Genomic DNA, 72,089 nt, shown 5'->3' with positions numbered 1-72,089 from the left:
GTCTTGAGATATTTCTTGGCCCAGTCTTGACGTTTCAGCTTGTGTGTCTTGTTCAGTGGTGGTCGTCTTTCAGCCTTTCTTACCTTGGCCATGTCTCTGAGTATTGCACACCTTGTGCTTTTGGGCACTCCAGTGATGTTGCAGCTCTGAAATATGGCCAAACTGGTGGCAAGTGGCATCTTGGCAACTGCACGCTTGACTTTTCTCAGTTCATGGGCAGTTATTTTGCGCCTTGGTTTTTCCACACGCTTCTTGCGACCCTGTTGACTATTTTGAATGAAACGCTTGATTGTTTGATGATCATGCTTCAGAAGCTTTGCAATTTTGAGATTGCTGCATCCCTCTGCAAGATATCTCACTATTTTTGACTTTTCTGAGCCTGTCAAGTCCTTCTTTTGACCCATTTTGCCAAAGGAAAGGACGTTGCCTAATAATTATGCACACCTGATATACGGTGTTGATGTCATTAGACCACACCCCTTCTCATTACAGAGATGCACATCACCTAATATGCTTAATTGGTAGTAGGCTTTCGAGCCTATACAGCTTGTAGTAAGACAACATGCATGCAGAGGATGGTGTGGACAAAATACTCATTTGCCTAATAATTCTGCACTGCCTGTAGTTGGGGATTAAAACAAAACATAGCAGTAGTTGGTGGTCAATCAGTGCAATGCAGAAGATGTGATTATTACAGGTTTTATTTGGAGAAAAACAAACAAACAACAAACAAAACAGAAACTATTATATGCATTCCTATCCTTCTAAATATCACAATTACGCATTCTAATCGGACTCAAATAATGGAGTCATTTGGGTTGTGTTTTCACCATCCCCACTGAAAAGACCCCCACTGAATTGAAATTATACAACTTTCTTGACTCACTACATATATCTGATAAGATAATGCAAACTATGACTCCTCGGGGGTTAATTATCTTGTACAGTCCACTTGTTGATTTATTCATCAGCATATCCATATGTACATATGAAATGTCTTTCTTCTGGAGCTTTATTTTTGTGTTTACCTAAATATCTTTTTTGAAAATGGTGGAAATTGCTGTCGGCAGGCTGAGTAATTCTATTTGCATTCTTGTCCCAAAGGTTCATATTGAATTATTCAAGAGTCCTCTTTTACTTTGAGTCTGCATGGAGCTCATTGCAATATAATTTGTGATTAAATAGGGAGATTTACTTTACGCTAAAAAAAGCTGTCAATGAGTAGAATTTAATATGGAAGCAAGACTGTTCCCTGTCTTGCTGTCCTGTTGTAATCAGTTTGGCATAAAATATCAATGTGCATCAAAGGATTACTTAGTTCGTTTATGAATTTGTTCCTACTGTTAGCAGTGTGTTTGGGAAAGCCATTCTTAAAGTTTTAAGAGCTATATAGGAAATTCCAAATGAAATGGCTTAAATAATTAAAACTCTGGGATTTGAGAATTTGTTAGTGTTTTTTCTATGAACTTAAAATTGATTTTAAAGTGAAGATGAAACACAGTGAGTGGTCACAAAGGTATACACCCAAGCTTGGCTGCCCACATCAGGGTTTCCCTACCACAGAAGGCCTACACCTAAAATGTTAAATTCATTTTTTTCTCTCTATTGGTTTAACGTCAGTAAAACAGTAACATTAACTAGATGTGCTAGTGTGTCAGGCCACTGCGTGTTATCAGAGAAGCTTGACTTTAGCATTAGTTCACCAGTTTTTATTCCCTCTCTCTAGTGGGTGAATATAGCATTGTTCAATCAAAAGATATTCTCTCATTTGGAGTTTTGATGATGGTAATGGAGAGCATTGTCACATAGGTGTGCAACTTGAATGAGATCTGATAACTAAGGATCAGGCCTATGATTTGCACCATTTTCATTACTGTAAACTAATCAGTGACACCTGGTGCACTATGGATAGCGGCATTGTCATGCTAGAAGAGACCACTCATCAAAATCGAAAGGTTTCATCAAAATCGAAAGGTTGTCAGAACACTTCTCCGGGTGGACGCAAACCATGCCAGCAAGATGTTTGTATACCCTTACAGCAATCAGGTCTGTTCTACTCTCTTGGTGCAAGCTGTACATGCACTCACCGCTTATAAAGATGAAGATGACTCATCTGACCGTGCCAGTTTTTTATCCACATATCTCTGAACTGTGCCTTATTATATGTAATGAGGGGTTTAAGCACAGCAACCTTTTTAGAATATCCCTCACATACTCATTTAATTGTTGGACTGTGCTTTTAATTTGTCAGCTGTTTGTAAATCCTCGCCTACAGTATATGCTGTTCTCCAGTACTGTGGTGAATTTTCACTGCACAATTCAGATGTCACTTTATGTCTGTATAGATGTAAGTGCAAAAAGGAAAAGTACAAGAAGGTCCACAGCAGTTTAAAGTGCATCCATTGTATATGCCAGAGCTTTTTATATTCATTCTCTACCCTTGGTCTGCACTTGCACACTGCATATCACTCAAACTTAAGAACAACCTGAACTGACTTGAGTTCAGTGAAAATATGAAATGTAGCATAATGTTGGCAGAGGAAAAATCATTAGTGCAAAAATTTGTGGGAAAGTGTTGTTGAGGTGAATGGATGCAAAGGGCTGCAAATGTTAAAAATCTGCCATCAGGTTTTTATTCTATTAATTTGTTAGACTGAATAACTCCAATGTCGTTGATACAATTGTCACTGCAGTTAGGTGTAGGTTAAATATTCTGCAGCACAATACATGTAATATAATATAATATAATATAATATAATATAATATAATATAATATAATATAATATAAAAAAAACTAGTATTGCCTCTTCCAGATGAGGTGGAAGAGGTGGCAGGGGTGAGGGAAGTTTAGACTTCTCTGCTTAGAAGAGTTTATATTTTATTATATAGTAATAAACGTAGCATATCTATATCTGTATGTTTATTCTCAAACTTGTCCTAGAGGACTGCTTTAATGTTGATGAAACTTAGGGTACCAAGGTTTGTTACATCTATGTTGTGAGTGATTAAAATATTTACTTGAAATAAAAAGTATAATTTCTATTTTGTAGTGTTCACACATTCATATGCACGTTACACGTTTGTTTTAACTGGGAGCAGATGACTCAGGTTTTAATAATCTTGTTATAACCTATCTAGCACCCCTTTATCATTCTACAGCATTAATTAAGGGTGAAAGACGGTTGCAACAGATGACAAAATAAGGGTAATCTTTCTGGATATTTGCATGCTTAAAACCAGAAACCATAAACACCCAATATTAATTTAGGTGTGTAGGATGCAAAGCTGTTAACTAAATTGTGTATATTGTTGCAGTTATTATCTATTCTTTCTTGCGCAGGGGAAACAAAGAGATAATAATGATGAAAAAATGTTTTTACTAGGATTACACACCAAAGTAACGTAGGTTGTAGTTTTGATTAAAATACACCAATTCACAACATTAGCCCTAGACAAGAAATGGGGAATGAAAGTGGACTGACTGCTACTATGACTTGTCCATCAAGGCACAGTTACCAAAGGACACCTTGTGCGTATTTATGAGACATAGCAGCTTGAAAAAAAAGGCTACATTTGATGCGCTTGGAATGAAGATGGGCTTGGTTATCTTGGTTTTAACATTATCCTCAGTGATTTCCATTTAGCAGCTGCTAGAACACTATCATTCAGCAAACTGTGGATAATGATTATAATTAACATTGCCCTGTGCCTCTGCACTGTTCTATTTCATGGATTTCTATGCATTTCAATCAATGTTACACCTGTTAGAATGGGTGTCCTTATTACAAGCCAATACTTATTATTTGCCTAAGATTGGTTAGATAACTGAGGATCAATGCAGATTTGTCTTTTGGTGTGTGTTAAAATTAAAAATCATTGTTAAAATGAGCTTAAATAATCCAAGAGACTGGGTTAGTCATCTTATGCCATTGACGTCCTTTAACACAAGATTTTAAATTGCAAAACAAATGATGTCAAAAAGGTACCTCACACTATCCATTCATCCACCCATTCATTCATCTATCCATCTATCCACCCATCCTCTTCTACTCATACTTATCAGGAGGTTTCGGGTACACCCTGGACAGGTCAGCGATCTGACACAGGGTGAACAAAGAAAGAGACACAACCGCTCGCACTCACATTCACACCTATAAGCAATCTAAATCCCCAGTTAGCCTAACCCCAAGAATTGTATGTCTTGTTTGGACTATGAGAGGATGCTGGAATACCAAGAGGAAGCTCACAACCTGTGCTAGCCACCGAGCCACCGTGCTGCCCCTACTTCACACAATACCTAGTTTATTAATTTTTGTCTTATATTTTATTGTTTAGTTAAAACTTTTACATGATGACACTGATTAAGATGACAACCCAAAACTTGTTGGTCAAGTAATGCAATCGTTCTTCACGCCAGAAGTGCGGCTAGAGCTTCAACGTCTACAAACAGCCTGTCATTCTGTTGCACATCTCCCTTTCTGTGTTGTAAGGTGACGAGATAATATTGAATGCCTGGACTTCATTCAACTGAATGACGTCAAAAAAACAAGACATAGTACTTACATTTACCTTTGGGTATGACACAGTGACAATGGCAGACACTCTAGATGCAAACCATATGTTCCTATCTTTTGTAAACAGAGTGTATTAAACCACACAACTGTATTCAGTTACAAGAAAAGATCAATATTGACTAAAAAGTGCAAAAAAAAAAAAAATCCAATTGTGACCTACAGTAGGTGACTCACTGCATCTTCTATGTTTAATACTTCATTAGTAACACTAAACAGCAACTTTAAACAAATATTGAAGTTGCACTGTTTATAAAAAGACATTTCAATCAATCAAATTAAATCAATACAAACTGCCATACTGTGTTGTTAATTTCTTTATCAGTGTACCTTGTAGGAATAATCAGAACACAACTAAATACCTTTTTTTGGTTTACAGTGCAGTGGTACGTGCTGACTATGGTGAATTGGGTTCATGTATAGTGAAGGATTAATGGAAAACCCTGAAGTTTAAATACTTATATCCCAATTAAATTCCAGCGCAATTTCCACTTTAGCTGTGTAATAATATATTCGATTTGGGTCTTATTTGGCCTGCAGTGGCTCCTCTTTGTTGCTTTCAAACCAAATGTAAATAACTGTCAGTCTTCATTTTTTTTTCCTCCTCGGAGCTCTGTTACATCTTCCTTTTTAATCACCAAGTTCGTGAGGGTTTCTTTTTAACTACACAGTATAATGAAATGAATACATTTTTGAAAATAACTTTCACAGACTGTGCGTCATTATGATGAACTGTGCACACCAGGCACAATATCACCACCAAACTGCCCCAGAGAATTAGCTATTCTGTAATATATCCTCCAAATGAAAAAAAAGAAGTGAGTCATGTAACACAGGCTTAAAACCAGTTCCTCATGAGTATCTACCCCAGGAATACCCCAGAGCCAGAAAAGCATCTGGCAGAGAAGTTAAATCCATCCAGCAGCTACTGTCAGCACAGGTCCCAGTGGGTTATGCGGAAGCCAGTGAGAGATATCCATACCTTTAAAGCACACGAGTACTTCATCTCCTTAATCATTCACCACAATTAAATGTTCCTTTTTTGTTTAAATACAAAGCAATGACCACACAGATCCCTGGGAAATTGACAATTTGCAGTGTTTATACCGAGTCAGTAAGCTACAGATATTTTCGTACATTCAACGTCTTTTATTCAATTTCTTCGTAATTTGCATTCAGATTTCAAAAACACTAGCAAAGAATAACCTTAAAATGACCTCTTCACGGAGCCACAATGAAGATGTTGAGGTATCAGTAAAATATAAGACACCGTGTAATTTATGTCCATAGTATAAACATTTGTGCATTGAAGCTATAGCCTTGTTTGACTTGAGTTCCTTCAAAACACGAGAAAGAACCAAGCTGTCAACACCCCCACCCACCCACCGACCCCCTCCTTCTTGTGGCAATTGTTAAACTTTTAACTAAATGGCCATCAATGTAACAAAAGAGCAGTAGTTTCAATACATTTTATACCTGACCAACCATTCGAATGACCCTTTTTTCCCCCAGTGCTAGAGAACAGCCAGCTACAATAAGTAAAAATACACCATACACGGTTTGGAAAGTTGTCTGCAGTGTTGTCAAAGAAGCCACTATTTGAGAGTGGTGCTGTTCGATACGTCATGATTTGATTTCTCTGAGTATGGCAAGTTTCAAAGAGAAATACTGAGACTGAAAAGAAGGCTGGCAGCCTGGAGTACAGAAATGTGAAACCTCCTCCATAATGGGGGAGGAAAGATCGACAGTTACTGTGTCACCACTTGTCAGAAAGAGGAGTAGAGGTATACTGCAGAGCTTGAGTTGTTCTCAAAGTAGTTTTACATGGTACCTTGTGCTAGCTGTTTGAGAAACACTTGGGGAAAGGAGGAGTTCAGTAAAGGATATAGACTGTTGGCCACAATGCTTTAAAAAGTGAAAAAAAACTGAGTTGTAGTGGGGTGTCAGATCACAGTTAATTATATCTCAGCAGCACTTTTTTTTTAACTTTCAATACACAGACTGAATGGATATGAAATTCAATATGTGTTATCTGGAAATTTTTGTCACAATTAGATGTACTCCAGGCACACCTTTTTATTTATTTATTCTTTAAAAGGAAACTGTCTATAATATCTCTGAATGCTAACTGAAGCTTGTGTCATGCTAGGAATACAGACCAAAACAGTGATGAAAAACAAGTCAATAAACTTTGTCACACCATCCAATAAAATGATTCAACTACATAAGCTGTACATCAGCAAAAACAAATGGGGAGGCATATACCGTGAAAAGTATTTGTCCCATATCTGATTTCTTTAGGTATTACCCTGACTGATGATAAGAAACTGACTATAATTACAGTGTTAAAACACTGATATCCTACAGCCAAGGTTCATGGAATGAAATATACAGGGAGTGCAGAATTATTAGGCAAGTTGTATTTTTGAGGAATAATTTTATTATTGAACAACAACCATGTTCTCAATGAACCCACAAAACTCATTAATATCAAAGCTGAATGTTTTTGGAAGTAGTTTTTAGTTTGTTTTTAGTTTTAGCTATTTTAGGGGGATATCTGTGTGTGCAGGTGACTATTACTGTGCATAATTATTAGGCAACTTAACAAAAAACAAATATATACCCATTTCAATTATTTATTTTTACCAGTGAAACCAATATAACATCTCCACATTCACAAATACACATTTCTGACATTCAAAAACAAAACAAAAACAAATCAGCGACCAATATAGCCACCTTTCTTTGCAAGGACACTCAAAAGCCTGCCCTCCATGGATTCTGTCAGTGTTTTGATCTGTTCACCATCAACATTGCGTGCAGCAGCAACCACAGCCTCCCAGACACTGTTCAGAGAGGTGTACTGTTTTCCCTCCTTGTAAATCTCACATTTGATGATGGACCACAGGTTCTCAATGGGGTTCAGATCAGGTGAACAAGGAGGCCATGTCATTAGTTTTCTTCTTTTATACCCTTTCTTGCCAGCCACGCTGTGGAGTACTTGGACGCGTGTGATGGAGCATTGTCCTGCATGAAAATCATGTTTTTCTTGAAGGATGCAGACTTCTTCCTGTACCGCTGCTTGAAGAAGGTGTCTTCCAGAAACTGGCAGTAGGACTGGGAGTTGAGCTTGACTCCATCCTCAACCCGAAAAGGCCCCACAAGCTCATCTTTGATGATACCAGCCCAAACCAGTACTCCACCTCCACCTTGCTGGCGTCTGAGTCGGACTGGAGCTCTCTGCCCTTTACCAATCCAGCCACGGGCCCATCCATCTGGCCCATCAAGACTCACTCTCATTTCATCAGTCCATAAAACCTTAGAAAAATCAGTCTTGAGATATTTCTTGGCCCAGTTTTGACCTTTCAGCTTGTGTGTCTTGTTCAGTGGTGGTCGTCTTTCAGCCTTTCTTACCTTGGCCATGTCTCTGAGTATTGCACACCTTGTGCTTTTGGGCACTCCAGTGATGTTGCAGCTCTGAAATATGGCCAAACTGGTGGCAAGTGGCATCTTGGCAGCTGCACGCTTGACTTTTCTCAGTTCATGGGCAGTTATTTTGCGCCTTGGTTTTTCCACACGCTTCTTGCGACCCTGTTGACTATTTTGAATGAAACGCCTGATTGTTCGATGATCACGCTTCAGAAGCTTTGCAATTTTGAGACTGCTGCATCCCTCTGCAAGATATCTCACTATTTTTGACTTTTCTGAGCCTGTCAAGTCCTTCTTTTGACCCATTTTGCCAAAGGAAAGGACGTTGCCTAATAATTATGCACACCTGATATAGGGTGTTGATGTCATTAGACCACACCCCTTCTCATTACAGAGATGCACATCACCTAATATGCTTAATTGGTAGTAGGCTTTCGAGCCTTTACAGCTTGGAGTAAGACAACATGCATGCAGAGGATGGTGTGGACAAAATACTCATTTGCCTAATAATTCTGCACTCCCTGTACATACAATATTTTCAATCCGGTCTTGAAGTGAATATAAGTGTATGAATCCTGCTTCCGGGTCTGAACTACTCTGCATTTATTAAGGCTGTTGTGTTTTTAACCTGTTTTAATGTTTTGTATCTTCTTCTATTTAATCTAAACAAGACCCTAAAAAAGTCAGTGATCACTCTTAGGCTCTCTCGGTTTATTACCACTATTCATTTTAAAGCTCAGTATTTAAACCCTTACGATGTAACTACAACTCAGCCCATGCAGCAGTATATTAATGACTAACCTTGTATTGTGGATGAATTATCTCAGTTATCCCTAACAATCGTGAACCCTCACGTTAACTTTTATTGAGTGGAAAAAAGTTAGCATTCATCCTCCAATGTCACTGTGCATTAATGTGTTTCAATGATGCTAACCATAGCTGTGTAGCTAGCCACCACATAGCACATCATTATATACCAGCTAGCTCAACTAGCTGTATATACATACATATATATATACATATATATATATATGTATATATATATATATATATATATATATATATATATATATATATACATACATATATATATATATATATATATATATATATATATATATATATATATATATATACATATATACACATTCGTGTATATATATACACATATATATATATATATATATATATATATATATATTCGTGTATATATATATATATATATATATTCGTGTATATATATATATATATATATATATATATTCGTGTATATATATATATATATATATATTCGTGTATATATATATATATTCGTGTATATATATATATATATATATATATATACACGAATATATATATATATATATATATATATATATATATATACATACATACAGGGAGTGCAGAATTATTAGGCAAATGAGTATTTTGTCCACATCATCCTCTTCATGCATGTTGTCTTACTCCAAGCTGTATAGGCTCGAAAGCCTACTACCAATTAAGCATATTAGGTGATGTGCATCCCTGTAATGAGAAGGGGTGTGGTCTAATGACGAAAGGGGACAGAGCCTTTCAGTCTGTGGCACCAAGGCTGTGGAACAGTCTACCTCTACAACTACGTTTGGTTGACTCTGTGGAATCCTTTTAAAAACAGTTAAAAACTTTACTGTTTAAACAAGCTTTCTGTTGACCAATGCTTTTTACATTTTTATATTTTTAATTTACATTTAAACTCTATATTGTGTATATTGTGCATTTTGCTATTTATCGTACTGTTTATTTTAATCTCTGTGTGCAGCGCTTTGTGACTACCTGTCTATGAAAAGCGCTTAATAAATAAACTTACTTACTTACTTACTTACTTACTAATGACATCAACACCCTATATCAGGTGTGCATAATTATTAGGCAACGTCCTTTCCTTTGGCAAAATGGGTCAAAAGAAGGACTTGACAGGCTCAGAAAAGTCAAAAAATAGTGAGATATCTTGCAGAGGGATGCAGCAGTCTCAAAATTGCAAAGCTTCTGAAGCGTGATCATCGAACAATCAAGCGTTTCATTCAAAATAGTCAACAGGGTCGCAAGAAGCGTGTGGAAAAACCAAGGCGCAAAATAACTGCCCATGAACTGAGAAAAGTCAAGCGTGCAGCTGCCAAGATGCCACTTGCCACCAGTTTGGCCATATTTCAGAGCTGCAACATCACTGGAGTGCCCAAAAGCACAAGGTCTGCAATACTCAGAGACATGGCCAAGGTAAGAAAGGCTGAAAGACGACCACCACTGAACAAGACACACAAGCTGAAACGTCAAGACTGGGCCAAGAAATATCTCAAGACTGATTTTTCTAAGGTTTTATGGACTGATGAAATGAGAGTGAGTCTTGATGGGCCAGATGGATGGGCCCGTGGCTGGATTGGTAAAGGGCAGAGAGCTCCAGTCTGACTCAGACGCCAGCAAGGTGGAGGTGGAGTACTGGTTTGGGCTGGTATCATCAAAGATGAGCTTGTGGGGCCTTTTCGGGTTGAGGATGGAGTCAAGCTCAACTCCCAGTCCTACTGCCAGTTTCTGGAAGACACCTTCTTCAAGCAGTGGTACAGGAAGAAGTCTGCATCCTTCAAGAAAAACATGATTTTCATGCAGGACAATGCTCCATCACACGCGTCCAAGTACTCCACAGCGTGGCTGGCAAGAAAGGGTATAAAAGAAGAAAAAGTAATGACATGGCCTCCTTGTTCACCTGATCTGAACCCCATTGAGAACCTGTGGTCCATCATCAAATGTGAGATTTACAAGGAGGGAAAACACTACACCTCTCTGAACAGTGTCTGGGAGGCTGTGGTTGCTGCTGCACGCAATGTTGATGGTGAACAGATCAAAACACTGACAGAATCCATGGATGGCAGGCTTTTGAGTGTCCTTGCAAAGAAAGGTGGCTATATTGGTCGCTGATTTGTTTTTGTTTTGTTTTTGAATGTCAGAAATGTATATTTGTGAATGTGGAGATGTTATATTGGTTTCACTGGTGAAAATAAATAATTGAAATGGGTATATATTTGTTTTTTGTTAAGTTGCCTAATAATTATGCACAGTAATAGTCACCTGCACACACAGATATCCCCCTAAAATAGCTAAAACTAAAAACAAACTACAAACTATTTCCAAAAACATTCAGCTTTGATATTAATGAGTTTTTTGGGTTCAATGAGAACATGGTTGTTGTTCAATAATAAAATTATTCCTCAAAAATACAACTTGCCTAATAATTCTGCACTCCCTGTATATATATATATATATATATATATATATATATTATTTACGTGTATATATTATACACATGAATATAATACATACATATCTACGTGTGTGTGTTTGTGTGTGCCTCTTTCATTCCATGCATTTGTTTGTTTCACACAAAATTAAATAGGAATAAGACCTTTGGAAACAATGATTTCATGTCATGTCCCATAACCTATCCAAAATGCACCATGGCAACACTGTTTCCATGCAATCCTCCAAGGAAAAAAAATAAATGACAGCATGAAACTGAATGCAACTGAACAATAGCTTAGAAACACTACATTGTCATACTGGGGCTTCTAATCAAAGGGTTTTTGATTAAGAGTAACTGAATCTATTCTGGCCTCATATTATTATGGGGTTAAACCCATTGGGGAGAGAGAATTGTAGGAAAAACAACAAACAAACAAAACAAACAAAAAGATTACCCCCAATCTGTTGTATACCAGTATCACTGGTAATGTCAAGGTGTTTAATTTACCATTTAATAACATGTGACAGGAACTATAGCAAGAGCAAACCATACAAATCATCTACATGGGTGATGTAGAGCCACGAAAGTGAAGCACAATGTCTTTTATAAAAAGAAACAAAAGAACAAAAACAAGAACAATAAAAAATGTTTGCAGTGAAAAAAAAGATGAATGTCTTTGTTTATAATAGCCTCCAACACATAGACGTGTCCACGCCTACAGTAGGTTTTCACAAAAAGAAGTTACATAACGTAAAATCCACTATATGAATAATAACAAATAGAAGAACACACTGTACATTGGTCAACCAATGTAGAATGGAAAGAAAGAAAAGAACTCAACTGTCTTTCATAACTTTTAACAAATAAACAGGTAACTGCAAGAAAACCATATAGTCAAAAATATGAGTCATTTACAATGGTTGACCAATAAAAGTTGGTACAGAAGTGCACAAACCTATTTGTTGATTAATACATACATGCAATTTGAACTGTTATACAGGGAGTTGTGCAGTAAAATATAATAAAATGTATTTGTGACTACTTTGAAATAGGGGTGTGTATTGGGAAGAATCTGGTGATACATTATGTATCACAATACAGGGGAGACAATACAATATAATGCGATACTAAAAGCCAGACGATATTTGTGTTTGTGTTAATTGTAGGAAGGAAAACTCACAGTAAACAGTCCAAACTGTTAAATGCTTGACATGAGCTATCTCAACTAAAATAGAGGGATACTTTCACTAGAGAAAACAAAAACACTCTCTCTTTAAGTTCAAAATGAATGGAGAAATTAAAATCTCCCTTGTCAGAAGTCATGTCAAATAAACAAACAACAACCACTTTAGCGATATATCAACTATTTCTTTAACATGAAAAAAGTAAACAATGTAACACTGAGGTCTTACTTAGTGCAGCATCAAAACGAAGCACTTTTTATGTTATCGTAACATAAACAAATATAAATCAAAAATTTAATTGCTTGAAGAATTCATCAAAGTAAACACTGACAATATATAAGTGTTATTAAAATTAAGTGCTAATAAAAGAAAGTACACCCCTGCAATGTCCATCAATGGAACACTTTTTGTGCAACCTGAAAAGGGGAATTTGTTCATCTGTGTGACTGAAGATTCCACTGATCAGTTACGTGATGTGCTGTAACAGTTACGTACGATTCAGTGGCTCAAGTACAAGCATCGCATGTCAAAGCAACTGTCTCTGCTGAGCTAAGTGAGTCCAGCACTGTCGCTTTGACTTCCTGGTACAAATTTGGCAGAGCGATGTCCGTGGTGTGTTGTCGGGAAGGAAAGGTGTAACGGGGCTCCAGCATTTTAATCATATTACGAAATCCTTTATACTCCACAACAGTTAGAGGGCACATGTCTTTGCAAATAAAAACAACTACTGACTGCGCTATTTTTGTTGCACTAGTTGAAGTTGCTGGTAGTTTCGAAAGGTTAACTTCTTCAATTGTACGTTGAGCACCTCCTTTTATTTTAAAATTAGCATTCGACGCTACATTGCTATGGTGTCTAGACACATGTACTTGTAAATTTGCTGTGGTATCCAAATATTTGACTCTGGCGGTGCAGATTTCACAGACTGCATAGCTTTTGTCTTTACGGCCTTCTTTTGTCCTGAATCCTAAATAACTCCACACATCTGCTTTGAAAGCTGCTGGGCCAGCTGTATCCTCTCCTCTTCAGTCAGCACAATTTTCCACACATCCACTGTTCTACTTCTTTGGTTTGGCAAAATAGACACTTCTACGGCACATGCAGTGTTATTGCGAGGCCTCATTTTTCCGTTATAGTGAAGGCGGTAACAACTGCTAACAACTAGCAGCCAGAGTTTGAATACAACACATAAAAGTAATACTCAGTAAGTGCATTTAAATTCTCAATAAAAAAAATCGATAACACTGCTTTTGAATATCAATTCAGTATCGTAACACGAAATATTGCAATATTTTAATGTATCAATATTTTCTCTCATCCCTACTGTGAAACATATGATACTCTTATTCAGGACTATGCCATTCCTTCACCTAAGATCCTCCCATGCTATATGACACATGAATCCAGGAAGTTTTCTTTTGGGCTTTCCCCAACTTTTCTTTCCATTTGGCCCCTTAAAAGTTCGGATATATCCACAGGAGAGTATCTTGATCAAATACCCAACCATTACAAGTGGTTTCTTACAAACAAAAGTGTGGAAACTTAATTTGTGGCTTCTTTGTGTGACATTACAACAATTAAGATATATACATTTGCAATACATTATTGACTTGTGTTTATGAGGAAATGAAAAGTACACTAGTCCAACTAAAAATGCCTAATTTGTCAAACAAACACTGAAATCTATAGGCTGAGTGGTGGTGTTATAGCACTGCAGAGAAATCAGTTAGCTGTAGCGCAAGTCAGGCAACTACATTTTACAATATAGCTCTCTTACACTAAGGTGTCACTGACTTTTCTTGAAGTCAGTATAATGAAACAAAAACAACAAAAAAAACTAAATAAAGTTTTTGTTACATAAAACATTATACATAATGGCAGAATTTTTTTATTTCTTGTATTGAGCATGACTCCTCTTATCACACTTAAGGTATGTACTACATATATAGTGTAAGTAAGAGGAAACTCCACTAGATATTGAGTTATTGTGTTTAAAACCTTCAGTAAGACTATGATATGTTTGTACAACTGGTCTGTTTTGGATGCCACAATGTAAAGAATAGATTAGTCAAATTTGTTTAGTCACATTTTAATAAGATAAGGCCATTTTAAACAAGGAACTCTTCTAAAATTTTATTGATGGAAATGATGAGTCTGTCTTGTTGTCATGTCCTTATCTATAGTTATTAAGATATTAAGCACAAATAATGTTATAATGAATTAATTGTGAGTGATGTGAATTATGTGCACAAATTTAGGCATGAGGAGAAATTACTGTGTGTATATGTGAATTTTATCTTTTCAGTTTGATTTTCCTCCTTAAATTTTGTTTTTCTGAAAACATTTTTTGTCCCCTCAAACATCCAAACCTGGCTGAAATCAAGACATGCCACCAGAACAGTCCACCACTCTATTTCTGATGTTTCTGATGAAAACCAAACCTGGAAACTAATATTTACTCACATGTTGGGAAAGAATAAACATAACTGATATTTATAAATATTAGACTATCTAGAACAATGACTAACTTTAACTTGAAGTGCATGCGTTTCAGTGAATTTTATGGTAGATGTTCCTAAACGTGATGGAGACAGCTTTGGTGATGTAGCGAGTGAACATTAAGGTGTCAGTTTGTAAACATGTACAGACGCTCTGATAGCAACATCTACCGTCTGAATGGTGATAAAAGACTTTTCAGTTACTTGAGGCTTTCCACCAGCTTATTTGAGGCTGTATGTCTCCCTGAGAGTTGCCCTCAAGCCTGCATAATCAATTTTAAGTTGTAGCTTCCATGTTATTGCTATATCTGCTTTCTTGCTAGGAGAAAACCCCCTCACTAGTTTAAAACCATTTCCACTAACAGCGACTTGAGAAGACTAAGCCATCACCTTTGATCTTTAAAACTGACTCTCCATTGTATTCATTGTTGCATTCATTTTTCATAAACAAGAAGCATCTTGGATTTTTAATTTGGTGTAGTCTAATATAGAGGTACTGGTAATAACCTGTTTAAATATGGTTGTGTTTTTTGTGTGTTGCATACTGTTCTACATACTGATTAGGGAAAGGTAACGCATTGTCTCTCTTGAAAATATCTTCAAGAATCATCTGTTTTTCAGCTCAGAATCAAGAGTTGTGTGGTCTTGAGGCTAGTATTAGTCATTAACCAATCACATCATCACCTGCCCATTATACCCGCTTTGCTGGAAAAGGATAACACATCAGATCACCATTGGTCCCTGGAGATAAACTCCAACACACACAAAACAATGAATGTGGTCCACAAACAAATTGGTAATAGACTTAGTGATAATTTTCCCTGGAGTATCTACCAGCATTTGTCACCATTCATGAAGCTCTTTCCAGCAACACCACACACACACACACACACCTCATCATTGCTGATAACAGGAATCCACCCCCCCCACCCCCCCACAAAAAATAAATAAATATATATATATATATATATATATATATATATATGTATATGTGTGTGTGTGTAAGTATGTATGTATGTATATATATGTGTGTAAGTATGTATGTATGTATATATCTGTATTGATCATTGTATTATTTTTGTAAAGGAATAGGATGATGTGATGTTTGTGTTTTTTAGTCATTTTAATTATTAGGAATTTTGAACATGCTGTTCATTTATCTTGTCATTAGCAATACGGTGAAAAAAAATTGGCCAATTACCCGTATGGCTTTGGCCACTTATTCCTTAAAATAATTACTAAAAGACTTAATTATAACCTGGAAATGTAAGGTTTCAAAGAAGTCCATATTTATGAGGCGAGATGGCTCTAAAGTAATACATCACACTGTTGCCACATGGGAAATAAAGGATCCAGTAGTTATGGTGCCTGAACAATACTGAATGAAAAAAATTCTCAGCTTTTGCTGCTTTGATTTTCCCCACTCAATCATAAATCTGTCTCTCTAAAGTCCCCCAGTTTATGGAAGTGCATTACCAAATCACTTGAGTACTTCTTTAACAAAGGGACCACTTTATATCTTTTTTTTTTTTACTCTGCTTTTAGGCTTTGAAAAGTCACACTGGTAAACAGCTGTTAAAAGAAAAAAAAAACTTTAGAAGATTGTCTTCTTAATAGAAACTGTTCCTAGGTATATCATATGGTAGAGTAACAAGTGCAACACAAAGGATGAAGTTACCTCATACCATCAAAACTTGACAGAGCAGGTGACAGGAAAAATAGTTCTCTTGAGACAAGACGACGACAACTGGTGCCGTTTCCTTGAAGGCACACATGAGTGAGCTTTGCCCGTCAAAATGTCAGCAGCTTCAGATGATGAAATCACACCAGATGAAGATAGCCATATCACTTCAATGCAAATGACATAGTTTAGCTTTACATTGTTTAATGTGATGGCAACTTTGCTGAACTGTACAATTTGTTAGCTTACCTATAACCTATATCTTCGGTTATAGGTGACCTCCTTGGGCAGTCCTGCAGGATTTTCTGCAGTATATGAAAGTGCAGTTGTACCATATGCATCTATGAGTACACTGTATCTACTTTGGTATGTCACGACATCTTTAACTCATTTAAGGCAAGACAGATAAAATCCCAGAGAGTTAACTCAGGTGATTATCCTGGGTGGTCAGCAAACACCAACTTGTGTAGCATAAAACATATATGGATTACTGATTTGTGGTTTTAATGATCAAACCTAATTGAAAGATTGCCTTGCTTTGAAGAAAGACAACATGTAAAAGAAAATACACCTAAAACACCAGAGAGACTCAGATATTGAGGTTTTGCACACAAGTGACCGCCAAACACATTATATTAATTCGAGACCAAAAACTCACCCCAACCAGTTAATGAGTTTTTGCTAGAGGTTGATGGCAGTCACTGGGAAGCTGATTGCTAAAGCACCAGTCACAGAGGCCTAGAGACTAGTTTGTAATCCCCTGGGAACAACCACTGACTAAGTAAAATTACTTATTTCCTTACTGGTCGGCAAAAACCTCCTAATATTTGCTGGTGTCGCCAGTAGATTACTGAGACTGCCCATAATTTGAATGGAAAACAATGACTCATGCGCTACACTTTCTACTTGCCAAACAATATTGTAAAGTGCAACACAAACCAAAAACAAAGACTGTTTGAGTTCACAGTAAGTTTCAAGTTGTCTTGAAATGTGTTTGCTGTGCTGAGGTGTAAATGTTGCTTTTCAAGTGTTGTAGCGTTTTTTTAAGTTTTATTTTTATTCATTAGAAAGAGTTTGAAAACAAGCAGGCAGCTGCTACAACACAAATTATATGGGAATCAGATAGTGATGAAACAGCAATCATAAGCAGGTTTTCAGTGTAGCGTTCTCTCTAGATTTGATTGACAGCAACCACCAGCAACTACTCGCCACCAACTAGTAGAGTCAAGCTGAACCCACTATTCCCTAGCAACCCTAGGTATGGCTGTATCACATTCAGTATGGCAGACAACCATTGAGCCATGTGGGTGTGACATCAAGTGAGAAACCTCTATACCACTGCCTCTGCAGCAGAAACCTGCATCAAACCTTATATTCATTAAACCCACAATGGTCTCATCCAACACATCATAAATATCTTAATCATCAAGATATACAGTCTTAGATATTTGTTCTCCTTGGTTCTACAATGCCACTGCCAAACTATGAAAATATTATACCTAATAGCATCCAAAGAGAAATAACCAGAAATGTTTTGTACAAAAGAAGAAAAATTAAAATGCCACTTATATTGGAAAAGAGATCCGTATTTGTATTTGTTTATCTTATACATTAACATGTAGAATATGAAGACTGATGCAATAATGCTTTGACTTATGTTAACAAAATAAAAACATTCAAAACTATAAATGGTTCATTAAATGTCTTTGCTATATTCTCTAGTCGTAACAATTTTGCTGTTGCTACAGTAAGTTATCAGAACAAATTACTTTTCAAATATACTTTGACTTCTTGGCTGACCTTTTATTTTATTTACTGTAAGTGACAAATATCAGACTTCCTTTATTGCACAGAGGAATATTGTTAAGCTTAGCTGACAAAAAAAAAACACTGACTGTTTAGTGTCTTTCATTACATTGTCATCTGTAACCTTTTATTGATTATTTTTCGTTAGTTTTCAGAAATACACAACAAGAAAATACAGTTATGCAAATTTTAATTTATTAAAATGAGTCCAAGCATTATTATTTATCCATAAATGAATGAAAGTCCCCAGAAGACTGTGCTACAAAATCAGGTAAAAGCCCACAAGGGGAAGTGGACTGTGAAATTTTTATGATAGTGCCAATTTAGTCAATAAAAGCAGATGTATCGCCTGCTGAGCACTCCCATAAGTAAGTGTTCACAGACTGAGTGAAGTGTCATCACTTTGGCTAGGACAGGAGCATCCTCAGGGCTTTTCTTGTGAAACCATCATCCAGCACTTCTTCCTACACATCACGTCACTCCACACAAATGTCACCGTACATTAGAGAGGATTTGTGCCTACCACTGAAGGAAGTTTCTTCTAAAAGTAAAACACTTTGTTAATTAAAATCATTCGTTAGCAGTAGTAAATTAGATCATAATAGAGGAGTGTCTATTCACACCTCGACAGCAGATACCAGGTCTTGGTAGATTTGCTGTAATCTCATCTATAATCTAATGCAGGCTATACTGTCTTTTATTTGGTCTGTGGTGTTATATGCACAGAGAAACTATGAATGAAGTCTTGTGGAGGCTGTACCTCTTCCCAGAAAAAAAGAACTGCTGTGGGGAAAGGTCTGGGGAGGGGTCCTGCATAAGGACAAAGATAGGGACAGAGAAGACAGATGGTTTGAAAGAGGAGTGAATGAAGCCATCTATGTCCACTGTGAACGACCATCTTTGAACAGAGGCGGTGGCTTACAACACCAACTGTCTGACATCTATAATCCACTTTTGAGATCCCTTCACAGATGCCTTAACGCCCACTCACATCCTGAGCCTTCTGAGCTCAGGAAATCGCATGATAGGGTGGGGCTAGGTTTCACAGTGGGTTTACCCGAAGCGTTGGCTGATTGTGACCCACACCCGTTTTCACTGGCTCGTGTGATTAGGTAGAAGATCAACAGGAGGGTCCATGACCCTCTTGGGGGACACTCCCATAGGTCTTAAATCTGGGACTCTCCACCAATTGCTCTTAGAACTGACGGAGCTTCTCAGATGAGAAGCTCCTTCAGTTCAAGGAAATTTAGAGAAGTCCAGACACTTTTCTTTCCAATCTCCATAGAATATATGATCAGTATTTTCAAGATCAAATCTAATTCAGATGTAAATTGTTAAATATTATTTTAATATGGCAGAATTAAATCCCCCTACTGTGCTATTACAGAGGTTCCATTTAAACATGAAATATTGTTGAAAATGAAACAACGCAAACAAAAGAAAAGAATAAATTTCATATTTTCATAAGATGATGTTTTTTCCTGCTTTCCTACAGCTCATCAGCCTCTTTTACCCACATCTGTGAATCTCCTGACAGAGAATTCAGTGACCCTGTTCATTTACTGAAGGTTTGGAGAGTTAGTGAATGTGTGAAAATGACTGGGCTCTGTTTTACAACATCATGGACAACAAGTTCTAACTTGTGAATCATGCAGTGAATGACAGTTGGGTTAGAGTTGATATTTTTTTTCCCACTCAGGAGTGTGGTTGTTTAACTCTATCAGCCCATCACAGCTGCTGCTCCACCACTTGCAAAGCCAGAAAAAACATGAACATAATTTCTTTGGAGATGCCCTTCATAGCAAGACTTTCTAACTACACAATGTCAAAAATAACAACCCTGGTGCATAACAGCAATTCAAAAAGTTGAGATCAGAATCTATCGAACTCACCTTTTCAGAAAATTCTAATGTAGATTAGCAGACACGTGTTTTTTGTAGGAATATTTGTGTATTTTTTTAAGTGTCATGCGAAAACTAGCACTCAGAATCCTTTTGATTCTCTTGTATTTAGTTAGAGGGAGTTTTCATGCTGAAGCTTGGTGGCATAATGAAAAGTGACATTAGAACATGATCCAGGCCATCCCCCCATTTGTACTGTATAGTTTCAAGATGCAGTGCTAAAATCAGTGTGGACGATAAAGAAGAATCAGCAGAGGCAGGGATGTATAGAAATGAGGAGGATCAATCCATCAGGTATTTGATGCTAGCCTTGATGAATGAAACATGACATAACCAGTAGTGACCAGTGCTGTTTAACTATTGCAAATTCCTTGAGTATTCATTTTCTTGAAAGGAAAACTGATGGCATATCAACGCCAGGGAGGAACAACTGTACTGTGTACTAAATCAAATGATGGTACAAGGTATTGTGTTTACATGCTCCATGGTTTCTAATCAGAGAGAATGGATCTGACATTCACAATATAATAACCTGCAACCCCAATCAGCTTCTGAAAATGATGGAGCTCTATCAAATACATGGCATCATTAATTTACTGCTTTTCTTTCTAGTGAAGCAACAGTTTTGTCAGAATATTACACCCCTGCAGGGGAAATAGAGACACCCGCTGCACCTAACAAGAATCAGAATCCTAAAGGGGAGAAAAAGTGACCGTATAATACTTATCTCCTTTCTTTTGAAATGTCATACCATAATAAAACTTATTTAAGCACAGTACCGTCTACAGAAAAATATTTTATGAATGCATGCAAACGTAACTAAATGGTCTAAATTGAAAAAATTGTAGTATGTCTTCTTAGTTTAAAAGTTTAATTTAAATTTAAAATTAAAATTTAAAATTAAAATTTAAAAAAAAAAAAAAAAAAAGATCTCAATTTAAAGAAACCCATGCTAGAAGGAACACCTGCAGATCAACCAGAGTATTCTGGATTAGTACATAACACAGTACTTTACTTGAGCATCCTGGGGTGTGCACTTCAGGCAAATTTTAGCAAAGTTTATGGAGGTTAGGTAAAATGTTATGCATGAGCTGTCATAATAATTCATGACGTGATAAGAAATTATCAAAATTGAATGTTTCTGTTTACATTTTTTAAACAATAACATGAATGGCTTACTCACAACACTGGATCTCACTTACAGTAATAAACACTGGATCTAGACTATACACATTTTAAATAAGTAGCCAGCTAGTAAAAATTAACAATTTCAATTAGATGACATTGTAAGGATAAGACTAAGAAGACATACTACAATAAAATACATCCTTTACATATAAAAAAAGGGAAAGAGAAACAGCATTTACCTGATCAACACTGCAGTATGATGCCAAAATGAATACATTTTTCAAGTGGAATAAGGATAAATTATTATTGTTCTCGACCTGTAAAAAGAATATTTTCTGCATCATGTTTTTCACAGATATGCATCAGATATTTTACCTATTTTCAGTTTTCATTGCACAAAATACTGCCAAGGTTACCTCATTCCAATAAATGTTTGCTATGTGACTCATTGTTTAATGTATATTGAGGTTCTGTAAACTAGGCGTACTTACATTTTTTCCCAAATAAGCCTTACAGTATGTCTATGCTTAGATTTTTCTGAAATTAACCATTTTAATAATTTTATGTTTGAAATGTTACATGCAAATTCAATTTCAGTTGTAAAACTAAACTTGCATAACTAACCATATTGTAATTCAGTAGTTCTACAACATTCCAGATCTTTGACATGTATTGTAATTTTATCCATTCATGTATTCATTCAATTTCCATTTTTCGGAAGTCAGGTTGAGGTAGTAGCAAACTAATCGGAATATTCTAGATGTCCTTCTATATAGTAACCCTTTTCAGTTCCTCCTGGGGACCCTGAAGCATTCTCAGGCTAGATAAGATGTATAATCTCTCCAGCAAGGTTTCGGAGTACCGCAGGATCCTATCCCCTTTCGGCATACTCGGAAAACCTCCAACATCTGCACCTAACACACATTGTAATTAGGTGCCCAAACCACCTCAGACATCCATCCCTCTGGATGTCTGAGCTCCTCACCCTATCTCTAAGGCTGAGCCAGCTGCCATACAGAGGAAGCTCATATCAGCTGCTTGTATTGACAACATCATTCTTTTGGTTATTACCCAGATCTCATGATCATAGGTCAGCTGGATTGATCAACTGGTAAATTGAAAGCTTTCATTCTATTTTTGGAAGATTTTAATTTTACCCTTTTTTATGCTAATTAACAAGCTTTACATGTTTAATAAAATAAAAGCTAATTAATTTTCCAATCTTTAAAGCTTATAATAACTGTTAAGAATCAAAAATAGCTATTTAACAATACTAAATCACTGCAATGCTGTCCTAGGATGGAGATATAGCAGTGGAGGTAAAGCACACTGACAAAGCGCACCCTGCCAGGAGGTTTCTATGTGTCTGCCAGCACCAGAAGGGCTCTTGAGGCCTAAGTACATACAGTACCTTTGTGCACACTGATGAGCATATCACCCATTGGGTGACCATTTATATCCACTGGATGTTAGCTAACGGCTAGCGAGCTGTCATTCATTCTCCCAATGATTCACTCTTAACCATTCTTTTCCTTCAAAATTGCTCCAAAATTTATATAAATATTGTTTTACTTCTTTTCCCTACACATCTGCATTTTAAGAGTCCAGTGCCTTTTCTCTCAGCCTGCTTTTCAGTCTCTCTGCTTTCCGTTGCCTCCTCTCTCGCCTCTCCTTTTGTCTCTCTGCCTTCAGCATCACATTCTTTCTGTTCATTTCTCTCTCTGTCCTCCTCTACCATTCATGTTCTTTTTCCTTCTGTATTTATTGCCTGTCCATTTCTGTGTGATTCCACGTGTGTCTCTCCTGCAAATGAGTGTCAAAAATCATTTTTTGTGTGATTATATAAACCAGTTTAATTCAATCCTTGTGTTCGCATCATTTTAGATCTGAATTATAAAAATGTGTCTAACAGTACCAAAACAACACATATTTATGCATTAATACAAGAAATTAAAGTGATAACATTCCTTTTTGTTGTTAAATTGAGGCTATATGTTTCACTGTAATAACCAAGAAACATATGCATTAATCTCTATGGTAATTAGGCCTCCAATACTTGATTTTGACAACAGACGGATATAATGCAGATACAGTCTCAGGCACAGTGGGCAGTAACCACTCTCCCTTTGCCACCTTCATTACTCTCTTTTTTTTCCCTTCATCTCATCAACATGTCCGGTATCTTATGCTTTTGCAGTCTTTCCGGTTTCTTCTGTATCACTGATTGCTGTGTTAATTAATATTTATCAGCAGAATCTTGCAAATAAATGCACAAAATATAAGGAGCCCTACTCTTTCAAACCTGCTTTTCAACTCCACACACTGAAATGATACTACTGGTTCGTTAGTCTGACACTGGATTGATGGAATTATTGCTAGCTTGCAAACTAGTTAGATTTATTCAGTAACAAGTCAAAGTCATGACAGTCATGCATTGCTTAATGTAGCAGGACCGAACGGGAACCATTCAGATGATTTCTAAGTGTAAGCGGCAGTGAGCTACAAGCAGTCAAATAGTACAATTTTCCAGTGACTAGCATCACATATTGGGAAAATGGGGGTTATATTTATTGATCAAATGAGAGAACCGCTTGTGTTGAATAAAGATTTTGTAATGAAGGCAGGATCACCAAAGTAGATGTGACATCTACTCCTTTCTTGTGGTTATATGCTTTACCTGCAAGTGTGTGAATTAACTGGGATAAGAGATGTTCATAGCACAGCCTATATAACATAATACGAGACAAGGCAACATGCACAATTACTTTAACATTGTGTCACCCCTGAGTTTAGTTGAATCTAGAAATATAACACATTATGACAGGCATTAAAAAATGTATTTCTCCTAAAGAGCGTTTAGCCAAAGACTTTGCATATCTTGGCATGCTGTGTAGCGTGTCCTTAAAAAACTGGACAAGTGGGGGAGAAAATAAGAAGTGGAAGCCTAAAAACTATTCGCAGCAGATGAACAGGACCTTAAAGAAACATACTTAAAACATAAGGAAACAAAAAAAAACAAACAAAACACACAGAAGACCTTGAACCAGACCTGAAAGATAGGTTTAGTTAATCAATTTGTTGTTCAACGAAGCCTCTTCAGAAATGGTCTCAGTGGAAGGGCAGCTGTCAAGAACTCATTCTTCAGTAAAGGAAACAGGTTGAGGTCTGACAAACTGCACAAGAACTGGAGAGATAAATCCAAATTTTAAAATTTTGGATTTTGGTATCACTGGCAACAGTGAGTCATAGTAAAGGGCTCTATCATGGTTTTGGGCTGCATTTCAGTCAGTGGTGTTGAAGATCTTCTCAAACTTGATGAACTAGAAAAGATGCACACGCCTACAGTACAGCCAGGGCTAATCTAAAGAAGGGCATCAAAAAAGCCAAACACCATTACAAAAAGAAGGTAGAAGAACACTTCTCCAACTCCAACCCCCGACGCATGTGGCAAGGACTCCAGACCATCACAGACTACAGGACCACCAAACCCTCCCCCGCATCCTCTGATGTCTCCTTCCTCAACGAGCTCAACAACTTTTATGCTCGTTTTGAGCGAGGGAACCCCACAACCACAACCAAAGCAGACGTGACGCCAGACCACCAACCTCTGACTCTCTCCCCCACCGATGTAGGAGCGGTGCTGAGCAGGATCAATGTCCACAAGGCTGCAGGCCCTGATGGCATACCCGGGCGTGTTCTCAGAGCGTGTTCTGGGGAGCTTGCAGGAGTGCTGACAGACATATTCAACCTGTCCTTGGCCCACGCTGTGGTACCGGCCTGCTTCAAATCCACCTCCATCGTCCCGATACCCAAAAACTCCAACCCATCTTGCCTCAATGACTACCGCCCAGTAGCACTCACCCCCATCATCACTAAGTGCTTAGAGCAGCTGGTCCTAGCACACTTCAAATCCTGTCTCCCCCCCACCCTGGACCCCCACCAATTCGCATACCGCCAGAACAGGAGCACAGAGGATGCAGTCTCCATCGCACTGCACTCTGTCCTCTCACACCTGGACAACAACAACACCTACGCCAGAATGCTGTTTATAGACTTCAGTTCAGCGTTCAATACAATCCACCCCTCACAACTCATCAGGAAACTGACAGACCTGGGCATCAGTTCCCTCATCTGCAAATGGTTACTGGACTTCCTGACCAACCGCCCCCAACATGTCCGGCTGGATAACCACTGCTCATCTACCATCACAATGAACACCGGTGTACCACAAGGCTGTGTGATGAGCCCTTTCCTCTACTCCCTCTTCACCCACGACTGCAGACCTGCTGATGGTTCCAACACCATCATTAAGTTTGCAGATGACACCACGGTGATTGGCCTCATCAGTGACAACGATGAGGCCGCCTACAGGGAGGAGGTGGATCGTCTGGCTGAGTGGTGCGACACAAACAACCTGCTGCTTAACACCGAGAAGACCAAGGAGCTCATCGTGGACTACAGGAGGAATGCTGACCCACATCCACCCATCCACATTAAGGGGATGGCTGTGGAGCGTGTGAGCAGCTTCAAGTTCCTGGGAGTCCACATCTCCGAGGATCTCACCTGGACGACCAACTGCTCCAAGCTGGTCAAGAAGGCTCACCAGCGCCTCTTCTTCTTGAGGACTCTGAGGAAGAACCACCTGTCCTCAGACATCCTGGTGAACTTCTATCGTTGCACCATCGAGAGCATCCTGACCAACTGTATAACAGTCTGGCACGGGAACTGCTCTGCCTCGGACCGGAAGGCGTTGCAGAGGGTCGTGAAAACTGCCCAGCGCATCGCCGGAGCACCACTTCCTGCCATAAAAGACATCTACAGGAAGCGGTGTCTGAAAAGGGCTGGGAAAATCATCAGAGACCCCAGTCACCCATCACATGGACTCTTCACCCTCCTGCCCTCTGGGAGGCGCTACAGGAGCCTCCGGACTAAGACCACCAGGTACCGGAACAGCTTCTTCCCCACAGCTGTCAGACTCCTGAACTCTGCCTCCTGACATCTGACCCACGTTAACACATGGACTGAACATACACACACCCACAATGGACAACTGTACCCTCAAACACACAATAATAACATGGACTGAACCACCACTCACAACCACTAGCACTTTATATAGATACTGTAGAAATTATCCACATATCTAATTTATCTTAACTGCACTACTGTATAGCTCTGTAAATAATCATTCTGTACATACGATAATTTTTAACCCTACAACTGTTTACAACTTGCATAGTTCCCATTTCTGTATAACTGTATATCTCAGATTTCTGTAAAGTTATTTATTTCATATTCTGTATAGTTTTTCATATTTATATCCTGTTCATATCCTGTACATAGCTTGTACTCACTACAGCCTGTACATACCTATAGTCATAGAATATTCACAACATACTTCATACCGTGTACATTATAACATACCATAATAGACCCATTTCTGTAATATACTTACATATCTATATTATTGCTAATATATATTGTAATATATCTATATCACTAAAGCACTTCTGGATGGATGCAAACTGCATTTCGTTGCCCTGTACCTGTGCATGTGCAATGACAATAAAGTTGAATTCTATTCTATTCTATTCTAAACAAAGTACCATCAGATTTTTACAATACATGCAACACAATCTGGAAACCATCCGATTGGCAACAGATTCAGTTTTCAAAAAGAATATGATGCAAAAAACACAGTAAAAGCATGCCTGGATAGAAAAACATACATTATTGAAGCAGTGTTGGATCATTTTGATAGAGCTCAGGAGGTAGAGCAGGCTATCTTCTAACTGGAAGGTTGGTAGTTCGATCTACATGCCAAATATCCATTAGAGAATGTGTGTGAATGTTAGACGGAAAGCACAAAGTGCCTGTATGAATGAGTGTTCATACAAGCACTGGGTGAATTAGGCAAGTTGTATGAAGTGCTTTGAGTTCTCAGGTAGAGTAGGAAAGCTTTATATAAGAACAATTTCCCTTTTTTTTTTCTTTACAGAGAACAAAAAGCAGCCAACATCCAAAAAAGAGCTTCGCCCTTCTAGAAACTGAAGAAGAATTCCTGGAAACTAATTAAAGAACTAACCCCAAGTTTAAGAGTAATAAAAAATAAAAGAAAGCTTCTAAATATTAAAGTTGGTCATAAATCGCTGCACCTATTTCCCATTTCTCTAGCAAAGTGTATATAAATAAGGAATGAGTCAATACTTTTGCACAGTACTGGAAAACTGGAAATAAGTAAAAAGTTATTAACTTAATAACAGTGGGTGGATGATGGAAAACTGCTGAAGTGAAAGCATTAAAACACATGATCAAGATGAAGGTGAGAGTCTGCTAGTCGTAATCTACTGCTAGATATAGCCTTTCAATGTCAAACATGAAATCAACATTTAATATAAGGAAGGTAGGAACAGAAAGCTGCACACTCAAACCTTTTTGCCATTTTGTAAAATATCTTCATATAACCGCAAAAAGCCCCGACAGAAGATGAAATGTGAGCTTTCAGTGCTCAGCTAATGTGGTCTTGTCATTGGCAGAGCTATATCAATAACCTATCTGCAGCTGCAGTTGTTGTGCTAGCACAGCATACAGTGGGTAGACATCCGCACTTGTGCCTTCCTTTGGGAAGGAGAGGGAAATCAGAGAACTAATCAGCAGCAGCTAGGACTGTGGAGGTGAATGCAAGTGCAACAAGCTCGTGATGCTGATGGGAGCTGACAATGAGAATTGGGAGAGGATCAGGAGACACCCTTACTTAAGCTAGCTGTTTCCTCAGCCTGGAAAACTTTGATTTAATGTAATGGAGTCTTCATCAGGAGGGAAGGAAAAAAAAAACAATGGGAATTTGGCAATTGTTTGCTTGGAAGGCCTGTGAAATTAAGATGAGAAGATTGGAGGGTTTGTTTGTGTGTGTTTATAAGGTAGTGAGGAACTCTGGCTCTGAAAATATGTTTCTATATTTTTCTGAAACAGTTGGGTACAATGCTTGTTCTTGTTCTCTGATGTTTGCAGAGTTGTTTGGGCTGCGTAACAACAGCGTAATTAACGTCCCAGGGGTGTAAATAGCAAATAAATTAATACTAATTCTATGCAGAGATGTACAAAATAGCCTCCATTTTTAGTAGCTTGTTAGCGCCCGCACACACACAAACACACACAAAACGGTGGCATGTACACACACAAACACACATGTATATCCTTCCTGCACACACATGCATATAAGTAAACATGACACACCTCGCCTCCTTCCAGTCATACATGAACATAAAACACACAAGCTAACACATTCAAACATGCTACCAATACAAACACACACCTACTTCTTAATCCCTCAGCACCACGAACACAATGAGGAAGTGAATTATGATGTGTGAGGACTTGGCTTGGTATCACAGGGAGGCTACCACACTGCTCATTTGGATGTTAATTAGTTTGGCCTGTTTGCATTTTTATTTATCTGGTGCACAGAGTTTGAGCTGATAATCTATTCACACTGATATTGGGAGATAAAACTTCAGCTCAGATGAGGCTGGCCAGTAAAATTGCTGCTTTTCTTAAATTATTCATCAACAGGGCGGCTCTGAGTGGCATCCCATGCATTTCAAAGTCACTCCATCCCGCCATTTATCTGCTCAAGGTACATGTTGGGGATTGATATCGGCATCTATAATAAGGTATGGCTCCCTGTCCCTCTCTGTCTCACCCCTCAGCATCAAACACCTCCATGACAAATTGGTCCCGTCTCTATTTCCTTCAGTTGAATTAAAATGCTATATCACCCTCAATAGCACATACTGTATTGAGATATATTGATATGCATCCAACACGGGGCATGTAATGAGAAGAGATGACAGAGCGCTTGGATTGCCGGTGCACCTGCCACATACTGCTGGCCAAGTCAGTGGGATGAGAGATGAAGAAGAAGATGAACAGGGCACAAATGCAACCCCCCCCCCCCTCTCCCTCGCTGCGTGGCTGATTTACAAGTTATGGCCTTTTTCTCCTTCATTCCGCCGTCATTGAAAGAAGATTAGATGGGGCCGATTGCTTTAGACATCAAACATCATACAGTCGATCCGTCGGAGCAGTCACTTTCAGTGCCGCCCCTTACGCACAGCTTTGTGGATGCATTCACAGTAAGAAAAGAGGAGGAAAAAAACTGTATGCCTTCCCAGAGTCCACCCTCTTCTTCAGCCTCTAACCTCCCCTGTTTCTCTATTCCACAGTCAACTGATGCTCACTGGGATGTAAGGGCAGTATTTTCTCCCCCCCTCCCCTCCCCCCATGCTTTTTTGTCTCGTTTTTCTCTCTCCCTTTTTCTTTATCGCTAACTTGTGAATGGCAACCAATCAGGGGAAGAGTCGCCTCAGCTTCAGCCTCGGTGACATCCACCGCCAGAAGTGATGCACGGCTAGAGAAAGAGAGAGGAGGGGATAGAGGGAGAGAGAGAGGGAGAGAGAGAGGAGGGGAGGGGGAGGAAAGAAGGGAAGGGAGGGAGAGAAAGAGAAAGAGAGACACAGACAGAGCAAGAAGAGATGATAGAAAGAAAGTGTAGAGGAGGAAAGGGGAGAGAAGCCAGAGAGCGGGGAGGAGAAATGGAGCGAGGGAGGGAAGAGAGAAAGAGCAAGGCATAGAGCGAGGGAGGGAAGTAAGCAGGAGACTCTCTCTCTTTTCCACGCACACACACTCACACACACTCCCATACACATTCGCACCAGCTGTGCTGTTGTCAGTCTTGGAATGTAAGCACTGCCGTGAGGAGTCAGAGTCTCCACCGCTAAGCACTGCTAAGGAGTAGGAACACAGTACCGTGCACTCAGTGACACAGATGGATGCTAAGCTGTGAGAATCAAAGGTAAGGGCTTTTTCTGATTAATGTTTAAGGGTATATTTATATTTTGTCTGCTCTCAGACTCCAGGGGATGATCTGCTCCTTGCACTGTGACAAAGCCAGACTAATGCAGCAGTGTGGATATCTCAGGAAAAGAAGTGTTGGAACTTCAAAGAGCTAGAAAACAGCTGAATCAAATTAGCTGTATTTTTATTTATTTTTGTATACCTTAAAATGTTTTATTATTTTTTTAAATGTTCTTGAATGTACAAGGAAGACTTGAAAATCAAGGAAACTTCACATTGTGATATCCAAGTAGATTCCAATTTTTTTGCCTTTTTACAAATGAAACTTAAGGATCAATTAGGGTGCTTTCTTTAAAAAAAAAAATAATTAAAAAGCTTTAGCTTTTTTAAAATTCATTATATTTTTTGACATTGTAAAATATTCAGCCCATGACACCTGTCACACAGGAGATAATATGTACCTGTAAGATACTATGACTATGTAAAATACTCAGTAGTCTGATATCCAAACTTTGTCACTTATTCTTAGTGTGATGTTCTCCATACTGTGCACCCATGGTTGCCTGCATAGCTTATATGCACGAGTATAGCCTATGCATACACCTAAGTGCACTTCTGCTGTATATATGACTCTATGTGTGTGTGTGGAGATGTATTTGTCTGTCTGCTGAAAGCCAGTGAGTGCGGCTCACACTTGTGATGTGCTGTGGGCAGATTTGATGGAGAGGCACTGTACCATTCATATCTCTAAAAATGCATGAAGGTGTTTATGATGGTGTTCGAGCACCGCAACAAGAGCAGCCAACAGTGTTACAGTGTACGTATATGTGCATTTCCTCCACAGCACAAACTTAATCCAACCCTGACTCTCTTTTTCAGCCTTTCTAGCAGCAACAGCAGCAGCCTACTCCCTCTGTGTGCTGCCTCACACGCAGACGGCTTCACAGTCACCAAAGTGATATATGAGGGTTTAGTTGTGTGCGCCAGGATGCCCGTGTAACACCATTATTGTTTAGTGCAAATTAGCCACTAACACGGTCCCTGAATTATTGTCAGATATGGAGCGACCTTTCAGCATTAGAATGAAAAGAGGTGGAAATCCATTCTCCCACAGAGGCGAAGAGGCTCTCATGAGCATTTGCAAAGCTGGCTTTAAAGAATCAGACATGAATACATATTTGAAAAACACTACATATGTTCAAATAGAGAAGCAAGAGTGGGAAGTGAGTGCATTTTCACAACAAAATGGGAACTGTAATAAGCTCGCTTTGCGCCTGAATTAAATTCTAGCATTTGTAATTTCTTTCCGGTCTCTGTCTAAAACTACTTGGTCAGACTTTCATTCCTACCTAGTTACACTCTCCTAGATGCATCTCAGCATAAACATTTTTTCCTCTTTTAATCTCTTTTTGTTACCTTTTCATTGTCAACACACCCTTTTCAAGAATAACGCCCCTGCATCCACAACCCCCTTAGAGTAGCTTTTCAACACAGAAGTGTGCACTGTATCACAAAATTGCTTTGAGGATTTCAAAACATGAGTAAAGCTTGCTGAGGTTTGCCAAAGACTGCAGCCGTCAGAGGCCGACTTGGGAAGGTCTAGGGCTCCACCAAGTGGAAGTTTGCGCAGGTGCAGCAGCTTGGTGCATCAACGCCCCTCATGCTAGATTTATACTCTGTCCGTGCTGCTCTGTCAATACCGGCAAGCAATCACTGGAGCCACTCAAACTGCCAATCACATAACACTAGTTTCTAGCACCAACCTCGCATATAAGGTTAGCATTTGTCACCGCAAAAAATACAGCATTTGCTTGATATAAATCATGCCCTTGGACAAACAGTGTAAGTACAAAAGATCACCAAGACTAATCATGACACCAATTCGATGACCTTGCCGCCTTCCTGTGCCCTCTCTCCATCTTAGTCTTCTCTTTTTCCAATTACTCCACCTCTGCCTGTGTTTATTCACGGCACTTTTAAAATATATTCACGCGCAGAATTCCTTGATTGTGCAACATAAGACTAGAATTTAGATGGGGTCTAAAGGTCTGTGGTTTCAAAGTGGGTCAATATTTGTGTAGGAGGTAGGAGGTTTTGTGTAGCTGAGTCTTTATTATGTTGTCCTACCCTTATGTAACAATGCATCTATTCATGGATAATGTAAATGTATTGTGTTACTTTGGGGGACTATTTTCATTTGATAAATCAATGTCATCCAAAATGAATTTTTGGTTAAGTAGGGCGGTTTCCAACTCCTTTTTGTGTCTTATATCTTCACTAAACAGCTAAATCCCTTATATACTTATTAAAACATGGCAAGTCTATTCACTGCAGACATTTGCAGTAAATAGTAACCACAGTCATATTCAAGTGCCAAAGTTTGCAGCAATATTCTCCCATGTACGGAGGATTATCAGTTTATTATGCAGAGAACTCTTAAAGAGGTTTACTAGCCAGACCTCTGCTGCATATTGCATCTATAATTATTGTCTCACTAGCGTCAGAGAATAAAAGTGCACGGTTAGCGTGCTCGGTTTGGGCTTCATGGGCAAGCCTGCATGTTCAATTTCGGGGGCATAAAATTTTACACAGACTAATGTGCAAGCCTGCGCTTTTCTAGGAAGCATATCCTGATGAACAGTTAGTTTATATCTGATCAAAGATATTCTTATTCAGCAAAACAAGAATGTATAATTTGCAGATTACAGAAACGGAGCAGAGCAGAGCAACTGCCAGACTGTGTCTTAGCCAAGATTAAGAATAACAACCCTAGACAACACTTAAAAGTAATTCTGTCCCTTCACATCTGTGTGCCTTAATGCCAAGCCATATAAGCTGCCTACAAGTTAATCTAATCATAAACAACTTTTTCTTAATAAACTCCACGATTTAATAGGTTGAATAAGCTGAGATAATTTAGTTTGCGTATATAGGATCTGGCGTACATTCAGCATGCTCACTCATCCTTTAATGGAGTGTTTGGAAGAATTCTGAAAAGAAACACTGGCCTAATGCTTAATAGGCACACCACATCAAAGATTAATATCCAGAATGCTATTAAAACTCAAGGACAGGCTGGGATGATAATTAGAAAATGCAATCACAAGCATCAGACTAGATTAATTGCAAGGCGGCGTTTCCTGATTTCGGCAATGCACGTGTCACACTAATGTCACATTATGAGCAAGAAACTAACATAAAAAATGTAGCACATCAGCAATTTACAACGATTTCTACATTTCATCTCCGTTACTGCGGCAATACTTGGACAAAATTAAAGTCTCTGTACTTTCAGAACGCTGGATTTCATTCATATGTGCAGCCTGTTGTTCAACATCTTTATAGTTTCTTAAAAGCTTTGGGTCAGTCCTACCATGTCAATGAAATTTGTGTTAGAGTTATTACATAGTTTTAATAGCTTTCTCCTCTACCTCATCCATATATCGTATACATTAAAAAAAAACTTTGATCAGTTATTGAAGAATTACTGTTGACGTAACAGATTTAATTCATTTAAACTCCCCGAGTCACTGAGAATAAATAAAATGTTTCAAATTAAGATCTATCAGCTACATGTTTTGATTTTCTATTCACAGTACTGCGTGTACTTAAATTTGCCATTTCGCTATCATCATTAGAAACATAATACTAATTTGTTCCCTGACATTAATAGATCCTTTGTTCATGTGACTTGCTTCACAGTCCTTTTTTAAATTCTCTGAACAAAAGCAGAGACATCGACTCGCATGGGCTTTTAAACAGCGTTCCCTGAGGTACACAGCGAGTGCTTGCTGGGGTAACTCTCGTACCTTAACCTTTATAAAGGGACCCTGCTAAATGGGTTCTTTTAGGAAGAGAGGTAAGATTTATTAGGATTAACTTACAAAAGACCATCAATTATGCATGGACACCCAAATTACCTATCAGGACCAGTCAGTGGGGACACAGCCTTTAGTGAAGTATTGGAAGAAGACTGCCAATAACACAAAATACCTTTTCACAGGCACAAAGCCTGACAGACACCTGGGGATAATTTTGGTGGTTTGGGAAATTCTGTGTATGTCTATATGGATTTTCTCCTTTTGGAGTGCATCAAAACATCTTCAGGGAATAAAAATCTATGAAATTAGCCATCAGTAAAGGATGCAAAAATTAAGTAGAGCTAAAAATTGAGAGGAAGTGGGTAAGGAGGGTGAACTGGATGGAAGAGATGAAAAAGACAGACTTCCCTTTAGCAAGACGATCCATTTATACATATGTTAGTGGAAGTCTGTTCTGTAGCTGTAAAATGTAAGTGAACAACTGTGAAGCAGAACATTAAAAAAAAATCTACAGAGGATGTTGGGGTAATATATTTTGCTCATGTCAGAAGCATACTTCTCCCAGAGGTGCCTGTATTAAGCTGTTTAAACATGCTCACCGTCTTTGAAGCATCTCATCAGTGTTTGCATATCATCAGTAATGCTAGTTATAATTAGTAAAGTGCACCACAGTCCTTTAAGATGCAGGGTGTGGAAGAGATATGTCTGATTGTGAATTCTACCATATTTACTAAACTTAAATTATCTGCATCTAAAAAAAAAATACAAATTTGCTCCGGCTGATTACAGGAAGATGATTTCAATAGGATGCCAGTGTTGGTAATAAAGGATGTTGAGTAGCCCATTGAAAAATTAATAGGACCTAGCAAAGTTTCCCTGCAGGCTAATCATTGCTGGCTTAGTGTGTTTCCACTGTAGTGAAAAAGTGACTGAAGTCAAGACGACCACTGCTTGACCACTCATACATCACTGGTGTTGTAGTCCCACCATTAAAGTTTATGTAGTTTTCTAAAGTACAAGCCGCTTTGTTTGTTTGTTTGTTTGCTTTTCTGACCATCACGATTGAATGACATATTTCTAAATGCTTCTGGTCTCTGGGAAATGTTGCTGCGATGGAGACTTAAGAGTAAAAATGTAGTACATGAATAACTGCTTCCAAGAAAAAAAAAAAGGAATGTCATTAAACCCTATCACATAATGAATATGTCCAAGTCAAAGATCATTTTGATACAAAACAAGAAGCATGATTCATTAAACTGAATTTGATCTTGACATCCACTCCATTGGTTATGCACTTAGATTACCGAAGTCATCTGGTGATACATTTATTATGTTTATTGTCTTGAAATTCTTTATACTTCATGCCTTTCATTTATCATTTACTTAGAAGTTTGTCAAATCAGTTCCACCACATTAGCTTCATCTCTATTTTTATCATTAGATAAGTTCACTTTTACTAGAAAAACATATACACTCTTTTATGATGACACTATATTAATTTATTCTTAAGCTTACGGCTCTTAGACAAGCCTCAACATTAAATCATGGCTTTGAAGCTTTTAAGGTGATTGAATAACTAGTGCAGCTCTTGGCCTTGTATAGCAAAATCTGAAGGAAATCTGAAGGAAAAGCCACTGTACACAGAGTACAAAGCTGCTGTTTTCACAAGTGCACATGCTATTTGAGTGTTTTAATTGTATACTGTCAAAGCGATAGATAGGTGTCATGGTCTTTTTCTTGAATACAGTTTCCTCTTTTCACAGGGATCTAAAGGAGATCAAAGAAAGGAATACAATGTCTGTTCTGATGACACCACCTTCCAGTGCTGATCCTCTCAGAAGCTTATCACCATAATTCGGAAGTCATTCAGGACATTTCCCAGCTGATTGGATACCATGATAACCAATCAAGTTCTGCTGCTCCTCATGCTCTCTATCCTCTGGCCCACTATTGCCCTTCCTTTTGCGCCTGGGAATATTGGGAATCTGTTTGGGATGCCAGAGAGTGATGGTAAGATTCTTCAGCGGTCCAAACGTGGATGGATGTGGAATCAATTCTTTCTGCTCGAGGAATATACAGGAAACGACCATCAATATGTCGGCAAGGTAAAACGTCCAAACACATTGTAGACTAATTATAGGAGTTTTAGCTTGTCAAAGTAGTGTTTGATGTAATTGGCTGAAGATGAATGGGCTGCCAGAAATCTGGCTGTTACAGGCACAGTTACTGGAGCTATCAGACAGAAACAAGTGTACACAACCTCACTTTTTCCATGGTTTTCTTGATTACCCTGTGCAGTGTAAACATACTATTACAGCTAAAATAAAAGTACAGATTTTTTTTTTATGTGGCGGACAGCATTAATATAACAATAACATCCCATTTTAACATTAATACCAAAAACAACCATTTCTGGCTTTATAATAATTTTTGTGAGATCCTAATGAGACAAAAAGTCAAAGCATATAGAAGCTGAAACAGCCTGTGGACCAGCCTTTTTCAACAATATGACCATTTCTACCTTCAAATTTGAGGAGGTAGGAATGGTTATATTGTTGAAATAGGCATGGATGTACAAGGACACAGTGATGGGTGATACATAATACAAGAAAAACAGAAATAAAAATAAATAGACAGTGGCACCTACTGGAGTCAAACTATGGCATTTGTACATGCGTTCACCATGAACCTAAGGAGCACTTAAAAACTCGTATATAAGTTTATGCAGCTTGTGAAATCACCAGCACATAGAACAAGTGCAAATTTAATATCAATATCAGGTCAAGACCATAGCAAATCCAAGCCAAACAAAAACATGAGACTCGGCTCCTGCAAGACATGCACTCTCCTAAGAATCGGCCCAAAAAGTTTTGGGACAACGCTACTCTTCTCCACCCACCTACTTCAGACAGTTCTTTGTCAGCTCACCCGTGCTAGCACCATAAAGACAGGTGTGATGGGGAGCGTTGCAGTTATCAACTCAAGGGAGGGAAATGAGGTGACTGTCGACAGCCAATTTTCTAAGAGGAAGCTGGCTTTCATCACACACCTCATTCTCTGGAGTAAACAAGTGTCTTGTGCAAGGTTGAGTACGGGGGATATGACAACTTCTTTTGCTGAAACCATCATTCTGATGTGGTGAAGAGAAAGGAACAGTAAAAATAAAAAAAGAAGAGAGGGAGGAAGAAGAAAACATATCAATCAAGAAGGCCACTGAAATTCACCTTGTTGTATTATGTGATGAAGCAGCAGAGGAAATGCTAACTATAAATGGGGCCATCCAGTGATATGTCGGCGACTGGTGTGATGTGGCTTTTTCTCGACTCTTTGATGCTTTCTGGCACCCAACTTCTGTGGCATGACAGCAATCACATTCACCGGTTCCGCACTCCTCCTGTGTCCAATATCATTCACTATTAAACTGTCAGAAAAACATGAGCCTATAATAAATTACTGGAGGGGGAAAATAGGGCAAACACACGCTGCCATTCTGCTTTACAGAGGAAGCTGATACAAATCACTAATTCCATCAGTTTAACCACAGGGAAAAAAACTGTGATGGTAACAGAGACTGGTAAACAGACAAAGAATAAGTTAAGATGAAGGCACATAGCCTGAACCAAGTTTAAGGAGATTTTAAGAGTGAACAAGTTAAAAGATCAATCAATTAGTTGTCTATGACTAAATTAATCAGTGCCCTACTTTCAACCCTACTTTAATCACTAATTTTTCTCATTTATTGAGCAAACATACCAAGCATCCTCTGGGCCCAAGTCAGTACAAGAAAGCAGGACCAATGCCAAAGATTATATAGAAAGATATACAAAAGACTGATACGGAAAACTGAGAGAGTAACTGACTGTTCAAAAGATGGACAGGAAAGAAAAACCCAAGAACGGCAAATAAAATAAGAAAAAAATATGAGAGATCGAAATAACTTAAGACCCTCTGACTGTCACAAGAAACTGAATGAAAAACAAACAAGATCACATGGAAGCTAAATAACAGAAACAATGCCAAAGATGGAAAGGTCTATATGAAAGATACTCTTAATATACGACTGTAACCAGAGACTGACAATAAAAACTGAAAGGAAAACTGTAAGACTATACAAAAAATGGCCCAAAAGATTGACCTATATAAAAGATTTAATATAGGACAAAAAACTGATATGAAAAAACGGAAAGACTATATGAAATACAATACAAAAGACTGACAAGTAAAACTGATGGTGATAGCCTGATAAAATAAAAAAGAATGATAAGAATGAATGACGAACAAAAAAAAGAGCAATATCAAAAAAAGAAAAATAATGAAAGATTTAGCTTTAACACAAGACTGTAAAACAAAATATGAAAAATCACAAAAGATGAGGAGAAAGAAAGAATGAAAGAAAGAATTAGATATATAGATTATAACCTTACAAGACTAATACAAAAAAATGTGAGACCTTAAGAAAGAGACAGACAAAGACAGATAAACAGAAAAACAAAGATCAATCAAAAAAAGCCAGATCAATGTTAAAGGTAGAAGTAAAAAAAAGACAAAAAAGGACAGACAGACAGACAGGTATGAAGGGAAGAAAGAAAATGTAAAAAGCACTTCAGTACTCAGCACAAAGCCACCAAAGCCTCGATGGTCTTTCACATAAAGATCACTTAATGGCCTTTGTAGCGCACTGTAGCAGAACTTGTTTATTTCACATTCAATCAAAGCTCTCCAATCAGCCCACACACACTCACTAACTCTCACTTGAGGTTGATTTCTTGGTGATGGCAATCAAATGTGATGTAAAGAACAGTCTCACACTCGTATGCCTCACTTCTCAACTGAAAAGGAAGCAGTGCACGGCTGCAAATGCAGTATAATAAATGCAGATGATATTGCTTATCAGGACTTCAAAAGACGCACAGCTTTGAGGCTTACATAATGAATAGTGCAGTCAGATACCTCACAGGATGATGGAGACAAATAACTTCATTATTAAAGTCGTATTTTCAGCCAGATTCGGCAGCAGTTGTCAAATTGCTAAAAAGCAGGGTGTATTTTATGTATTATTTTATTTATATATTCTATGTAGCGCGAGTGTGTAGAATCCAAGTGTAAATCCACCAAATCTCATTTTAACTGACTTTCATGGGGGCATTAATGAGTGTGAGCACTCACTGTCTGCAGCTGTGGTGCCCTACTTCTTAAGCAGGGCTGTGAAGTGTGAACGCTTGCAATGCTGAGCAATACAAGCGCAAACTTTGGATTGTGCAGCATATGAGTGGTGTGTCTGAAGTGAACTAAATCCTATTAAATGCTCGGTACACTGCATTGTTTTTGTGCCTTGTAGACAAAATGTGCTGCCTAAATTAAAACTTTCAAGGTAGCTCACTTTGTGGTGTTAATATTTTGACAATAAGTATCCTTGGCTTTTTGCAAGGCCTTGCTTAACACTCCTCTGCATGAATTTTGCCGAACCTGTGTGCGTTACAAAAAACACAAAGCGTAACAGCGATAGTGTAAGCTGTACCTCTAACCAACATATTGCACATTATAGTACATGGCTCTAATAGTAAAGAATTCCTGCCTATGTCTTAAGAGACGGGGGGAGAGGAGGACGAGTGATTATTCTGTAACCGTTCTACACTCTATTTTGCTATCTCCTCTTTGCAGCACCAAGCAATGCTTACCAGAGACCTGACAAGAATTGCCAATGATTTTGCTGCTTTACTGACAATTCCTCAGTGTTTGTGCAAGGCGATTTAACTCATCAAGGCTCTCTTCTGTGCTTCTGTTGTAAGGCCTTGAAAACGCTGTGTTTGTGCTGCAAGGCCTTTAAAGGAGAGCCACTAAATCTCTGCAAATATAGTGTGGCAGTGCAAACATTAGATTTTGTAAGGACTTGTGAAAAACACTTTGTGCCACACTTTCTCGAGAGTGTCAATGGAAGTTTTTCTTTTTTTTTATAGCTGTACTAGATTTACGCTACATGTTAGATACAAAGTCTAACACACTTGAACTGTGTGCTTCAAGAAAAAAAACACCCCTCATGCCTCTCTCAAAAAAAAAAAAAAGAAAAAAAAAATATATATGATTAAAGTGCATTACAGTACTGAGTGCAGTTTCTATAGGACATCCCAAAAGAAATAAAATCCTAAAATCCCATGTTCCTGGCTCATTGCCTTGCTGACAACAGGAGAACAGAAACACTATTATTTTTAGATGCTGTGGTATCTTTTCCTAACATTGCTTACTTGTGCAGAATCCCTCCTTATTTGCAGTTCCACTAAGTCAGAAATCTATATGGCCATGGGGAGAAAATGTTTCTTTTACCCATGACTATGAAGGGAACGTTATGTCGACATCCAATAATTGGCACAAGTGTACAGGGAAAGGGCTTGGGTGGGGGGTGGGGGTTCAATTTAGACTAAGGGAAATATGTAAAATACAGGGCTCTGCAAAGACTGTAAAATTCCTATTATCTTTGAGACAGCTTGGCTGCACAGGTTTAGGCTCCTTTGATGGCTCATTGTTTGTTGTTTTTGCTTCTCAGCTTTCTTTTAACTGGATTAACAAACAAGCCTGAAAAATATGGTAATAATCAGATTTTAAAAAATGTGAGAATATCATGAAAAGATGAAAAAAAAATGCAATTGCTGTGGTGTGACATGGTTTGAAATTGCGCTGGCCTAATTATCACAGTGTTAGCACACAAGAGTATGCGAGAAGTCACAGTTTTGAATATCAGTAATGAAATATGTTCTTCTTATGTTGCACAGGATTCCAGTGATGCATAGTGAGCTAACCCTCCTATAACCTATATGCCAATATATGAAAAATTATTTTTAACGATAAGGTGACTGTGGAAATATAGATTTTTTTTTGAAGAGTGCAATTGCGCATAGCCCAGATATGAAGCCTATTTGAATGCAAAAATTCACACAAACAGTCTCCTGGCTGCTAAAATTACACTGTCATTCATAGTCAATAGCAGTAGCAGCTTTCACATCCATAACACATCTTAAATCCTTGGTTCACTGGCCTACGGCTCACATTCACCAACAATGAACAGACTGTCTCAGAACGCAAATATATGTGAAAATTCAAGCTGACTGATATTTCTCTTTAATAGCCTTTGGATAATAGAGTTCATCTGCTTGAAAATATTTCCCCACACAGTGCCAAATGCTGTGTCTATTGTTCATCTGAACTTGACAGCATCTTGTTTTCACATGCATCCTTATTTATTTATTTTTTAATTCTACCTGAGAATAGCTACCTCTCTGGTAATACATTTCTGATTTCCATCCGGAGTTGTACTGTTGACATTATTCTTCCAACTGCAGGAAAAAATAATTAGTTTCTTCACAGCATGCAGATATTAATATTAATAAGTTACTGACGTACATTCTGTGTCCCTAACTACTTGTCATTTAAAATGTGAACCCATGAGATAGTGCTCTAAATATATCTGCTGACAGATCCAGTACAGTAATGAGCTTGAATCAAGTGTCTGTCACAGTATGCCACCATTACTCGTCTGTGACACTTAGGAGATGCTTCAAGGTGATGGATAGGTCAGAGGTGACTAATTTTAGCAATTGTTGCTGTGGGTCAGGTTCTCATCATTTTTCAAAGGCACAATCTAGAAGAAAAATCCACGACTAATTTGATTTGGAGTAATGGAGTGCATCACACTTGATGCTCTGGGTGCAAAGGCACCATTTTCAAAGACTGAACCAGATTCCTTGGTGGGTTTACACAATTATTTCACAAAGGAACAAAAGTCAAAATTGGCAAAAGAGGTAAAACTGGCCAACTTGAGAAAGACGAGGGCATTACAAAAAAAATCATTTCCCTCCTACCAGTAGTGCATGCAGTTGGTTTTTTTTCTTGTTTAAAGTTAAAGAAAATCTAATTAGGGAGAAATGTAGAAGCAAAGTTCTCTAGATCATTTCCAAAGGCTTGAAAAACTAACAACAGCAACTACGTTTGATGTTAGCAATTGAGAAGCACTGTTGTTATTGTATGGAGAAGTGTTCAAAAGTAATAGAATTAAATTTTAAATAGCTTTGTACTTTATAGCCACTGGTTACACAAAATCAATGCGTCTTACTGAAAGCTGAAGCTTTCTTGTCAGCCTGAAGTCCATGACGGAAGAGTGTGCAATTCCTCCAATTACACACCCATACAACATAACACAGTTTGTACAGGTCTGTCTTAAGATTCGTTTCAATTTTTAATATGGATCTCTCTGATTTTCAGCTGCACTCCAACATGGACAAGGGCGATGGCAACGTGAAGTACATCCTGACTGGAGACGGGGCAGGCACCTTGTTCCTGATTGATGAGAAGTCTGGGGATATTCACGCCACAAAGAGGCTGGACAGAGAAGAAAAAGCCATGTACACGCTGAACGCAAAGGTTCTGGACAGAAACACCAATGCCGAGCTGGAGCCTGACACTGAATTTAATATCAAAATTCATGACATCAATGACAATGCCCCAAAGTTTGCAAAGGAAATCTACTTTGCCAGTGTGCCTGAAATGTCTGAAGTGGGTAAGTTATAGTTCGTTTAATTTTAACACTGATTAATCGACAAAATTAAATCAATAACTGTTAATTGGCTGGATAGCTACAATATAAAACTGGCCATTTGTGCTCTGAAAAATCGCATCCCCATTGGACTAAACAATTAACTAAAGATCATATTTAGCTTCTGAATCTATAAGGAAAACCATTAGTCCACATTTATTTATCTGAGAATTGATGCCATTATAATGTTAATAGAATATGGCAAAACAATTTTCAGGCAATGCAGAAAAAGCAAGCCACTATTCATCAGTCAGCTGGTTTGGTTTAATGTGACGCTGTGTTCACTTCTTTCACAGTTATTTGCTGTTTTGCGATTGTTATTCGCACGGTCAGGCTCATTGGGCATTCATAACAAGTAATGCCATTTGCCATTTTTAATAGGCGGTAGAAATATTAAAAGTTTAGATTGTCACAGTCTTTCCAATTAAGGATTTGCTTCATTGCACTCCACTTCATTCCATTCAAGTAATATAAATAAGCCAGTTGGCATGAATATAAACAAAGCTTACGAAAGTAATGCATGCAACTTGAAATCAATCCTCAATTATGCAACCACAAATTAATACACGGGAACAATCAAGGGTAAATCAAAACCCAATTGCCTATATGACAAAAAATTATCTTCCATTTGGAATTCATAATGCATTTTTCTTAGACGTCCTAGCTTCAAAGCCTGGCAAAGGATGGCTCAGTATTACTGCTACCCACCACTAATAAACTTCCTTATATGTTCAGTCTGAACACACTGGTTAGCCAAGTCACCCAGCTATAAAAAAAACCCAGCAGCCTCCTTTTATACTATCAGTGCTGGGACTAAGTGGGACAGATGTTCGAGGGTTCATTAGTATGCACGGAGACCGTTAGACCCAAACAGGACACGGCAGAGGTCTCCTGAATGCCAAGGACAGTATTCGCAATGTAGCACTACTGAAACGCTTGGGTGGATTTTACAGGACTTAATATGGAAGTGATTTCAGTGACAGCATATCTGAGAGGAACTGAATTCTTTCGAAGCTTAAGTATGGATTCATTTGAACTTTTTTTAGACACATCTTTAGAGTCCCCAGTGTATGTGTCCTGGTGGTAATTAGTAATTGCAAACACTCTTTCAGTCGCATAAAAAATACATAAATAAAAATGATTTAGTTGAGTGGTAATTGTACCTAGACGAGCATAAAAGCATGTCAGTTGTACCTTTATCTCTCCACACTTTGGGCTGTTAACAGAAAGGGGGGGAAACCTTTTCCATTTTTCGGGGATCATTATTATTATTATAGTTTCAGCTTTTCACAAAATATTTTATGACAGTAATTGGTGTGCAAAATGGCTACGGGCTGGCGTGTCATTAGTCAAAACTGCATGGCATGAATTGAAAAACTAAATGTGCATGTTATTACTACATCTTTTCATACCACGTTTGATTTATGAGACAGAGAGAGTATTCTTTCCTTAAGGCTTGACAAACCATCATTTTTTAGTCTCACTGATATTTAAATTAGACCCATTACCTGGGTTTAATCAAAGTAATAATTTTGACTGTGGATCCAGATGAGATCTAATCACAGTCTGAAAGTGTAGGTTATCAATTTTGATTCACTGTTTAGTCACTCGCCTATCTCGGCACGCTTGCTTTTTTGGAGAAAATTGATTTTGTTCAGAGGCCCGGTCGTCGAATAAATACGAACAATATCAGGGCACTGATGGCGTTAATAATGGTCACTTTGAGCAACTGGCTTTCTGGAAATGAGTGTCAGATTTGCAGAAAACTTTCTCTATACTAAATTTCAAAAGTTGACTCAGTTACTTGATCATGTCTTGTTTTAATAAGCGCAGTAACAGAATCAATTAAAATTGACTTTCGATGTTTGTTTTGCAGGTACATCTGTTGTCACTGTAACTGCCACTGATGCTGATGATCAAACATATGGGAACAGTGCCAAGCTTGTGTATAGCATTCTACAGGGACAGCCCTACTTCTCCGTGGATTCTGAAAATGGCAAGCCAAACGCAGCAGGATCTCTTAGAAGCAGCTTCTAATGTGTTGCAATGTGTGTGAGAATTAAATAGGAAGGAAGGGGATTCATCTGACTCTCAGGGTTATTAATCCAAATAAGTGCAAGATTGATTTCTTCCACTAATTTCAGCTGAAATTTCCAATTGTGTTTGTGTTTGGCTAAAAAAGTGTTCATGTTCAAGTTTTCTGTCAGGAAAGTAAGAGTTTAATATTTACAAGAACACTGTGGTACTTGTAGCCATGTAATCTTTCATCTTGCATATATCATGGAAGAAACCAAACATTTTGTCTGTGAGTCATAAAATATTAATAAGACAAAACCTTTCAAATCCATTAGTCCCATTATTTACGTACAGCATTTCTAAAATTGGATATAAGTAATGCCTGACATTTTGGGAAGTGGGCTGATAGGCTGTCGTACCAAACAGAGCTAGATGGGGCGATCAATGTCAATTTCATCTCTAAGCATTCACTCAATGTCAGATGGAAACAGAGATTGATGCAACCAAGCCCTGTTAAAGCAACAAACAACTGCACACTGTCTTATTTACAGAGTGATTTTCTTATAATTTAAGAAGAAAATGATTTGAAAAAGTTCGATCACAACAACTGGGCTCTGTATTCACAAAGCAGGTTAAAATTCCCTATTTCCAATTGTAAGCTGACCCTGAAAGGTATTGTTCTCAACAATGTTACAGAGGTTGTCACAGAATTTAGTTCTAGTAATTTAAAAGATTTGAAGGTTAAAAGTAAAACCAAACTAAAATTACATTTATTAAGGACTTTAAACAAAATGCTTATATTCTGTAATCATAAAAAGAAAAGAAAAGACAGAGAAAAGTACTGCATCGTGCATCTGGTATACAAATGTAGCACTTCTGACACTAAAAAACATTGCCAAGAAACATAATCCGGGCAGCAATTAGATTTCCCTTGAAAACTTAATTGGCAAACTAAATCAGAGGCATATAAATGTAATTTTCTAGCAGACATGGTTGCGACAGAGACAGAATTGATAATAATCTCATCGCATTTACAGTAAGAGAGGAAATAATTTCTCAAAATAAAATGTATCTTTAAAACAGCAAAAGCGGTGACTAACTTTTTCTTTTTTCTTATTTCCAGGCACGATAAAGACAGCTCTCCCTGGTATGGACAGAGAAGTCAAGGAAAACTACCAGGTTGTGATCCAGGCTAAAGACATGGCTGGGCAGATGGGAGGGCTTTCAGGAACCACTACAGTCAGCATCACTCTCTCTGATGTAAACGACAGTCCGCCTCGCTTTGCGAATCGTAAGAGGCCTCCCTCTTCTACTTTACTGTTTTGCAAAGCATTTTAAGACAAGAGTTTTGCGCATGAATCTATGTACAATAAAAATGATCATGGATTAATGAAGCAAGCACGCAACCAAAGAGTTTCCCATTTAATGTCATGTTTAGATTCCTTCCGTGTGACTGCTGTCGAGTCCACAGTGATTGGAGCCGCTATTGGGCGAATTAAGGCTGATGATCCAGATGTGGGCCGTAATGCTGAGATGGAGTACACAATAGTTGGCGGCCATGACATTTTTAATATTATCACTGACCAAATCACACAGGAGGGAGTCATCATAATAAAAAAGGTACCTCAATTCTATTTCATCTTCTGTTTCTCTCTATTTCTTATAATATTTTATATGTGTTTTACACAGTCACTGTTCAAGTAGCCAGCTAATGTCATAGCTGTAACATCAGACAAAAAATGTAGTTACATTATTTCACATTTTGTAATTGGTTTGAATATTCCAGATTTGGGAAAAAGTTTGAAATATAGCCCAAAAGTATGGTTTTGATTTTAATTTGACATAAAATATGTAAAATATCTCACATCCAACTAAAATAAAGATTATTTAACTTCAAACGGTAAGTCAGGACAGCATAGTTTCAGATTAGATATTAGTTAGCAGTTTTGATGTAAGAAGAACATGACAGCCTATTTGTGAACTGAAATGTAAAATCACCCTAAGGTAGTAAAATGAATAATATAAAAACTCTTGTGCTAGAAATTCTCTCAAAAGATCCCCAGATCAGTATTCCTTATTTGGATTTGTAACCTAGAATTTGGAATATGATTAAGATAAAGGCAGACAAATGAAAAGCAATCAATTGCACATCAAAATCCTGGAGGCAGATAGTTTTTTTCCCCCTTTCTTTTTAAATGGAAACCTCTACAGCTTGACTTCTGATGTGCTTTCATCTCTAGCCACTGGATTATGAAACTAAGAGGGACTACGAGTTCAGAGTGGAGGTGAAAAATACCTACTTGGATGCAAGGTTCATCCATGGTTTGCAATTCAAAGACTACGCCACGGTCAAGGTAACGGTAGAGGATGTGGACGAGCCCCCAATTTTCACCAGGAACCCTTACATCATCGAGGTGCACGAGGACACGGCTGCTGGCAGCTTCGTTGGTGTGGTATCAGCCAGGGACCCAGATGCTGACAACAAGCCAGTCAAGTATGCTACAGGGCTCAGAAGTGCTGAGGCCTTACACTGTGCCAGACTCTTTGAGTAAAATGCCAAATAGCTTTCCTAGCCTACAACAACAAATTCCCTTTCATCTGGAATTAGGTACTCGCAATTTTGTAAACTTGCAAAACAATCAATGGCTTGTTAAACAAAGATTTCCTAACCAGCCAATTGGGTGTAATGCTTTATTGTAGTAATTTGATTGTTTCAAAACTCATTGTCCCAGCTTTAATTATACCAGAATAAAATCAATGCAAAAACAAGCAACACATGGACGAAATACAAAGTCTCCTCTTATCAGTTTTATAGAGTGAGGATTAAAATGTGCCCACTTAGTTAAATCTAATCCATCAGCCAAGCCATGTGTCAGTGTAGAAGGGGGGGAGAATATTATTCATGGGTCCCTCCTGGTGATTTCCCAGTGGAAGATGGCGGCAGCATTGTGAAGTGAATACAGACTGTTTATTTCCCGGAATTATGTAAGCCCTCTGTGGCACTGCACAAAGTCAAAGTGAAAGAGCCTAATTTGCTGTATCGATTCACACAGCTCAGCGCCGCCGTTCCACACATATGGCGCCTGCCCATCTCTGACACAGAGATATGCTGCTCTTGGCCAATGCCACATGGCGTATTGTGTTGCATATTCCAGTTTCACTTGTGTATGAAAGGTGACTATGACAAATGAGCAGGCTCACAGAAAGATGTATCATCTTTTGACAATGGGGAGCCTGGAAAGCAGTTTCTTTTGCAGGAATTAATGCACTTTGTAAAACACAATTTTAAGTAGATAAGGACGTTAGTGTGTTTTTTCTCACAAAGACAGCCCCGTGCAAGCAGAATGACTTTTAACTGGTCATTTTACAACAACAATAACACTAATCTGTTGTAGAGTTAACATGATTTGGTCTGTTTGGAGATTTGTGAGCACTTCTATCTCACTGGTATGAATAACTACGTTATTTCTTGCAGATACTCCATTGATCGACACACAGATCTGGAGAGGCTGTTCAACATTGATTCTGTAAATGGGACCATCACAACACTGAAAGCACTGGACCGAGAAACATCCAAATGGCACAACATTTCTGTGGTGGCTACAGAAATAAGTAATTGTTGTTTTTGATATCCAATTTATAATAATAATAATAATAATAATAATTTTTCATCTGTGCCGTAAATAACTGAAATTATTTTATGTAATCATTTTAGATAATCCACGTCAGACAACTCGAGTGCCAGTGTTCATCAAGGTGTTGGATGTCAATGACAACGCCCCTGAGTTTGCCATGTCCTACGACACATTTGTCTGTGAGAATGTCAAGGCAGGACAGGTATCAGTGGTTTCCGTCATTATCATGGTTTCATGGGCAAAATAAGGATATATATAAATGGCACTGAAGCACAGGGTCAAATTCGTCAGCTGTATATATTGCATAAGTATTCACACAACAGAAAATACTTAGATGCGACTGTGTTCCCAGACACAATTTTCATGTCAGAATTACATTTAAATCTTTTGAACAGCTGTTAATATAGTAATTTCTGACTATCACAGTGGCACCATGGTGGTTATCAAAGAGATATCTAATTCTGCAATATTGCAATACACACAGGCCACTTCATTAGGGACACGCTGCTTGTATTGGCTTGGGATCCTGTTGGAACCCTGCTTTAGAACTACTTTATTTATTTGGGATAGTTTATTATTCTGCTGGAAGCACCTGACATGGAAATTTAATGCTGTTTACATCAAATTCTGACCCTGGTATCCAAATTTTGCAGCAGAAATCAAGACTCATCAGACCAGGAAACCTTTTTCCAATATTGTAATTGTCTAACTTTAGTTGAGACCATGCAAAATGTAGCCTCAGTTTGCTAATCATATCTGATGGAAGTAGTGCCTGGTATAGTTTTCTGCTACATTCAGAGATGCTCTTCTGCATACCTTCGTTTGGTTTGAGTTACTGTTGCCTTCCTATGAGCTCAAAGCAGTCCGGCCATTCTCCTCTGACCTCTGGTATGAACAAGGTATTTTCTCCCAAAGAACTGCAGCTCACTGGATAGTTTCCATTTTTTAGAAAATACTATGTGAACTCTAGGTTATACAGGAAAATCCCAGTACATCAACAGCTTCTGAAATACTCAGACCAGGCCATGTATCACCAACAACCATGCCATGTGGAAATTCACTTAAATCACCTTTCTTCCGTATTCTGATACTGAACTTCAGTAGGTCGTCTTGACCCTGTCTAAATGTCTAAATTGTTTGAGTTGTTACCATGTGAATGGACCAATTCTCATCCACACTACTTCATAATTCATATTTGTGTTTCATTAAATATCCCAAATCCTGAAACTGACAGATGTCTTAAAAGTTATTCCAGTGTTTTACAATATTAATTGCATATATTCATATGCTTTCTAATGCGTTACCTTAACCTTTTGTTCTGTTTTTACAGTTGATTCAGACAATAAGTGCTGTTGACACAGATGAACCTCTTGTGGGACACAAGTTTGTGTTTAGTATAAGTCCCACCAATCCCAATTTTACCATTGATGACAGGGAAGGTAAAATATTCTTCTCTTTTTTCACCATTTTTACTCTTAGAAATATTCATAAATACATCCTCATTAATAAACAATGATTCAAAATCAAAAGCCTTCTGCGATTACAGGGTTTTTTTCTGATGTTGTAATTTTTGTACTCTTTCTTGAAGAGCTCTAGTTGATTGCCAATTATCTTTCACTGCACAATAAACACAGTGGAAATGCCAACCTTCACAGTCAGATATATTGGACTGCACTGTGTTAAAAACAGATTTGAATTTTCTCTGCCCTACAATAGAAAATATTTGCTTTTCAAGAAAGTGGAAATGCTCATGAAGCTTTTCAAACAAAATATGCAATGGTTGTTCAGTAGCCATGCAGTAACAGGAAACTTTACATGTTTTTTCAGTTTTCTCCATTTAGTCTAAGACTTTAAATAATGGCATGTATACTATAAGATAATGTGACATAACAGACTCATAACAAGGACAAATATTCACAATTTCAACAAACAAACACAACTTCATACTTGGACCAGGTTACTGTGCCTTTGAATGAAGATGTCTATAATTAGCTAATAAGCTGTAATTTGCTCTTTCATAATAAAAGCCTTTATTTACAGAAATTAAAAGAAAGCTATTCTTTCATGTAAGAAACCTACCTAGTCGTAAAATCTCGTCATTGACAAGGTCTGAATGTTTCCACAGATAACACTGCCAATATCCTGACACGGAGGGGAGGTTTCAGCCGCCGTGAGATGAGCATGTACCTCTTGCCTGTAGTGATCTCTGACAACGACTACCCCATTCAGAGCAGCACCAGCACACTGATTGTGCGCGTGTGTGCTTGTGACAGCCGTGGAAACATGCAGTCGTGTAACCCTGAGGTTTTGCCCTTCTCAGATGGTCTCACAACTGGAGCTCTAGTGGCCATACTGCTCTGTGTCATCATCCTTCTCAGTAAGTCCACTCTTGAGTTCAGTTCAGTTTTATTTATATAGCGCCAAATCACAACAGCAGTTGCCTAAAGGTGCCTATGAAATCTGTTTTTTTTGTTTTGTTTCGTTTCTTTTTTTTGGGGGGGGGGGGTTCTCTCTGCTTTTTGTGAGTCTAATAAAAGAAGTAAAAAGTCTTGACCAAAAATAATAAAAATAAATAAATAAATATAATAATAATTTTAAACTAACTTCCCTTTAGGGTAACTAGCCAGGCCTGCTTTATTGTGTTAGTGGCCAGTTTGGTCACTGACAATGGACGGCTCGTTCATGGGATCATGAAAACTTTAACTTCTTATTCTTGTAATGTTTGCTTCTTCATTTAGGCACAACATTATTCAGTGCAAATAATAGCAACTCGGTTCTCATATTCAATTCAAGTCAGTGAAAACAATTATAAATCATTCAAAATAAAAACAGCTGCAGCTCCATCTCTATTACCGTATTTTAACAAGTTGCACAACTCTGTAAAGTAGGGGTGTAACATATCTAGTTACAAATGAGCAAAAATCAAACAGTGGAAAAAAATGTAGAAAACCAGTATATTTTTAAGTATCCACTTGATGGAAAAACACTGAGGGTAAAGGTGTATGTACAATGCAAGACATTATTGTGCTTTAAGTGTAATATAGGGGTGAGATGTGAGCAATAAAAGCAGTAAGGAGACTTTAAAGTGAGATTACTGTGAAGAAAACAATATAATTTTGCCTCATAACTTTTGCACTGTCCACTTCCTGCTGTGACAAAACAAATTTCCCACGTGTGGGACTAATAAAGGTTATCTTATCTTATCTTATAATATTATATTTTAAGCAAATAAGATCCAGGTAAAACCTGCTGGGAGTAAAAGATTTTCTGGTGGAAACCCAGAACACCACAGCATCATCAGGTTAGCTAAAGAACATCTGTTGCCATGGAAGAACTCTTGGTTTATGAGACGTGGCAACAAAGAAACTGGATTTAAGAAACATTGTTACAAGTAAAGCACTTATTGAAATGAACAGAATTCTGGCTGATCCTAGTTTTATTCATTGTTTTTTGGGAGAGGTCTGTGAAGATTTTTTATTCATTTGTTTTTTAAATCGAGGCTTACCTGTCTATGAAGGTCACATCAAACCCATTGGTACACATGTTTAGTTATCTGTCTACTTCCTATCCAACCTCATTACCATTGCTACCATGGTTATGTTGAAAACTTGCTGTTCTTTTGGCATATTAGCAGTTAGCATAACTCCAAAATGCAAAATTATCACCCCAGGCAGGCCTTACACGTGTCATGCTGCAGGCAATTTTGGCTGAAAAAGTCAATAACATGGACCAGAGTGACTTGTTTGCTCAAGTACATGCTGTTAAGTGGCCGCATGGAGTCGAAAAACCGAATCTCTCTTCTATCACAAGGTCTGCCATCATAAACAGGGAATCGATTAAAAGGTTGGACTCCCAAATTATTTTCCTGAAAAGATGCCACTCTATCTAGGGACTCCACTTTGACTGGCAGCAGCTTAGCATCTTAATATGTTAAAACAATGATTAAATCCTGCATTAAAGAATAGCTGATTTAAGTATTTCACAGTCAAACATTACAGATTGTTTTAACAATAACAGAGTGAAGTGCCTCAGTCTACTTCATATGAGCTGGCTGATGACCATAAAAAGCTTGCAAACCATAGTGAAGATGGCTTATACAAAAAAGGTTTAAAATAGAAACCTGCCTTTGTAATACCAGTGACCATGTCCCATGCAAACAAATATGGCCAGTACAAGGATGCCACACATCAGCACTTAAACCAGGTGGTTACAGTTGTCATGGAAACTTAGTTATGTGTTAAACTAGTGTTACTAAATGAGATGAAAATGCTAACACCAAAAATAACCACTGCAATGTTCTCCTTAAGGAGAATTGAGGGTACAAAGTACCTTATTGAGAAAACAAGGAGTTATGCAATTTTAGACATTTGAACAGACTATTAAATTTGGTATGGATAACAAATAGAATCAAGGACCCTGAGAAAATCTTTAAAATATCTTAAATTACATAACTGGTAGCAAAGTGCAATACGGGGTCTTTCTGGATTCCTTTTAAAATGTGAACAATCAAACATAATTACTTTTGTCTCAAAAAGGAGTACAATGGTGCTTCTAGGCACCCTTCATTAAGACATAAAACCACTTAACTAAACAGTCGGTATTTCTCTGGGAGGTAAGGTTGTATGCTCCTTCCTAAGTAATAAAGCATTTCTTTCAGAAGTCCTTGTGATCCGCAGTCAGGGAACAGCAGTAGCAGTTCTACCGAGGAAAATTTTAAAAAACATGTAGGAGTATTTTTTTAAGTGCATGTCCAATAAGTAATGGGTTTCAACCATCACTGAACCTTACCTCCTCTGTCAGCATAATACTTGATAGAAGCACTTAAGGCTTAGGATTCCTTGCAAACTGCTGAGGGCAAAATAAAAGACAAGTACAGATCTGTCCTCATGAATGTGTATGTGTTTACTCCTCTGTCCCTAACTTTTTTCGTGAGATGAATTTGACCCTTTTCCTCCTTCCTTCTGTCAAAATATTGCTTTGGAGTTTGGTGTGTTCCTCGAGTGACTAAATTTCTAATACAAGCCACCAGATTTTCTTCTGTCTGTCTGCTTTAATTCCAAATTTTAAATTCTGTCAGGTGGTGGGCAGACCGCATTGCACAAATTTAGTGTGCTGAAGGTTAAACTCTGCACTCTCCTCTTGAGCAAAATATCATGACATCTGCTCATTATCCAACGCTTTTCGCGCTTGAAGCTCCCTGACAGACTGTCTCATTCACCTCTGCTTGACTCCAAAAGACAGCCACTAAGCTGGAACAGTTCGTCATAGCTGGTCCATATCTTGCTGCATCTCCTTAAAAAATGACGCTGGTCAATCACAAATGTTCCTAAAGTACACTACTCAGCAATATAGCCTGAAGGCATTAAAATTAACGTCCAAGTGGGATGCAAGTAGAAAACTATGCTACCTGTGTTATCTTTTTATCTGATGAATAGCAGGTTAATTTAAAATAATACATTTCTTCCAAAACTGTCACTCACTGAAAACATGCTCACTCTGCAATCTCATATTCTCTTTTACTACTGGGGAGAAAAAAAAGATGAGGATGCATGTTAGAGAATGAAAAAGGGTCTTCTAACCATCGTGCATTTTGTACAGTGAATGTAACATTCAAGGGGGAAAGAAATAAAAAGCTTTTTCACTGAATCTTCAATAATAGGAGGTGAATGCCTGAGGCAGTGTTGAGGATTTGTCACTGGTAGCAAATGTGTTTCCCCTATGTGCCTTTGCTCTCCTGTGCTCTTTAATGCATGACACATGTTCGGAGGCAGACATCTTATGCTGTGCTTTCTCTCTCTGCATTTCCCGCTGATTCTTGTGTAGTGATTGTGGTGCTGTTTGCTGCCCTGAGGAGACAGAGGAAGAAGGAGCCTCTGATCATCTCCAAAGAGGATGTCAGAGACAACGTTGTCAGCTACAACGATGAAGGGGGTGGAGAGGAGGACACTCAGGCCTTTGATATTGGCACGCTGCGCAACCCAGAGGTGATGGATGCTAACAAGCTACGCAGGGACATCATACCCGAAATGCTGTTTCCCTTTCGGAGGACATCACCTATAAAGGATAACACGGATGTCAGGGACTTCATTAATGGGAGGCTTCAGGAGAATGATTCAGATCCAACAGCACCCCCTTATGACTCCCTGGCCACGTATGCTTATGAGGGCACTGGGTCACTGGCAGAATCCCTCAGTTCCCTGGAGTCCGCTGCCACTGAGGGGGACCAGGAATATGATTACCTCAGCAACTGGGGACCACAATTCAAAAAGTTGGCAGAGATGTACATAGGGAAGAGCCCTGGCAGAGAAACTTAGACAAAGATAGTCTCTCTTTTCCAAGTTCATGCTTCTCTGTCTGTTTATCTAGCTATCTGGCTAGCCAGCTATTTGTCTAGTCAGTTAGCTAGCCAGCTAGTTGACTGTCTGTCTGCCTATCAAGCTATCTATCTGTTTGTCTAGTTTGCTAGCTAGCTTGCTAGTTAACTAGTTGTCTATTTGATTCTCATAAATGTGTGTGCAGGCACAAAAATAAACACACACAGACACACACACACACACACACACATACACACTTAAACAAAAATCACTGCTATCCACATGTGGATGCTAAAATTAAAATTAAGACTTGAACTGTGCAGAATTTTCTCTTAATGGAGATACAGTATAAATCTCAAAGTTTTACTGTTTTTGGTCATAATCAGTACAGATGCCTTTGAATTTTAGGATTTTTTGTGAACAATGATGTGGACAATGTGTTTTGTAATTGACATGAGCGATAGTAGTATTGTATACTATCAATGTTTAATGGTACCGGACTGGGTTTGGGTGGGATAGGGATGGAGTCGAATGGCTTTTCGAGCCAGCTCCATTAAATACTGTACATGTACAAAATGTTTTTAACGATGGACATCCTATATACTATTTGCTATATCTGTTTGACAAGCAATGTTCATGTGAATGGTTGGTGCAGTTTATTTGTCAAACTGTGAATTCATTTCATCATATAGGTGTAACATGTAATGGAAAGTGTATGTTGTAGAAAACTGTCATACACTGAATTCATGCTGTTTGAATGCTGAGTCATATTGTTTTATATTTATATTTTTATACTTATTTTCTTAATAAAACAATGTAAAAAAGAAACCACACATTTCCAGTTACGTAATTTCAACTAATGTGGTTCATTAAACTGCTTTTGTGATGAAATACAGAAATAACCAGAGAACTGTAGCTATTCACTGAGTAAAAACATGTTGGATCTGATATTGGCAAACTGTCCAAATTGAACAAATCTGTAAGAGGTACTAAACTGGGCTTGGCAGATATGTGTAAAATAACTGACAGTGTAAGAAGCGGGTAGTTGTGCTATAAATCAACATCCTGATAAATCTGTATTTGGAGAAATATGGAGTATTTAGAAAAGTACACAATTCAGAGACTCACTTCTTCTGACTTTCATTTGAATTTTCACGAAAGTTTGGATTTGAAAATGTATTTGGGTTTTGTTTTTTCCTTTCCCTTGCCAGCAGCAAACTGCGTTTTCCTAGAAACATTACACCAAACTCTATGTAGTTAATTTCACACTCATTTGCATTTTATTTTTAATAGAAGGTAACAGTGGGTGGCTTTGGAGAACCTCCCATCAATGTCTTTCTTATGTTGCTTCATTAGGTTACAGATCTTAACACCTACAATCTCACTGCTGTAGTGCCAGTTATGTAGGTGCCGTCCTACTTTTAAGCACTTTTCAGTATTCCAACCACACCAAGAGGAAGTACTTGCAAATTAAAACAGTTGTCAAATGCCTGTCTGGTCATTTATATTTTTATGTTCTGGAACATTTTTGCAGATCAACACATTTCTTCTTGACAACAAAAGAGGTGCAACTGAAGTAACTTACCTCTGAAGAAAAGCTGAGCAAAGGGAAGTTGCATGGTTCTACAGTAATGGCTGCTTAATACCATCATACGTCCTATCATAGCTATTACCATATCAGAATGAAAGACATGAAAATTGAAGCTCTCATAGCACAAAACAGCTTAATGGTTCTTATGCAAACTGAAAATTCCAATATTTTAAACCATTTTGAAAGATACCTACAAATACTCTGTAGAAATACCAACTATTTAGTTATGTACAAGCTGTCCGTCATCCCTAACAACAAAGAGGTATTTCATAAGGCAGCTATTAATTGCATAATGTTAAGTGGTGATTATGTGCAAGCTAATAAATTCAATATAAGAGCTATAAAACCTTCAGTGAGTAGAAAGCAGAGATGTTAAATTTTCTATTCTGTGCAAAGACTTCATAAAAAGTTCAACCAACACCTCCAACATGTTCTGTACTGGATTAACTTTTATTTGATTTAATAGATGTAGACATTTTGTGTTAGGCACTTTGTTAAGTACAATGTGCTTTCCAAGACTGCAGTCAACATAAGGAAGCAATGCGTCTGCCCTTCTATCTGTGGTCATGACTTTTCTGTACGTGAGAGCAGATAGTTTGTTAACTTCATAAATAATAAGAAAAAATAGACTTGTGGATCCAAGGTCTGTACAAAACCATAAGCAAGCAACTCTTGTTAACTTTCCGGCGTAGTTTTGACCACCATGATTTACAGACAGCACATAGCATAACTGCTGCATAATCGTAATCATACGTTTTTCTTATTGATCACCTTTCAGCTCCTAATAATGATGGGTGCTATTCATCAAACAAAGTATTTCAGCCTGCTGTTGTGATCAGATTATGATCTAGCAGATAGCAAGTCAATATGGCTATAACAAATGTCTTGAGACAAATAAATCTTTCCTACACATCAGATATTGGTTTAAAATACTTGAAATTCATGATCCATGAAAGACATTTTTTTAGAAGCACAAAATATTTGAATTGTAATTTATATAATGTCACATTCACTGCTAAACATAGCAAATATTGCAAAATGTGATTAAAAAAAAGTGTTTTACCACGGGATTTGCAGGGGTACATTTATAGATCTGTAGACCTTATAGACCTGTTTTAACTTGTCACATTTCTCTCATTTTTACCTTCCACTTCCTGCCAGGTTGCTGTAACGAATAGGTGTCAGTTCTTAGAAACTACCTGTTCAAACAGAAGTCACGCTGATTTGTTACACCTTGTTGGGAAACAAAGGGGTGCTAACCCAGCCCTAGTTCAACTTGTGTCACTTCAACCCAATGCATAGATGCTTGGTACATCTTTCTTCTGCTGTTGATAGATTTAGTTCATTTTGGAAGGGTTTAAACCATTCTAAATACACTAATTTACAGTCATAAATGTTCATCAGTGAATGGAAAGCAGGCCTGTGAAATGATTCTGCCTCTCAAATGAATTTCATTCTTTGACCAGTGCAATGAATCAAAGGAAATATTCTGCATTTGGCCTCTAGTGCAGACACATGTGCCCAGTGAGGAGTGATTATTCTTCAACATTTTCATTAAAAGTGTATCGCCATTATGTTTTATGTCTAGCCACTAATTCAACCACAGTGAGCTCCAAATGTGGAGAGAAGGGAGCTGCACTTTTGAGTTTACACTGGCTTTATGCATAGAAACTATTTTCTCTACCCATCATGCTTCACATATGACTGCATGATTAGCACGTAAGTGGAGGATGGTTCTGTTGTTGTTCTAATAAAGGTGTTTGAATATCATGTGGAATACTAGGTAACAGCATAGGACTGATGGTTAACCAACTGTGGGATTCTGAAGCTTTATGACTTTGGGTTAAATAAAAGAAGAGAAGAATCCATGCTACTTTTTCTGTATTTGACACGCTGTAGGATATGACCACAGAATCTGAGGTTTGAGGTTGTTTGTGTGATATTTTCACTGATTTCTGATTGTGTTTTTCATTCACTTTTTTAAACATCAGGTTTCTAAACACCGAAATCATAAACAAGATGTGGTTTTCTTGCTGCAAAGTGGCTACATCCATGACCTTAAGTTCAGCTCCAACTTGCTAAGGTGCTATCCCATTGTTTGTGGCCAGCTGCTCAAAGATTATCACAACCAGGCTGCAGGCACCAGGTTAATGCAGTAACTTCAAGTCTTAAGCTTTGAGGATGTTTTTGTGCCCCCTGCGAGGCTTGTAAGAGACAGGCCTCGTGTCATGATTCATAATGCATGATGTGTTTTATGGGTCTATTGTGGCTAGAAAGACTAAAAGATTCAAAGTACCGCAATCAATAATGCAGGTGAAATATTGGTATGCAGACAAGATGTGACAGCATTGGCGAACTGCCTGAGGCTTTTTTTTTTCTTGACCAGTGCCTGCTCTATTAAAATGTCCTTTCTTGCATAACATTTTCCCAAACAACAAGCGGACAGTTACTAACGCTGCCTGTGTTTCATGGCTAAAATGTAACTAAAGAGACTTGTTTCAGTTTTTATTCCCCAACATACATTGATGATGTAACTGTCCATCTGGCTTCTTGTAAAGGCCTAAGTTAACCCACTTTAGTACTCTAACTGAAAGAAATAAAAACACCCATGTGCCACTATGAACTGATGTCAGAAATGTGATGTGAAATGTTTTAAAGAAATCATGAACAGAATTTGTTTTAGCATGTAGTGCTGGAAAAACCAACATCTAAGGCTGTAACCTATATTCATGTTACTTTTTCTTTGTTCGAAATGTCATGTTTTGCATCCATTTTATATTCGGTCTGGATTAGAAATAGATTTGCCCCTTGTTGCCAGGTTGTACACCTTAGGACAGACTGTCACATGTATGTGAGCCAGAGAAGTCACAGCATGACCCTGTATGGCCTTGTGAGGAGAACATAATTCTGTGAAGCTTAGTTGAATCCTGGGGTCCTGACATGTGATGACACCTGCTTTGTTTCTATTAAAAGGTGTGGACTTTTGAGATTATGAACCATTTTCAAAGCACGTGTTTTTGAAATGAGTAGGAAATTATTCACGCAATTTATGTCTAATAAGATCCTGTCCTAAGCGTGTTTTTAGTGGTTACCAACTTTGAGCCACTTTCCCAGGTTTAGAGCAATTTTAGTGCATCACTGGCTAGTAGTCATGGATGTGGGTTGAACATTAAAAAACAACAACAACAAAAAAAAAAAAAAAAAAAAACACAAGGCAGCTTTTTTTCCCCTCAGGAAAGCAAAATTACTTCTGAACACAAGGGAATGCATCAGTGACATGGCATACTGCCTAGTTTGTTATAATTACAAGCAAAAGCAGCTCTGAATAGGCATCTTAATGACCAAACAAATTGTTGCATATTTCAAACCCATCTGGATAATTTCCTTAAGGGAAATGTAATTGCCTTCAGAAATGGTGAATGCTATCTCTGTTGCGTGCATGCATACAAACACGCATATAGCACCTGAGATGATACGTAATGACTCTTTAATCACTGCCAATGAAATGGTTTCTTGTCAGGATTAATACAATACAGGTGCACACGCGCCTGTCTTTTGTCTTTCTTTTAATTAGGTATGCAAGAGTTTATTAAGTGCGGATTTGAGGCACAATTTACTACACTTTTTTAGGGATATCATGACATTTTTAATGGGGAATTTTTCAAGCAGATATTCAGTACTGTCCAGCAGTGCTGGTTTGTTAAGTACTGTGGAAGGAATTACAGTATTAACCTGCCATCTCTGAACATGTTGTTCTATACTGTGCTTTAAGAATACAGCGCATTACCATGTGAACAAGAGACATCTTCAATTAGTATTTGGCTCCATCTCCTGGAAAACTCCAACAACAACATTCAGATGACGCACACTACTTTTGTGATTTTATTTACAATTGTGCAATACATGTGATATTTTATCTGAGGTATGCAGTTTTCTGCAACGCTATCGCCTTGGTGACTATGTAAATGATACAGTACCAAAGTAAAATTGGCATCTAATCTGGTTGAGGGAAACAGAACCTCAACCAGATGTATGCAGATGTATTTAACATGACATATTTTTTTGAAGAGTGAAACTGCTGAATGCTTTATTTGTCTATGGTCAGTATTACTTACTCAAAGAAAAATGTATAATTAGAATGGAAAATTCAACTTGAATTTTAAAGTCTATGAAAAAATACATAAGATTTGAAAAACTACTAATTTGAACAATCAAAGTTACAACGCCAACACAACTATATAAAAACACTTGATTCAGTACATTTGTTTCACACCTATAGTGTTTCAGTCTGGCATTTGGGTTATAAGATTGAGTTTGCAAGGATAGCACACAAGCACCAGAGGGCACTAGAGATCTTTCAACATGAACTGGGGAGCAGCAAGAAGCCTTCTGATGTTATATGAGCTGTACACTAACCTAAAGCAGCTCCAATATTTTGTAAACAGGGCATCTTCCAAAATGCAGAACACACAAAGGGAGTTGTTCTGAGTCTATATACATTTTAAACTTAATAGGCTGCACTTGCTTGTACTGTAGCCTGTTCAGCATAAGCAATATACTGTAGCTGTACTTGGGACAAAGTTGGGTTGCTATATAAAATGGAACAAAATGAATCATTTACAGTTCATTAAAGCATATATGTAAGTAACATTCACACAAAAACAAAATATTCCAAGTTGGGACTATTCTTAGTTATAGTTATGTAGTTTTTAATAAATATATGCCATTTGATGCTGGCATCACATGTTCTCTTTTAACAATAACCGGGGACAAGTGTTTTCTCATTTCTACTTGATTAAAGCTAGCTGCTCCAGTTTCCTTTGTCTTCTGGATCATTTTCTCTCAAATTATTTTGAAAAACTACCTGTAATTTCCTTGAAAATGTTATGGATTAACATTTGGACATCTATAAAATACTTACTTATGTACATAAATATAATACTTTACAAGATGTATTTGTTTAGTTATTTTCTTGGAAAAAGGTATCGACCTACTTCCTGCATGTATTATTTAGCACTTTGAAGGCAGTAAGATAAAACCCTTGTTTTTGTTGAGAGAGATGCAAACAAATGTCTGTATAACGGATGTTTCTGAAAAAAAAAACAATAACATTTTAAAAGGGTAAAGCCATTAACCTTATCTTAGAATACATTAAACTGTTTATACAGTTGGTATAATCAAAAATCAACATTAGATGTATTTTGAAACCTAGTTACTAGTTTGACGAGTATTGACAATTATTGGCAAGTATTTTGACATTTGCTTAATGTGTGGATTAGTGGATTTTTCTGCAATTTCAGTCATAATAAACTGTATTTGTGTTTGATTATATTATTAGTTAATTTTATAGTTTTTACACAAGTAACTACATAATGTTTGCAGCATTTGTATGGGATGGTAAAAGTCTGTTATTTCATGGTTCTTTTCTGACGCCCCAGCTGCCAAAATATTATTGTTTTTAACATTTTTTTAACAGTGTATGTCAAGTTTTACTACAAAAGCAAAAATATCCTTACATAATCAAACCCAAACAGAACAAAAACTGTGTGGAAGTGTGGAAAAAGTGTGGGAAAAATAAGGGTCAACAGACAGTAATTTTATATATGAAGCTGAAATTTCAAAGCAATAATTATTTATGTCCAGTCTATACACAATAATTTTTTTAGAGAAATCATTGATGGTTGAGCAAAAAGTCCACAAGAATTTGAAATAATGACCCTCTTGTTTTAACTGGGTGGCACGTTGTTGGTAATGTAGCATGTAGCTTGGTGTTAGCTTGCTGGAATAAACGTGGTGTTTATGAAGAGCACAGTATGGATTGAAGCATGCTGCTCTAAAACCTTAATATACCATATAGCTTTTATGTGTCATAAAATAACAACAATTTATTAACAATTTTTCTATGCCATGTTCATCAAATCATATGGCAAGCGATTTGCTGCCATCAAATTCAAAATTAGCATTTGAATGCTGCTGTGGAGGAGCCTGTCCTTCCATGATGGTTCCTCTTCTTGCTCGGGCTTCTGCTGCCTAAGGTATTCACTAAGCGTGTCATCGTATTTGGTGGTTGCGGCTTTCCTAGTGGCCTCTTCATGGTTCCCAGCTACTTGTATATATCCTCAAAGCCCTCAATGTAGCCTTCTGGTAGTGCAGTCCTTGCGGAGAAAGGTTATTGACCATAGTTGGGTGGAACAAGTCCCTTCTGGGGATTCTTGAGGATCAGGACTGTCCAATCTACAGATAGCCATTCGGGGAGCATCTCATCCATTAGCAACAGGTTAATTTGTGCTGCCAGATGCTCGTGGAGTGCAGTTCACTTCTTTGGCCAGTAGGTGTAAATCACATCATGGCCTGGGGCTGTCTAGCTCTTTATACTGGAGACCCTTTCTTGGATGTCTGCCACATATGTCATCCTAAGAAGTAATTCTACGGATATCCTCCCATACAATAGTAAACAGTCTTTTTCTGCAAATGAAACAACCTAGCTGTTTCCGGTGTTTCTAATCTTTATAGTAACCTAGAATGTCCATCTGCACATTATACTAGTGGAATTTTGGCAAGAAGGTAAATAATTACCCACCTTATGACTTTGTAAGTATTGCAGTTATCAGATGTGATACATTTCTATCTATATGAGGACCACAAATTGATTTTGCACATTTGAAAACCTATGCATTCATAGGACAGTTTCTCCATTTAGGTCTCTGCCATGCAGCGATTGAACTTACACCTCCGTGAATTCACGCTTCATTAAGAGAGAGTTTCAGTGCTTCAAACAATGATAAAACAGTGGCCATGCAACACAAGGTGCTGAAATTGCAGCAATAGTTCGGGAGGCCTTTTCATTAGGTGCGGTATATCAGTTGCACCATCAATGTTTATGATCATCGACATTTTATTTCAGGATACACAGATGAAACGCTCCCCATACCATATACCCTTTGTAGAGATGATTACATTTCTTGATTTTGACTTGTCCTTACTTTGACCCCTCTTACAGTGTAAACACAAAATAGACAAATACCCTCCATCAGTGAAGAATTTACGAGATATGAGTCCATGTGACCTCTCTGAATCTGCCTAGAAAAGCCTTTACTAACCCATCTTTAACCCATTTTAAAAAAAACTAAATAAAAGCTACATAAATTACATAAGTTTATAAAATTTAGGATCCTTACTGTACTTCTACTCCAAACCATCTTACACCTTTGTAATGTAACAAAAATCTTGATACAGCAGCTGTCTATAGAACATATGAATGATCATCAAGTTTATGTATTGTGCAGTGCCAGCATATGACAGACTACAAAATGTACATTCCTCCTTCTTTAGACAATCTCTGTGATTGCAGCCCCAAGCTTTTGTTGTATGGAGTGTGTTCCAGAGGTCAGCTCCGATCTCATCTTTTATTTTCTACGTTCGTTAAGCTCCATTCTGCTAAGCGTGTCCAAATAGGGTAATTCTGTGTTCAATTAAGCAGGGCAGACACAGGACATTTAATACAATGTCAATGAGATGCCACTAAGAGTGAGCTATCAGTTTGATAGACAGTCAGAGAGGTGGATAATAAGCTGTTGTATGTCCCCTAATTCTGCACTACCCAAGGCCATCCCTATAACTGAATTACACCAGTGCCTTGGTAAGTCACAGCTGATGGGCCCTCATGCAATGCAAAACCACCTTGCACTGACTGGCTATGTTGTATAATTGCGTGGCTGTCTGTAGCTATCATGGCACTGTGTTCCCACCAGCCATGGCCACAAAGCCAGTATAAAGAGACCCGCTAGGCCACACAAAGCACTGCAGTTGTCCTTAGGCAAGTGGCCAGAGAGAGCAAGGAGAGGGAGAGAGAGTGAGAGAGAGGTAAAGATGGGAATTAGGGGGGTGGGGTGATTCTGCTATGCACAGCAGGCCAAATATCCCTGGGCCACAAGCCAAGTGGCCAGCCACAAGGATGGTATGCCAAGAGAATGCCATCCGGCCAGGTTGCACAGCCAGATAAAATGCTCCATGGGTTGCCCAAAGCTCAACACAGACATCCCGCAATACAGCAGTTTCTTCTCTTCTTACTAACTAGCGCCTTTTCATAATCCAGTTCACGGCATTACATATTTGTGGCAATCACTGCAAAGAAAGCCAGACCAGAAACAGAACAGTCCTATGATCTTGAAAGAAATCTGCCCAGGTGTTTATCCCAAGGTTAGCAAAAAAGAAGAAAACAAAATTCAAAGCTTTGATTTTGTTTAGCCACAAAGCTCAGAGTCTATGAACTGACATTTCTGTTGTTCTGTTTCTGAAGAAAAGTTCCCTGGGGTATTCAAGCATCTACCTGCTGTCTCTCAAAAGATATAGTTGAGAGGTGGATGAAGTAGTTAGGAAAAAAACTTTCAGAAGTGCTTAATATTCTTGGTCCCGGAGACTGGCAAGTGCAGACCAAGTAATGGTGAGTAAGAACAACATCCTGTTGGTCCAAAGTGTGCATAACTGCATTATGGCTACAAATAATCAATAACTTCATTACTTTTTACTTGACCATTTATTTTACTGATGAGCTAAGTAGATCAAATGTATTTATTTTTGTAAAAATTACTAGATGGGATCTTATTCAGGATTTTAGTACAAGAGTAACATATAGAGATGAGTTACAGTAAAAACTACTTATGTATTGTCCAATTTCCAAAAAGTTTCTAGGCCTGTCTGTCAAGCAACTACTTCAGTATTTTTGTTTGCTTTACTTAAAATTCCTGCCATGAACAGTATTTATCTGTCATTATTCTTCTATTTTGTACTAGCGAATTAACTATCCTTGCACATTTTTTATCCACTCACTCAAAGACTCGACTCATAGCTGATCTCTTCGCGGCTTTGACCTCCAGGTTCCTGACGAATAAGAATTATAAAAGGAGGAGGGGGAGAATAAAAGCCTCTTATATGCTTTTGTCCTGCTCTGATTCTGTTAATATACCAAACATGCCTAATCCTTAAGTCCACTTATTTAAATACAGCTAAAAGGCCTGAATATTTAGTTAGGACATTTCAAGATATAAATGCACACTCGTGTGTGCGTGTGTGTGTGCGGGTGTGTGTGTGTGTTGGCATTCTTTGTGTGTACCATATGAGCACCATGATGATGTCAAGAAAGGAGCTTGAGGGTGGCAACCGAGCAGCAGGAGGGTGTAATGACAAAATTGGGAATGGCAGGAAAGTGACAAAAGTGAGACAGCAGGGTGTCAGAGATGGGAAAACTGGCATCCTCAAAAACCCATGATGTGTCTGCTAAAAATAAGAGAAACACAGTTAAAGGATTATGTAAAGGAGACAGTGTTCACCTCTCTCTCCTCCTAACTCAGCAGGAATTTGCAAAGTAAGCAGATAGGTACACACTTCAGCCAGCTTTTTCCCCTCCTTGTTTTAAATAGTATAATTTTAGTCATTTATTACTTTGGTAGATTATCCTATGCAATAAGCCTTGATATGCAGTGAGAACTTCAAACATTTGTGAATGTGTCTTGTATGACACAATAACATTCTGTAAATCAGTCTTTCTCAAACGGTGGTAAGCGTACCACTAGTGGTACTTGGGCTCTCTCTGGTAGTACGTGGGAAATCTCCAATTTTTTTAAAGATTAATTAATATACCATTGTTGAGGTATGCAAAGAGTTCCCGAGGTTCTTCTGGGAGCCGGAGTAAACCAGAAAACGTCTCTTCGAGTGTGAGTCCTCAATGAAGAGCAGCCTTTCCTTATCGCCAGCGGTCGCGGCCACTACAGAGCGCTGGCAGGTTAGTTTGCCTAGGCCTTAAAACTGCAAAGGCGCCACGGCGCTGTCACGCTAATGGTAAAAACATGGCCCCTTTCCGCAGTGCCGCGATCCCAGCCACCATCGTTGAGTCGGAGGCTCCTGGGATCCCCAGCCAGGGGCGCAGGCGATACCGTCGTTGAGTCGGGAACTATCGCCCGGATGCCAGATCTCCTGGTAGCCAGAAGAATGCGATCCGCTTCTTCTGCGAGAGGGCGTTAATCCTTTGGGGCCCGCAGCGGGGAGTTGGCGAGGCCACCTCTCATGGGCAACTGTCAGAGAAAAACATGAGTGTAGAGGAATCCGCCGTCGTCCATTCCTATCAAGGACAGCCTGCTCTCCATGAGCTCGAGAGCAGTACCATCACCCAGGCCCGAGAGTAGGGCTGCCACGATTAGTCGACTAGTCACGATTACGTCGACTATCAAAATCGTCGACGACTGATTTAATAGTCGATGCGTCGTTTGAAGCTTTGTAAGATCCCAAAAGACGCAGGAATAAGTAGTAGGATTTAAGAGTGTAATAACGGACTGAAACAGAAGATGGCAGCACTGCATGTACAAGGATGCCAGCTGCCGTTAAACCCCGAAGAAGAAGAAACTGTGTCCCAGAATTCATAGCGCGGCCCAGCTCAGTTTCCAACAATGGCGGCAGCTAGTTAGTTTTAATATTACTCTTATTATTCTTTCTGGGTCACAAAATAAACGTTTAACATATTTTCAGGCGAGAATGTAGCTGTGTAAACCTCAAATATCTGCTCAGTTTATCAAGACACCACATATTTTCAAAAGCGCTCCGACGTTTTCAGAGACGTCTGTTACCCACTAGCTCGATAGCTAGCCGGGGGTTAAGGCTCACTAGAGCCCGTGAGAACACCGGACTCCCGGCAAATCGTTTTCAAACCCACCGCCGTCTTTCGCTACTCAGGTTAAACATATATAAGTCACTTAGATAACTTAAAAATGTTATTGTTTGGCTTTTTGTAGTATTTTATTTGTTCCTGAGTAAATCGGTTTGGCTGAGATTAAAGTTATAGTTTTTACACAGCTGAATAAACATCAAGCAGACAGCTGATTATCAGAAGAATATACTCTGGTGTCCTGTTATATTTTAGATAGCAAGGAGTTTATTAAATTTTAATGACATTTGAAGATTGTTTCGGTGAAGTTTAATAAACTATCATCTTGTCTTTATTTTTAGTTGGCACATACCTTAAAAACTTAAAGCTGTAAGCTAATGATAGTTATTGCACCAGCAGCATCTGCTCTTATATAAGCTGTACGTTTTACGTCCAATGGATGCATGATCTGATTAGTTGACTAATCGCAAAAATAATCGTTGACTAGTCGACTATCAAAATAATCGTTTGTGGCAGCCCTACCCGAGAGAGAGAGGAGTTTCACAGCCCGCTCTATGTGAGAGAGTGAGTAGCGCCGCAGTAGCGGTCTATTTCCCCTGGCTGGGGATCCCAGAGGAGGATCATCACATGGCGGGTGAACAGCGGATCCAGCAAGGCCACCACATTTCATGTCGTCGGCTGAAACACCACGAAGAGCAAACTGAGCTTCAATGTACACGAACTACAAAGGAGGGTCATGAAGCCAAAAAACCAAATGTACAGCTCTGCTATCACTTCCGGCATAAATGAAGACTTAAAACTAAACAGCAGTGGCATTTGTAGGGTTACTGAAGTTGGGCTAGCTGGTATATAATGATGTGCTGCGTGGTGGCTAGCTACACAGCTATGGTTAGCATGATATAAACACAGTGAAGCTAGAGGATGAACGCTAACTTTTTTACACTTGATGAAAGTTAATGTGAGGTTTCCCAAAGGAACGAATGTAATCGCACATCAGGATGATGTAAACGGACCAAACTTCAGCCAGGAGAACAACTGAGATAATCCATCCACAATACGAGGTTAGTCATTAATATACTGCTACATGAGCTGGGCTGTAGTTACATTGTAAGGTTTTAGAAACTGAGCTTTAAAATGAATAGTGTTTTAAAACATTAAAACCTGCTAAAAACACAACAGCCTTAATAAATGCAGGGTAGTTTGGACCCAGAAGCAGGATTCATCAGGTCATCACTTAAAGATTGGATATCCCACCTGCTGTGAATGTTTTAATCCAGTACAGTTGTTATTATTATCACTTTATGACAGTTAAAATAAATAACATTCATATAAGAAATAAAATTGTCTTGTGTAAACTGTATGTGGTATTAAATAGGCCTATACTACTGTACTTTAACATCGGTCATAAGGGTGGTACTTCAAGAGCCATATATTTTATGAGGTGGTACTCATTGTGAAAACTTTGAGAACCACTGCTGTAGATAAAGCAGTTAATGTTACTCAGTTGCAAAAAACCTCTACACAGGAAAGAAATCATCATGTATGGATCGAAGGGTCATTTTAAAGAGTTAATGGTTTATTTCATAATTAAAATACTTGTGTCAAAGGTTTGCAAACCCTAACAAAGGTTTCTTTTTAATCCATACCACAGCATCTTCCCAGCCTTAAACAAATATCTAACCCAAACAAATTATCACTGTTTTCAGAATGTAAAACAACTGGAACCAAGCCACGATCATAAGCATAATCTCCGCCAACTCATTGTCATCTAATGTATGTAATAAAAACATAAAAACTTGAAAGAGTAAGAATAAGCACAGCAATCTGCCAGATCATTTGGTAAAAGGCCATATAAACATCCACACAGCCTCAAACCATATAAACATCCCATTGCATTTAACTATGGTAAAGAGATATAGCAACAGACATAGCCCCTTGTAAGGATACACTGGTGTCAACATAAATGTGTCTTTTAAACTTTTACACTTACATACAGCATTTCAGTTCATTAAAACTAAAAGTTCAACCCAATTACTGATGTAAACATTGAAAAATTATGATCGTTTCCGCAATATGAAACAGAAAAATAATCCTTTTCCATTTTCCGTCAGCACAGTTAAGGATCCATAATTTTCATATATCCTGACTAAAATCTCAAGTAGTAAGCTGTATGATCTAAATAGCCTAGTACAGCGGTCCCCAACCTTTTTTGCGCCACGGACCGGTTTATGCCCGACAATATTTTCACGGACCGGCCTTTAAGGTGTCGCGGATAAATACAACAAAATAAAACTAGTACCGGTACCGAAAAAAAGAAGATTTATTCATAACACACGTGCAAAGACCCAGGAAAACCGAGTTAATGATAAAAACGATAACAAAATAACGCTGAAAACCGATAAAAACCCTGAAAACCATACATTTCACACCTGAGCCTCAACTCTCGCGGCCCGGTACCAAACGACTCACGGACCGATACCGGTCCGAGGCCCGGGGGTTGGGGACCGCTGGCCTAGTAGCGTAGTGGACACACTGCAAATACTTCATGCAGTTGTCATGGCCTAAACTGACTCCCACCACCTCTTAAGATTGGAAAAGTTTGACATTTAAGATGTTTTTCTACAACTATTAAGCCAGGATATGTATGTAATTAGCTTCATATTAATGTTATATGACATGGTGATGTAGTAGATCACCTCCCCTCTCATGAGTCAACACAATTCACAGATTATTGCAATGTCTGAAGTCATAAAGAAAGTTACGACTTTTCTTGGCATTAGTCGGCTGGTAATTAAAATCTATTGAGAAGTCAGAGAGGCTGAGAAAAAGTCATATGCAGAACAAATTATTCACAATTCACCTAAATCCAGGAGGAGGAGGAGCTATTCTTGTGAATGGTGAAGAGATGTTGCATGATTGATGTCTCACCATGGCATAAGCTCATTGGTCCTTCAGCTGGATTACCTGAAAACAGCCTGAATTGTTCAGTTGTTCAGCTGTTATGTTTCCATATGTGTTCAGTCATTATAATAGGCTAATTAATGCATCTCTGTCTCTACGAGTAGCAGTCTATCTTTAGTCTGAAGCTGCACCTTGAAGACATACTGCTGTTCCGACACAGTATGCGGTATTGTAGATGGATTGTGTTCTGTTCAGCTCTAGAAAGTATTTTATTTTCAGAAGCTCATAGGTGGATTCATACCTCTAAACCTGACTGCAGTAACACGTTCATTTCACCATTTCAGCCTTAGCTGGGTGCTCAATTGTTACAACTGCTTTTTCTATTATGTATTCTTTAAAATTTACTGAAATGCACCAAAATACGATAGCGTTTCAGCAATTTACAATGTTACTATCAACATTTTTGTTTCATAGAAGAGAGAGTTGTTTTTTCTGTTTTGGCCCAACCCTGAAGGCACAGAGCTCCATAACTCAAGTTGGTTTGTGAACTATCAATCTGTCTTTACATGTAGCCCCATGAGTGACTGAATCTTTGCTTCTGTGACTGGAATTGCGTGGGCTGAGCAACAAAATATCATTGATTCAGGTAACAATTATCTCTTGAAGGCAGCTCAAAACTTTGGCAGCTCCTTGAATTCAAATGGAGTCCTATTCCCTTTCCAATTAATAAAATATTGAACCTAGTGTTTGAATGTCAGGATAAGAAGGAAACAGTACACTCCTTCAGGCAGTTTTTTTTTTTAAACAAAATTAGAATAGACACAGAATAAAGCTGTCAGGAGAATGCATTTTATTACTTAGACATTCTGCGATAGCGGTTGTTGAGAAAACAACTGAAAGGGCTAAGGAATTTTACTTATTTATGTATATATTTGTGAGTGTGTGTGTGTGTGTGTGTGTGTGTGGGGGGGGACAGAATCAAAATATTTGACAGGGATTTCAACAAGCCCAGCATGAGCAGATTTCACCTTCACAAAATATACATACTGCTGTGACCTCCAGAGGTACAATCAAGGGCAGTGATGATAGAGGACACTTGTCTGTTGTTTCATGGGAAGCTCTCCTGCTGGTGACGGGTGCCAACTTGGCTGGGCTTTGTCGATACAACTCATATGTTTCATATTTATAACCTCCTCTCCTTTTTACCCTAAGAGCCTGTGATGCATTATTTATATGCCAAGAAGACATATTGAATTTTGGCCTGACACTTCAATAACATATTGTCTATCCAAAGTTAATGGGGATATTTAACAATCACAACATTTGTTTCAGGAACGTCAAAATTAAATAAGTCATTTGGCTTTGATTTCAGCAAAGTACAGATGTATTTAATCAAAGTTAAAACACTGACAGACTAGCAGGTTGCTAAATGATTTTGGTTTTCAAGCCAAATGTCTCCAACCTATATCAAGTCATTGTCCTTTTTCATGTTTAACATTAAAGATTCATGCATTTTTAATCATCAACATGGCAAAAGTTGGCTTTTTGTATTGGCAAAGTGCTATCTTTAGCACTCAGCTCAATCACACAGGCTGAGAAATGTAATATGACCTTAATGTGTCAGACCCAAAGACCTCTCCTGGCTCAGCACCTGCCAATAGTACAACCGGATCAGCATTTCTTAAAGAGCAAAGTCCCCCACCCCACCTGAATCTCCGCAGAATGAGGTGCAGAGTGGGTTTTACTCATTTGCTGTTTACAAGCACGACAGGGTCGTATTTTCCACTCATGTGATGCTGCTTCAAGTGTCTCTTTCAATAAAAGTATGTGTGTTTCAGGTTGAGTACGATAAGGCTGTGCCAATATAAGATTTATTGGAAACAGGATATAAATGTGGTGCAACAAATAAGTCAAATGATGTGACTTGGCATATGCTATACATCATGTCCCAGTTATCTCTAACCACATCAAATTGCTTGTTAGATATTAAACTACAGGTGCAATTTTACAAACCTGCTACATGCTCTATATTTAAAGTTTGACCTTGCTGAAAGTTTCAGAAATGCTCCTTTAATGCATATGTTATCTCTTGAAGTAATCAGAACACGAGTAATCTGGTCACCTTTATATTCATGGAGATGAGATGTACCCAAGCTGGAGAAGTGTATTCGTTTCAGGACCAAGTGACACAAATGGACAGATTATGAATGCAAATGTGTACAACCAAGGTCTCAGTAATGTGTTG

The 72,089-nt window shown here is 38.1% G+C and overlaps 1 protein-coding gene across 1 annotated transcript; it reads left to right on the top strand.

The window, feature by feature from the left end:
• The first annotated feature begins 29,982 nt into the window (after nt 1–29,982).
• On the top strand, nt 29,983–56,186 carry LOC146380589 (cadherin-10-like). Its single transcript, XM_084939785.1, has 12 exons — nt 29,983–30,323; nt 35,910–36,251; nt 42,400–42,694; nt 44,607–44,726; nt 45,870–46,037; nt 46,185–46,366; nt 46,987–47,240; nt 48,222–48,358; nt 48,462–48,583; nt 49,712–49,820; nt 50,507–50,758; nt 54,205–56,186. The coding sequence occupies exons 2-12, from the start codon at nt 36,042–36,044 to the stop codon at nt 54,693–54,695; spliced, it is 2,340 nt and encodes a 779-aa protein (XP_084795911.1). The 5' UTR covers nt 29,983–30,323; nt 35,910–36,041; the 3' UTR covers nt 54,696–56,186.
• The last annotated feature ends 15,903 nt before the right edge of the window (nt 56,187–72,089 follow it).

Source organism: Perissodus microlepis, chromosome 9, assembly GCF_051167445.1.
Source record: "Perissodus microlepis isolate ML-2025 ecotype Zambia chromosome 9, ASM5116744v1, whole genome shotgun sequence".
Lineage (NCBI taxonomy): Eukaryota > Metazoa > Chordata > Actinopteri > Cichliformes > Cichlidae > Perissodus > Perissodus microlepis.
The sequence above is the reverse complement of the archived record's forward strand: the minus strand, read 5'-3'. Positions and strand labels throughout refer to the sequence as shown.

Bases quoted from the DNA above. Each gene is read 5' to 3' on its own strand.
- LOC146380589 (XM_084939785.1), top strand. From the start codon at position 36,042: ATGATAACCAATCAAGTTCTGCTGCTCCTCATGCTCTCTATCCTCTGG. The intron at 36,252-42,399 runs GTAAAACGTCCA...TCTGATTTTCAG, and splicing joins ACCATCAATATGTCGGCAAG to CTGCACTCCAACATGGACAA. The intron at 48,584-49,711 runs GTATCAGTGGTT...CTGTTTTTACAG, and splicing joins AGAATGTCAAGGCAGGACAG to TTGATTCAGACAATAAGTGC.